Source organism: Natrix helvetica (genome assembly GCF_964273705.1).
Source record: "Natrix helvetica genome assembly, chromosome: 2".
Lineage (NCBI taxonomy): Eukaryota > Metazoa > Chordata > Lepidosauria > Squamata > Natricidae > Natrix > Natrix helvetica.
The window spans coordinates 91,446,451-91,518,539 of record NC_138552.1 but is presented as its reverse complement, the minus strand read 5'-3'; the positions used below and the strand labels follow the sequence as shown (position 1 = coordinate 91,518,539).

At 39.8% G+C, this 72,089-nt stretch overlaps 2 protein-coding genes across 4 annotated transcripts; both read left to right on the top strand.

The window, feature by feature from the left end:
- Positions 1 to 42,013: 42,013 nt before the first annotated feature.
- LOC309385958 (sperm-associated antigen 4 protein-like) lies at positions 42,014 to 55,371 on the top strand. Of its 3 annotated transcripts, none has more exons than XM_081940805.1 (9): positions 42,016 to 42,294; positions 43,675 to 43,730; positions 45,205 to 45,245; positions 46,708 to 46,864; positions 48,679 to 48,763; positions 49,573 to 49,682; positions 51,238 to 51,405; positions 52,858 to 52,947; positions 53,438 to 55,371. In XM_081940805.1, exons 1-9 carry the CDS (start codon positions 42,237 to 42,239, stop codon positions 53,594 to 53,596), a joined length of 924 nt encoding a protein of 307 aa, XP_081796931.1. In that variant the 5' UTR covers positions 42,016 to 42,236; the 3' UTR covers positions 53,597 to 55,371. The 3 variants fall into 3 exon arrangements, with proteins under 3 accessions (XP_081796933.1, XP_081796931.1, XP_081796932.1); XM_081940806.1 differs by lacking the exon at positions 42,016 to 42,294 and adding an exon at positions 43,065 to 43,177; XM_081940807.1 differs by lacking the exon at positions 52,858 to 52,947 and having other exon boundaries at positions 42,014 to 42,294.
- Positions 55,372 to 56,727: 1,356 nt separating this feature from the next.
- On the top strand, positions 56,728 to 67,826 carry NDUFB6 (NADH:ubiquinone oxidoreductase subunit B6). The gene is made up of 4 exons (XM_081940403.1): positions 56,728 to 57,044; positions 59,592 to 59,684; positions 65,564 to 65,608; positions 67,663 to 67,826. The coding sequence occupies exons 1-4, from the start codon at positions 56,811 to 56,813 to the stop codon at positions 67,738 to 67,740; spliced, it is 450 nt and encodes a 149-aa protein (XP_081796529.1). The 5' UTR covers positions 56,728 to 56,810; the 3' UTR covers positions 67,741 to 67,826.
- Positions 67,827 to 72,089: the final 4,263 nt, after the last annotated feature.

Sequence of the window (72,089 nt, the reverse complement as noted above, 5' to 3'; positions counted from 1 at the left end):
GGAATCTTGAGTTATCTCACTGGGCATTAATACAATCTGTGAAAGTAAGAGGAGTGGTCCAGAGTTGCAAAGCTCCTGACAACACTAAATGTCAGCAAAAAGTTAATATTTGACCACCAAGTTGCAAAAACTAAATGTAGGCAGGGGGAGAAATAAGAAAGGGAGATGAGTGAAAAAAGTCATAGAAATGAAATTTATATTGCAAATTCCTAAACTGGGGAAGGACAGGTGGATGGATGGTGAGATACACAGGTGCCTATAAACAAAAATTAGTTTTATAATGTTATGTATTCATTAGCTGTATATATCATTGATTCTGTTTAAGAGTTCAAAGATATATATATTGTCTTGGGAATGTTTCGGCAAGGTCTCACCCAGCCTGAAGATGGCAAGTGAGACCTCGCTGAAACGTTGCCAAGACAACCTCAATCTTACATGGGAAAAGACCCGAATACAACAAGACTATATATATGTATGTATGTATGTATGTATGTATGTATGTATGTATAATATGATCCGAATACAACAAGACCAGCATACCTACACCCGTGAAAATATACGAAAACAAATATAACCCCTGGTATGCCCAAATATGGGAGGGAGCTCACTACTCTCCCTTTCTGTCCTTCGGCTCATTACAGAAAACCATCCAGGCAGAAAACCATTTTTTTAATGTTGCCTTTTTATATTTGTGTTGTATTTGTGCTGATAAAGTCTCCCTTTATTTATTTATCAGCACAAATACAACACAAATATATATATATATATATATATATATATATATATATATATATATATATATATATATATATATATATATATATATATATATATATATACATACACACACACACACATACACACACACACACATACATACACACACACACATACACACACACACACACACACACATGCACACCAGTAAGCCTTAATGGACTGGTCTGGTGTATACATGACACCAATCAGTCTGGTACATACGTGGACACTAAAACAGACTACATCCATAAAAGCTTCCCATCTTGACCTTAACACTGTTCTTACTCATGATACTATTGAAATAATATCTCTTGAAGGCCAGTTTGGTGTGTTGTTTAAGACACCAGCCTAGAAACTGGGAGACCGTGAGTTCTAGTCCTTACATGGGCACGAAGCCAGCTGAGTGACTTTCAGCCAGTCACTTATCTATCAGCTGTAGGAAGAATGCAAGGGCAAACCACTTCTGAAAAATCTTGCCAATAAAATAAATAAATAAAAATAAAAATAAATAAAAACCTTGCAGGGATTTGTCTAAACATTCACCAGAAATCAAACGGAGTCAAAGGTGCAAAAAAAGTTCTGACGTATACCCCAAAGGTGCTTCTTCCAAAAGGCAACTGGACTTTCTTGGGGTTTTTTCCCCCTTGAAAACATTTTGCTTCTCATCTGGTCAGAACTGAAGAACCTCCTTGGATGAGAAGTGACATATTTTCAAGGGGAAAAAAATCAAGGAAGTTCAGTTGCCTTTTGAAAAGCACCTTTGGGACAACTGTGGCCTGGATGACTGAGAATCTCCATAGACACCTAATGCTGTGGTTTTTGGATGGCAGTGTGTTCTTAATGCTAGTGACAACAATATGAACATTGTGTGTGCAGCTGAGTAATATAGGTACTCAGATACTTACATTTTGAAAAGCAACAACCATATAAAAATCTGCAAGGGCTCACTCGTATATATATATCTGCGTGAGCCCCTCTTCTGGAAATTCCTGGCTGATACGAGAATGATTGTGCCGAAGCACAACAAGGTAACACAGCCAGTCACTCCATGATAATTTTGCTTGGCCAACTGATTGATCTAATGATATTTAATGCAGCATTTTCATTGCATAATGGGAAATGATTGGTTTGACCTGAATTCTTCAAGTGAATCATACAGGGGGGCTGCCTCTGAGGTCAATAGATATTTAAAGATAGATTGTTCAACTGTTGAATCATTTACTTTTAGCAACATATTAGTAGCTGTTTCATAGAGCCCTGCTTTGAGTTAGCAAATAGTTTTGACGATTGCTGTACAAAGGAAGTATAAACTAAAAATAGTTTGGATCACAGGCACGGATATCAACCCATGCAATTACATTATTTTGTTCTACCTAAAGTGAAATAATGACAATAGTCTCTTGTTCTTATACAAAAAAATTAATTTTGGAAATCTAGCATTGAGAAGATTATATATGTATCCTTATTGTCCCCTCTGTTACATTCTTCCAATTCCTCCTCAGTCATTCATATCACTCATAGTGCCTTTTTATTCCCCTTTAATTATACATGAATATGTGCAATTGAAAGACTGCATATTTTTCTCCCTGTTGATCCCTGACCTCATTTTCATTTCTCTGTTATCTACTTGTACCTATTTCTAGATTATAGACTTCTTAAGGCCAGGAATGAGGGAAAGAAATAAACATATTCAATTTCCTTACAATGTCATTCTAGCGGTATGTGATTGGCAATCAATGCATTACTATGATGATGCCACACTATTGCTATGGCAACGCCTGTCTGACATGTGCTTGCTCCCCTAACTAATAGCCTGCAGTGGTGATGCTGGGAGATCATGTTCCTTGATTGTATAATCCTTGTGCTTGTAACTGGCTGACTGCAACACCTGCCCAAATAATTCTGTCTCTGAGAAGTCCATCAACTCTGGGAAGTGATTTGGGCAGTGATTGTAATGCATCATTATGTGATTTTAGAGCAAAATGGATGGAAAATAGAGTTAGGAGTCCTGTATTTCTTTCCAGAAGCGTATCTAGAAGATGCACCTTTTACTAAGTAGAATTACAGTGGCTGGAATGGGACTCCCTGCCTAAAGGAAATCCATGCCTTGTATTAATAGAGCCATATACTAGGCTGGTTGAAGACTTTAGTGGAATAGAAGGTTTAGAACAGTGATTCTCAACCTGTGGGTTGGGACCCCTTTGGGGGGTGAACGACCCTTTCACAGGGGTCGCCTAGGACCAACAGAAAACACATATTTTCGATGTCCTTAGGAACTGAGACACCAACTTCATTGTTGGGGGTCACCACAACAATGAAGTATTAAAGGGTTGTGGCATTGGGAAGGTTGAGAACCACTGGTTTAGAACAATTAATTAATTGCCTCCAGAAATTGTTGGTGCTCCAAAACTGGAAGTTTTAAAGAAGAGATTGGACTGAAAAGGGGGAAGGATTTCCTGCTTGATCAGGGGGCTGGACTAGAAGACCTGCGAGGTCCCTTCCAACTCTGTTATTCTGATAGAGCCATGATGACAAACCTAGGGCCTGCATGCCACAGGTGGCATGCAGGGCCTTCTCTGCAGACACCCCAGCCGTCACCCCAGCCCAGCTCCACTGTGCTTCCCACCAGCCAGTTAGTCTTCGGGTCTCTGCCGCGTATATGTGGGGGGCAGGCGCATGCACGAGGGGTGCTTGCATTGCATTTTTGGGGTTCGCGTGCATGCACCTGCCCCCTCCATGCCCCGTTTTGGGCCTGGGAGGCATCCTACACCAACCTGGAAGCCCAAACGGGGTGGGCTCTGTGGTCGTGTTGCATTTTGGGGTGCGCACGAATGAACGCGCATTCGCACACATGTACGCTTTGGTCACTCGGCACCAAAAAGGTTCGCCATCACTGTGATAGAGAATCCCGGCATTAGAAAAAGGCAGGTCAACCAAATCTGGATTAAGAGGCTAATCCTTCTCTTAAACGTCCGTCTCTCTGTCTCTCTCTCTTTGTCTCTGTCTGTCTGTCTGTCTCTCTCCCCCCCCCCCCTCTTGCTTCTGCAACAGAGAGGCAGCACAGCTTTTCAGCAGGTGCAGAAGGATGTAGGTAGCAATTGCTGCTGCTTTGTCCTATTTTGGAGAAAAGACAGTCATTGTCTACTGTATACCATGGAAAGGATAATGACAATGGTAGACCAGCAACCAAAAAAAGCTATTGTAGCAAATGTTTGTCAAGTACTGTGGAGGTTCCTGTCTTGGGTGTTCATTTGCTTTGCATTTTAACTCTACATCCTTTGTACCCGACTCTAATAAAGCCTCTTTTAGCTTCTTACTGAAACTTTGAATGGGTGATCATAGGTTAAATTAAGTCACAGCAGGTAGGAGTATAAAAGACAAGTTTGCTGGATCTCCAGGAGAGCTAAGCAAGCCTGGAAAGTGGACGGTTCTACTTAGGGCTTAAATAGGAGACCACCAGGAAATCTACAGCTGTAGATTGAAAGAAAAACAATGGAACACAAATCATTTCTGCAAGACAACTATCACCCTCAAGATAACTATTGCCATGAAACACACTGACTTCAGTTAGGGGTGGCATTATTTTTATACTGTATCAAGGCTATAATGCTTTATCCATGAAACTCTTTAATGTGCCAGACGTACTGGATGGAACAGTTGAAGGTTGATAATGATAAAATTGCCCAGCGAGTATCTGAAATCAGCTGGCAGTTTTAAATTGGCTGGTTTAGGTTTTACAGTCTTTGAGTGATTTCCCTTCCAATAGAAGGCCCACTTTCAATCCATTCTTCTATTAAGTCGCTCCTGGGGGAATTACATGTGTCAACTCGAAGTACTTGGCAATCTGGCAGTGTTCCCAAGCAGAGTCATTTTATATTTTTGTTATTGCTCGGTTAATATAAAAATCTTCCAAATGAATGTCTTTGGTTGTCAATCATGTATAGTGACAGAATGTATGCATCTCTCCCGCCTTCAATACGTTATTACCTCAGAAACCTTGTTCCTACTAAGGATTTGTTGTAGGAGTCATAGAAAATATACAATTGGACTATGAAACTCTTTATTAGCACAAATTCAGGTGTGGTAGGGGAACTGATAACTGATTTAAGTTGGGAATTCTCTGACTAGATGTGTAAAGCTGTTGTGTGCCACTGAATATGAAAAAGCATTTACCTACTGAAAAACATGCAGAAATATTTTGGAAATATTTTGTTTGCAAGTGCTCGAGGCTTGAGGATGCCTCCAGACAAATATGTGATCTATTGTCATTGAATAATGCTGGAGTAGCATGTGCATGCATGCATGCACAGCTGAGGATAAATATTCACATATACATATGCACACATTTAGCATGCCTACATGCTTAAACAAATGTGTGGCTATCTTTACTCCCTTCCCAACAATCTTATAGAAAAAGTTTTTACTTCTTTCATGAAGTATAAAAGTGTAAATGCCAGCTTGATCTCATGGGGTACACTGTTCCAAAGTAAAAGGGCTGTCACTAAGAATGCCAATCTAATCTCTCTAGGGATAGGCATCTTCATCTCCTTTTAGACAGACCAAGTAAGATAGACAGCTTTTATCTGAAGAAGAAAACCCAAAGTTTAAGAGTTTTTAACACAACCCAAGAGGGCTGTATGTTCAAGTCTCTTTCAAGATTGCAGCTATTCCATTGCTTTTAGAGGAATCACAGATCTATCTATCTACAGTATAGTGTGTGTATGTGTGTGTGTTCCAGCATAACTCTTGAACGCCTCGAGCAATTTCAACCAAACTTGGTACACAGATGACTTACCCTCTGAAAAAAAATACTGTGGGGGTAAGACAGCCCTAATACCCCTCACAGTGTGTGTTCTGTTAAGATAAGCCTGTTGTGCCTTAAAATGACTTCTACTGTACCAGCGGTTCTCAAATAGTGGGGCGCGCCCCCCAGGGGGGGCGCTTGGCTCCATAAAGGGGGGCACGAAGGCTCCCTTTCCATCTGGGTGCAAATGAGGGGGCCGCGGCCGCCGGTGCACAAAGAGGTCTTTGTGGCCTCGCTCGCGTCTCCTCTGAGCTAACTGGCGGCGAAGGCGGCAACAGCGGGTCCCATCGGCTCCTCTTCCTCGCCGGGTCGGGGGGAGAGCACGAAAGCCGCCGGGAAACGGAGGTCCGCCCCTCCGCCTCCGCCCTGCTGGCCGAGCAAACAAGCCTCTTGGGGACCGCTTTGGCCACGCCCGGTGGCCGAGCCGCCCCAGCGCACGCCCCGCCTGCTTGCCTGCCTGCCTCCACCCCAGAGGAGCGCTCGCTTCGGAGCTCGCAAATACAAACCCAGGAATCGCTCCGTCCGGAACATCGCGGCTGCCCCATTGGGATTTCCCTTGCCCCCCACACCCAAACCGGGAAGCTTTGTGGGCTGCGGGGAAGCTGGGCCAAGGAGGGCTTGGAGAGGAGGCCATTAGGAAAGGCCAACCTCTTTGCTAGGGCTGGCAAGAAATGGGAAATAAATATTTTTATAATGTTTTTGTTGGAATAGGGTAGGGTGGGGGAAGGAGACAGGAAGTTAAGAGAAAGGGACCTTTGAGGTCTTCTAGTCCAGCCACCTGCTGGAACATAATACATCTAGTGCTCCTTGTTCAGCTTATTTTCCCTACAACAACCCTGTGAGGTGAGTCGGGTTGAGAGGGAAAATCACCCAGCTGGCTTCCATGCCTCAGCCACTGGACCAGCAAAGTGGATGTTCCACCTCCATCTCAGCTCTGCCAAGAATCTACTACAAGCAGCCTATGAGCTCCAATAAGGTGGTAGTATTTCCAGGGATATTGTAATAATCCTTCTTCAGCTCTCCATCCTTTTGATGGGTTGGCCTTCCTTTCTTCTGCGTAGCTTTCAAGCCCTAAAAGCATATTTTCTCTTTGTAGTCCATTATCCACTTCGCAAAATATGGGAGTTTGGTGGCTGGACATCATCGCAAGGGGTAACCGTCCTTATTGGGATCCATCATGGATTGACAAGGATACAGTGTTATGCAGAGGTGTACTTATAACAATTTTATAGACAAATGATACTATTTACAGTCGCGCGGGGGGCGCAAAATATTTTCTTCTTCCTAGGGGGGGCATGACAGAAAATAATTGAGAACCACTGTACTGTACTAATGTAAAATGACTTCTACTGTACACCACAGTGGAGTTGCCATGGTAATGGCTTCACAGTACTCCACAAGGGGGCTCCCTCTGATAAGGGCGGAAAATCCAACATTAGAAATTATGTTTGGTCCAGACATTTCCACCCTATAAATAAATAAATACCCAGGCAACTCCGGGTTATCAACTAGTGTTCTATAAAGGTGCAGTGTGACTACATGTAATTACGAAGGACAAATAAACATCCTTTCTTTTCCTCCCTGATCAACCTATTTTACTGCCTCACTCTGAGGTTACATGCTCTTGTCTCCTTCAAGTTGACCTCAACTCCTAGGGATTGTTGGCATATGCATACATCTCCACTGACTTTAATAACCCTACTTCTCAACTAGGCAGTAGCAAGATGGAAGAATCTTTATTCTTAATGTCTTTAAATATTTAATATTTTTCTTCAATACCTTCCTTGACTTCATACATTAAATATAAAATAGGAGCTCTCCTGTCATCTGTCATAACAAAGCAATACGATATAATTCTGCTCTGTTTCCCAGAATGTATTTTGTTTTAGTTGTAAGTATATTCTATGCTAGACAGTTTCTTCAAGGATAGCCGGAAACCAGCTACCATTGAGAGAACAAATGACTTTGATGAGTTGTAGATTCTAACCAGATCTTCTCATTAGAATGTCTTCTTTATTATTCTTTCCTTACAATAAATTGACTTCTATCTGCATTAAGATCACTTAGCAGACAACATGAAAGACTTGAATTTAAAGATGACCAGGAAAAGTTATATTTTTGTTATTTTTGTCTCTGTTTTCATAATTTGATCAATTTTCATTTGAGAGTTGAGTTGGTTTTATTTGTCTGTCACCTGTTAGGAGTGACTCTAGGGTAAAGTTTTTGAAATAGTATTTCACAATAACGTGATGAAATCTCATGAGATATGAAGGCAAAACACAAAATTCACTTGAATGGAACCAGTATTCAATATTGTAGTATAGATGGATGGATGGATGGATGGATGGATGGATGGATGGATGGATGGATGGATGGATCTGTATCCTGATATATTTGAAAAACCTGCTCTGTAGGATGGCAATGATAGGCAGTTTCTGTGATGCTAAGTTGAACAGAAAGCCACTTTTTTTCCAGAGGTTGGAGAAAGCTTCCAAGCTTAGTGACTTCATTAAAGAAAACCATACCTGCAATTTGTAGTCAATGGGTAGCATAACACCCAAAATAGTACCTACAAGATACAGGCTGCTATGCCAAAAGTAATATTTTCAAAATGTGTATGGTATCACACAAGTAATTTGAATATCCAGCATACACATTTTAATTGTATGCTTTCCATCAACAGGGATGTGGTGGCTCAGTGGTGCTAAGACTTAGATGGTTAAATGTCTACAGCTCAGCAGTTCAAGACCCCAATGCCACAAGACAGAGTGAGCTCCGGTCACCTATCCCAGTTCCTGCCAACCTAGCAGTTTGAAAGCATGTAAATGCAAGTAGATGAATAGGCATCACATATAAGCATGCAGGAAGGTAACAGAATTCCATGTGTGGCCTGACACTCTGTGCTGCAGCATGATATGCTGGCCACATGATTGCGGAAATGTCTTTAGACACTGCTGGCTCTTTGGCTTAAGAAATGGAGAATAGCACCGCCCCCTAAAGTTGGTCATAAACTAGTGAGGTAAAACCTGCAGGGACATCTTTACTCTCTTCCATCAACTGATATTTGCTAGTTAAAGGCTATGCTGATTGGCTTCCTGAAAAGTCTCTGAGTGTCTTAGTGATTTGATCTTCCAGACATAATCCAGGAAAAGCATTCTATATAGATGTTGCTGTGTTAAAACTCATTGTGATGTAATTGTCTCTAATAGATAGAGGGAGGGACTTCCAAATATTTCTCAAGCTGAACATAAGGACTCTACACTGGCCAGTTTCTGTGCTGATCTCAACAGAAGGAGTTCTAATTCGAACCCTGACACACTTGGGCACCCCCGTGGCTATCCAGTTTGCACAAAACGGATCCCAGTTAAATAAAAACTCAAAACAGGTACGAAATAACCTCTGTATCTGAAAAATGTCTGGGGAAATGCAATGCTTAATTAGCAAAGGCAATGAAATATACAGTAATTCTGTTTTTGCAATCTCTTTGAACATTAGGGCTACCCTGTAATGACTGGGTGAGTGGAGGAGGCGGAATGAAGGTTGGGAAATTCATTATTCATTATCTACTTTGCTAATGAATCCTGTTTAAAGACAAGGATGCAGTGGCTCATCACAATTTGGCTGGATTCCGCAAGTGGTTTGGGATATTCTCCCTTAGGAACAGATTTGAACATTAAGTTTCAAATAATATGGGTCATATGGTTTGACCACTTTATATATTGCTACTGGGGTTTCTTTGGAAGTGAATTGTGAAATACCAAAATGTTTTTTTTAAATGACCACATTTGCCAGGAAGCTTCTTTAACTCCTAATCGTTTCACATCTGATATTCTCCAGAGATATTGGATTGCAATATCTGTCAATCTGTCAATACCCCAGTAAGTTTGAAAGGCAATATCCAGTTTCTAATAATTTATTTAGGACTAACCTGACATAAGAGCCATTTCATGTTCCATATAAAAATAGCCAAATATGAAATTGGGTATAAAAATTAATTTTTATCCATTGCAAAAAAAAAAAAAAATCTTCCAAATGTGAGAACAGATATACATTTCTTGTATAAAGCGGCATCAGAGAAAACGTATACAGTGCAACACCGGGGGGGGGGGGGGGTGTCATTTATACAAAGTTCAAATGCATTGAACAGCAATGATTTTATGTACAACTTACTGCATTTTACATAATTATTTTAACATTTATATAAATTTATAAACAGAAAAAAACTTGAAAGTTAGTGTCTTCAGCCTGTATTTGACCTGCCAAATGATAAAATGCTTTTTCAAATATAGAAAGAAAAGTTTGTTTTTTATTTTGACTGTTGTTAATTGACAAACAATAGTGTCCATCAAGCCTTTGAATATCTTTGTGTGTATGGTTATGTAGGAAGTTAAAACCCACCCCTCTGCTAGAAAACTAAAATATCCTGGGAATTATTGAAAAGGCAGAACATTATATTTCCCTAGATCAGAAATGGAGAACCATCATTTCAGCCATTTGTCGGAAATGGTATAGGGTTTCCTGCCTAGGCAGGGGGTTGGACTAGAAGACCTCCAAAGTCCCTTCCAACTCTGCTATTGTATTGTATGTTTTTAGGCAGGAAACAGACTCACTCTTAATAGCCCTCACTTTCCTTAATGGCCCATGAAAATGCCCAAGCCAGTCTATTCTACATAATAAAGAGTTCTCCCCTTCAGCTCCAGGGTGATGGGATTAAGTCATGATAGTATTAGCCTTCCACAGAAACTCACCACATGGCATCTGGAAACTCAAACTTGGCCCCATGGGAGTCTGACAACCAATCAGAATACATTTCTTACACAGGAACAGGAAACAGAGAGGTGATGCCGAACAGAGAGCACAAAGCCAGGAACTTTCTGCCCTTCTCTCTCTTCCCTTCTTCTTCACCCAACATTGAAGTATGTGATCACCTTTTCTGTTCAGGAGCTCAACCCATGTGGTCCTGTCCACCATTAAAACCATCTATCCAAGCAGCCTCCATGTCTCCAGTGTCTTTTTCCCCAACTTGGAGCTGAACCCAGAAGGACATTTCTCCCAACAATTATAAAAATGCACAGCATTCATTTCCCCGCTCCTTCTCATAGATTACAGCCATTTGTTTACAGTTCAAATATCGACACGTTATGCAAAATAAAATTACTCTCTGAAATAGCTTTTTTTAAAAGAGTTTGTTATGGATAGGTATGGGGAAGAGAAGGAGGAGCCAGGGGCATCTAGGGACAATTATCTTAATGGGGCTGTTTTCAGTAGTGATGTAGCCAGTAATACCACCTTGTTGAACTGCTCCAAAAAGTTCCCAGGACATCTTGCCCACATTTCCCAACTGTCTCTCTGAAGTCGAGCCAACCTGTCCAAACAAAGCATAGGAGATAAAGATTTAGCAGCCGAGATCGGGACTCCATAAATCAAAGAGACATACCAAGAAACAACCCTACAGAAAAGACAATGCAGAGGAGTAAACTGCTGCAGATGGATGTTGAATAGAAGCAACACAGCATGGTGGATTTATTGGCCTCCCTCCCTGGGAACAGATGCAGAAAAAAACTTTTCAAACCTCAGCTCTGTTGGGTTTACCTGGCTATACTTGCCTAGGACTCTGAGTTCCACCTCACTGCATCTCTTGTCTCTGTCGCTTCCTTACTGGATTCCTAATCTCAGCTGTGCCAAGCCTGTAACTACCCTTACTGTTGCCATCTTAAGATACTGCTAGAAACGACTCTTTTAAGAGTTCTGCCTCAGCTTGTATGTGTATGTATATATATATATATATATATATATATATATATATATATATATATATATATATATATATATATATATATATATATATATATATATATATATATATATATATATATATATATATATATATATATATATATATATATATATATATATATATATATATATATATATATATATATATATATATATATATATATATATATCGCTAAAGTGTATTGGGCATCCAGCTTGCTGTCTTGTTGGCTGGCAGCCAGTAGTGCTGGCTCTGAAAAGGGCTGAAAAGAAACACGTCCACTTTATATGAATCAACACTGTATTGCATTTTGAACATCACATATCTGCCTTTGTTTTCCTAAAAGAATCGTGGGCTTAATAGCCACAAAATTGTACTTCGGGTTGAATTAATCATACTGTAATTCTAAGGCTTCAGAAATGTGGCCTATGGAGACTCAAAGGATGAGAAGAGAGAGTCTAAAGAAAGTCAATCAGGTGAAGAGCTCATACAAGTTGCCTGGCTCCTGGTACCATTGCTTAAGCCAGAGGTGGGGAATAATGGTCCCTTTATGACTTGCGGACTTTAACTCCCAGAATTCCTAAAATAGCCATGCTGACTCAGGAATTCTGGAAGTTGAAGTCCACAAGTCATAAAGGAGCTATCGTTCCCCACTTCTGGCTGAATCAATGCTACTTAACAGGGCCCAGTAAACTGCTTTCACTCTTGTGCTAACTGCCCTCTGGGACAGCATCCTCCTGGAGATCATATCATCCTTCCCACCATATCTTAGTAGCCTTTAAAAGAGCATTACATGTTTAAAATATAGGTAGTCCTAGACTTACAACCCCAATTCAGCCCAACATTTTTGTTGTTAAGTGGGACACTTGTTAAGTGAATTTTGGCTGATTTTAAGACCTTTCTTGCCCCAGTTGTTAAGTGAGTCGCTGCAGTTGTTAAGTTAGTAACATGGTTGTTAAGTGAATCTGGCTTTGCTTGTCAGATTGAAAAAAGTGATCACATGACCCCAAGATACTGCAACCATCATAACTATGAGTCAGTTGCCAAGTATCCAAATTTTGATCACATGACATTAATGACACTACAAGGGTCGTGTGAAAAATAGTCATAAGCCGCTTTTTTCAATGCCATTGTAACTTTGAATGGTCATTAAACAACTGTTATAAGTTAAGGACTTCGTCTTGTGCCATATCCGTCATCATGTTGGCAATCTTATTTTTATCAGCAGCCACATGAAAAAGTCCTTAGGTTTTGCTGCCATTACTATGATTTTCCTGGGAAATACATAGTGTAGTAATCTTCCCTTTGCTTTCTACACCGCTGTGCACACGCTGTTCAAGTGGCTGCCACCACACCAGGTACTGTTTTCTGAAGCCTTTCCAACGAATATGGCCTCTGCCTTCTGTCAATACTGATGAGCCAGCTGCCACTCACCAGACCTGTTGGTCCACAGGAGGTATTTGATTCTCTCCAACGCACCATTACAGCATAAGGCCGTACTGGGTAGGAGGCTCCCAATCCACCTCCCAGGGCCGCACTCTGTGGAGGTTTCAGGTTCCTTCTGAAAGCAAATGCTTTCCCAAAGAAGTTGAGGACTACCTGTACATAAATGTGCTCTTGTCCAGGTCTTGGCATTTTTGTGTTTTTTGGTCTCTGCTGATAGAGGGAGAAAGTTCAGTGGTTCTTCTCTCTAGGTAATCCTCTCTGTTGGGATGTATTGACCGTTTCATAATTGTATATGTATGTATGTATGTATATCCTGAGCCCTATGGATCCAGCCAGCCTAGAATTTTGTTTAACCAATCTTTCAAGGAACAAACCTGAGGGGGGAAAAGACATGGCTATTGTTTTTTTTTTAACCAAGCAGTTACATAGAGCACTGTTTCACTGTAATTTACAGCCTTGCACAGATACTATTTGTCGCTGCTCATGAGGTAACTGGCAGAAAGAATATGAGATGACCACTGCTGAATGTTTCTGTCTAAGATTTAAAACAAGGAATTCAACAAAGGGCATTTTTTAAAAACCACATTATCCACATATACCAGTCCTAGGCCCTACTTAGCTACCCATGAAAGAAGCAGGTAGAAAGTATAATTTCTGGACATTTCATGCAATTTAAACCTCTTGGAACTCAATGGGCACAATCAAAATGCACACTTGTCCAACATATCTTTTTCAGCAGTTGCAATTCTAATGAAAATTAGCAAAGTGCCTAGGATTCTAAACTTTCTTTTCTAGCAGGGTTTTGAGTGCAAACATTCAACCCAACCTTCTTTGCTCAGAAATTAAGCTCCAGTTGTTTATATACTTTCTTTCCTACCACAGATAGCTACTGTAGACCTTTTGAAGAATACATTCATTAGGGCATGAATGGATAAATGTACATATGGTTGACTTTATTTATTAAAAATATTTCTAAGCTGACTTTCAAGATTGCAGCCTTCTCCAAAGAACATAATCTGTCTAATATGACACATAATTTAAATCCAAACATCATTAATATCTCATCAATGCAACATCCAGGATACTTATTAAAAAGGAGCAGATGCCCCAAGGGGCTCATAAGGATATAGATGATCTTTCGCAATATCTGGACCTAACCATTTAGCTTTTTAAAGATCAAACCCAACTGAGAATTTTAAATTAGAAACTTGCTGTCAGTCACCATAGCTTATACAAAATCAATGCAATATATCATAGACTGTCATAAATTACTATCTCATTTCAATAGATACTTTAATGGCTTCATTCTGCACCAGAAATAAGTTTCAGAGCCCTCCTTTTAAAGTAACATAGATCATTAAAGAATTGTAATAATGATTTAATGCATAAGTATAATTCATCTTCTGTATTTACTATTGTCTCTTGTTGTTTGTTTCCTAAATCTGGCATCAGAAATCATATTACCGGTACCTCTCACTATGTAGATTCTGGCGGATTAAGAATGGTTACCCTTATTTTCATAACCAATTACATCTTTTTTCCATCAGAGTTTGTATTTACAAGACAATCAGTACATTAAAAAGTAAAATGACATGTTTTAATAGATTAAGCATACTTTTTAAAAGTTAGATTGTCTGGGCTAAATTGGGCCTAGATTTTTCTTCTTCTATTTTTAAAGCTTAAATATTGTTACTTTGTATTTCAAAACACTTTTCAGGAAGACATACTGTAGATGTTGTTTTCAGTAGTACTTCTAATGTTTAGTTTACTTTAAATGTTTCTAAAGATCTCTGTATCTTTAAAAATGATAAAGGGGTTATTGCTGACTGCATTTTAGGCAACAGTGAGGAGCTGGTTAATACACACAGGCACAAACACAAACGAGACCCTACAATTAAGTTAAACCTCAAACAAATCTGAATAGGCAAAAATGAGTTCCTTTTTGTAAACCACATTATTTTTTGCTGTGACTATTCTTATTCACAGGAGTGGTGTTAGATCGGGTAATGGATAGGCACACACAGGCTAAGAGTAACAACAGCTCTTTATTAAATGCAACAAGTGAGAACAATCCAGCGAAAGTTGAGTCTGACAGCAGCCCTTTTATAGGGAGCTGTCAGACCCTTTGACCAATGAGATTAAACCTCTGTTCCCGCCGGAACAGAGGACCTTGGTGGAAACCACTATAGTTGAAGCTACTATGTAACAAGCGGTAATATTGATAACACTACATCTCTTTGCTATTTACATTTTAATAGCAGATGGTTTAATTGCAAACTCCCCCAACAAAGTCACTGTTAGTTTTAGCAGCCATTGCAATTTCTCTAAAGAATACGCTAGATAAAGGAAAGAAAATTGTCAAGGATAAATTTTGTTTGGATTGGATTTGAGACAAGCAACATAAATCTTTTAATGACTTTTCACAGAATATTAAAAATAGAGGTGTGTGGCAAGTTGAGGTTATTTTCTTTCAGTTTCGTGTTGACACTGGAACATCTAAATGAATACAAAGCTAAAATAGCATATCAGATTATAATTTATCACATAATTGATGAAATTATTTCCTTTGGAGCCTAGGAATTAGTATAAGTGGAGAACCAATGTTAAGTTTGCTTTGTTAAGTATGTTTTGAACCACTGGGCTGAAATCCACAGGATATTTGTTTGGTTACTTCTATATATACAGTACAATCCAGAAGAAATCACAGAGAGATATAAAGCCAGTGTCAGGCATGCCTCCTTCAATATCCAAGAAAGAAAAACCTCAAATTCATTTGAATAGAGACAAAGTACTTTTACTAGATATGAATTGAAAGCAGCAAAAAGGAAAGCAAGATCTGAGCCAGAAAGGCACGAACATGTACATATCAAATGATTGCTCAGCCCCCTCCTTCCAGTTACCCCAGCCCAGTGTCCGATCTGCAATTTCCTAAGGTGTCATGTGGAGTGCATCTTCAAAGGGCCTCATCAGGTTGGTATGCGAGACGGTTGGCCTTGACCAAGTCCAAACATCAACCATCTGCATGCGCAGAATGGTGAGAACAAAACTCCCTTTCCCAATACCATGCCCCCACCCTCCCCGTTTCTATGGCAGCCGATAGCAAGCAAGCGAAGCAGAGGCTGACAGCCAGATGTAAAACCACAATCCAGTTCATCCGCCTGAGCTTTTTCTTTAATTGTAGAATTTTTTTGTACCTTCCAAGAAATGTCTTTGCCTACAAAGATTGATACCATGAAGAAAGAGATTCAAGTAGTTGTCCCAGTGTATGTTGCTGCTACCGAAAATCAATGGATTCCTAAGTCACAATAGGAACAGATAATTAGCTGAGCAAAACATTATATATATAATAGAAGGTAGTACTGCAAATTGAATCTAAGCCACCAGTGGGATGTGGCTGCAAAAAGGGAAAATATAATTTTAGGTTGTATCAGAATACTTCCCAGTGAGAAGTAATTGTTCTACTCTGTTTTAAATTGGTCAGAAACCGCCCCCACTCCTTAAATTCTGCAATCAATTCTGGGCAGCACACTTTAAGAAGAATTCAGAGGATCAGAACAGGTTCAAAAGTAGACAAAGAAGATGATCTAAAACAAATGAAGAAAAATTAAAGGATCTGGGTATGCTTAGACATCAAAGCAAAGGACAGAGGGAGGAAGAAAAAGTTTGAATTTTATTTTTTCTTACTCCAAAGTGCAAGACATGAAATAGTAGATTGTACTTACAAGAAGGCAGCTCCATTTGAAAGGGTTTTTGCTGTTTTTTAAATTCCTAACAGAGTACTTGAGCAGTGGAGCCAATTACTCAGACAGGTGTCTACCAATTTTCTTTTTTTTTTGATGCACTGTTAACCAATTGGGGCAAGAGAGGGAATTCAAGAGGCTCCTTGGTGGCCAGAAGGGGAAATTTGTGGCATGGCATGAGTACAACTGCAAGGATGTAGAAAACAATTGTGCTTGTATGGAAGTGTTCTTTAACTCCAGAATAGTTCTTTATTTTCCTATAATAGTACTATCAAACTTTTCTCAATAAGCATTAGAACTAGAAAAGTCTACAACAGCTAAAGACATACAATCTTCTAATTTGGAGATTTATTGTAGAACTAACTGTAAAGAGTAAAGGTGACCTTGATGGGAGTTGTGCCAAGTCGACATAAGTCGACAAGGTCTTGAGAAGGTGATAAGAGGCAAAACTTATTTTAAATCTACAAAGAACAGATGATATTTGAAATTGACTCAGACAGACACCTCCCAAATTCATTGACCTATAAGTTGGGAGCAGAGGTGGTATTCAGCCACTTCGGATCAATTTGAGTGAACTGATAGCTCCAACGATCAGCTGGCCCCGACCACCGGTCCCCTATCCTGTCCTTTATTTCCTGCTTTCTAGCTCATCTCAATCCCACGGCACAGCTGATTCCCCCCCCCACTGTTTTACTTACTGTTGCTGACTTGGAAGGTAAGCAGCTGAGCTTCTAAATGTTCCATTTTCAGCACTGTGCACAAACACTTTAGGTGTGTGCGCGCTCACCGAACCAGTTGTTAAACCGGAAGCATCCCACCACTGGTTGGAGGCAAAGGAATAACATAATCAGACTAGAAAGTTTCTTTTATTATAGCCAATCTCAATAAAAGTAGTTTTAGCTTTCCTGTAGAGTGGATTTCTTGGTCTGGTCTACCTAGTGAGGACTGACACTAACAAAGCAATTACAAAAGGATTCCAGAACTGCTACCTTATTTATAATGAAACCAAAATTCAAATGCTTGCACCTTTCCTCCTGTCTGTGCAATTAAACAGACTGGAGGCGTTTCTCTTTTGAGTGGGAGGAATGACTACATTGGAGGTGTATATCCTCTCTTTACACTGTTTTGACTACTAAGTCAAATGGTAAAAGATACAGGAGTAGAAAAGTCTTCTATATCTTTCTGATCTGTCATACTGTTTGTTAAGTGGGTCTCTATGTTTAAGAGAGAAAGGAAAACTCTTTTTCTCTCTTGGGATTCTCCCCTTCAAGATGAAATTTTAGATAGAAAGTAGGCTTTTTAAAAAATCCTCAGTTATGTCTTAATCTACTTTTACATCCAGTACAATGAATCTTAGGATTTATTGATAACTGAGATAAGCTGATATATCCCTCCAAGACGACCATAATATGAGCATATTTTTTGAACAGGGTGTTCTGCTGCTTAGTATTCTTTTAGCATTCTGCTTCAGAAGGGACATGGTGGCTCAGTGGCTAAGACACTGAGCTTGTCAATCAGAAAGGTTGGCAGTTTGGCGATTTGAAACCCTTAGCGCCGTGTAACGGAGTGAGCTCCCATTACTCGTGCCAGCTTCTGCCAACCTAGCAGTTCGAAAGCATGTAAAAATGCAAGTAGAAAAATAGGGAAAATAGGCATTGAGGAAGATTTCTATGTAGAGAAACTAGTGACACAGCAGGAGTATTTCTTAAAACCTCATTTCTGTCAAAAACGAGAATTATAACAGTGTTCCATTTCCCTTCTTTCAACAGCAAAAAGGAAGGTCAGGATGAAGGCGACATTCTGCTCAGTCTCATTTTCTGAGCAATTATCTCGTTAGATACGTCAAAGATAATCCATTTTCAATGTTACTCAACAGCATAAAATATTTATATGGAAAATCATGGGCAGTCCAAATCAGTTGAGTATTTGAGGAGGATTATCTTATATTGCTCCATTTTATAATACAATGAAATCTAAAGAATTAAATCTACCACTGTCCGCTTAAAAAGGGAACCTTTTCATTTTCTTAGAATAAGTCCAACTTTGACAATGAGGCATCCTATGTATAGTGTTGGACTCTAATCTGTGCAGTTCCAGCTGGGGATAATGGGAATTTAGATAAAGACAAAGTGGATGGGTCATTTGATCTTCAAGATAAATTTGTGTCTCTGAGAAAGGCTCTGATTAAACTTCCCCTTGTCTATAAATAGTGACTGGAACTAACAAAAACATTGTTGTTTTTGGTTTTGACAATTTATTCTTTTTAATCATTCAAGAATTATTTGAGACCTACATAGGGGTGCCACAATGCCTCTCTAAAGGACTTTAAACATAGAGTAACATATGAAAGTTCAATTTTGTTCAGTCTGTAGCTGTGATGGCGAACCTATGGCATGCGTGCCAGAGGTGGCACGCCGAGCCCTCTCTATGGGTATGCGTACCGTCGTCAGCTGCTCTTCTGGTTTCCAGCACACATGGTTTCCAGTTGGTCTTCTGATTGAGCACCAAAGAGCCAGAAAACAGTTTTTGGCCCCAAAACGGCTGAAAAACTACCTGAAAATGCCCCCAAAACGGCCCCAAAAACAAGCCTGAAAATGTCCCCCAAAACTGCCCCAAAACAGGCATGCGTGCACCAGTCAGCTGGTCTTCAGGTTTCCAGTGGCCTGGCGTGCAGAACGCACACGCTTTCCGGTTTGGGCACTCAGTGCCGAAAAGTTTTGCCATCACTGGCCTATAAGAAAAATTGCATCACCAGTCCATTAGGTTTCTACAGCCTCTGTTGATAGACCAACATACAGAATCTGTTAACAATATGAATTGCTGCAATATATAATTGCTTTGATAAGTGTATTGATTGCCATTTTATTGAAGGCTAAAAATAATATTCACGTAAATAAAAGGAACAGTCGTTTTTTGCTTCCCTGGCTTATGGGCATAGACTTACTGTAATCAGGTTCAGCAGGCAATTAACTTTGACAAATAAGCATCTTGTCAGAGAATAGTTTATGCTTTAATCTGGGATCACTGTATATAAATTCTCTTCTTGCTTCTCTTTTGCTTATGAAACCTCAATGGTTTACTTTTACACCTATCAAAGTAACTGTATGTCACCTACAAATTCATTAACAAGCTTAAGCTAGCAAAGCCAAATTGATTCCCCCCCCCCCACACACACACACTTAAAATGTCCACCTCTGCCAGTTTTATTACTGTATGGCAGTGACGTGCAGTGAGGTTTATGGCTGGTGAGGCTGGTGACGTCATCAGGAAGGCGGGGAATGGGACCACGTGTGCTGGAGGCTGAGGCTGCCTCAGACTCCAGCACACGTGATCCCATTCCCCGCCTTCCTGAGCGCGCTCCGCCGGCTTGCACTCCGCGATCCCCAACAGCAGCTGCTTCTCAGTGCTTTTCTGTGCGTCTGGCGTTTAGGACATCCAGCTATCTACCTAAATAGACGCACAGAAAAGCACTGAAAAGCACTTTGCCTCCAAGCAACTTCATCTTGATGACGTCACCGCAGCGGCTGGGTGCGGCCGGACCTCCAGAGGAGCACTGAGGCGGTCCAGGCGGATGAAAGAGCGAGCGAGCGAGCGATGGAGGATCAGGCAGCCTGATCCTCATTCGCTCGCCCGCCGGACTGCCTCGGCGCCACTCTGGCTACCTCCGTCCGTCCCGGGAGCTGTGGCGACATCATCAAGACAAAGTCCAGCGGAGGCAGAAATGTTGTCGGCGCTCCCGGTCTTCGTCTTGATGACGAAGCCACGAAAGCAACTGGGGAACGATGAGAACCTTCCTGCCTCTGCTGGACTTCGCGCTCTCCTCACGACTGCAATATATGTCCAGAAGCGGCTTTTGTGGCTAATGGGGTTTGGGCTTCCAGCCCAACAGCCCCTGCCACTTCTGGACGTCTATTGCAGTCGCGAGGAGCGCGCAAAGTACAGCGGAGGCAGGAAGGTTATTGGCGCTTCCTAGAACCCTCCTGCCTCTGCCGGTTGCCCAGCTGGCACCACCCTGCGCGCGCACCTCCTCCTCCCTCCTCTTCCTCTTTACTCCCCAAAAGCTCTTCTCCTTACCGGAGCTTAGCGGGAACCGTGTAAAAGGGATGGGAGGAAATATATATTATAATTTATTATTATATATTATTTCATGATGAGAGGTGAGGCTCTGCCTCCCCTGCCTCCCCTGACCGTACGTCCCTGCTGTATGGCACAAAGCAGGGTAATGTTTTGTCACAGTACTGCAGTGGAAAATACTATTATGATTTATTAAAAGCAGAGGAACCCAAAATAAGATAGACAATACAGGGAAAAAAATCAGTTTGTGCCTGTTCAGCTCAAAACTTTTTTTGATGGCTCTTAATTGCTTAGAAGGCAAAGCAAAATCTGTATATCATTAAAGATAATAATGTACAGTTGTAAAACGTGCTGGAATAGTTCTTGGAGAAACCCAATGCCTTGTAAAAAGTATGATAAAACCAGATTCCGTTTTGACTTAATACTGAGCCAGGGGTTCCTTATGTAATCTGAATTTTCTTATTTCTATTTCATAAACAGCTAATGTCACTTAACAATACACCATATTGACATTTTATTCCAGATGGAATGTTGATAAACATTTTAAACCACTGTGGAATCAGTAGGTCATTGTCTCCTAGTAACCCCCCACCCCCACTAAGTCTGGTTTTCTTTTGGATCTCAGAAAGAAATTTTGGTCCTCTAAATATAGCCCCCCTAATAGATAATAGAGTTTGTGCATTTTGGTGGAGGGAGAGACGGAATGTTACAGTTAAGGCTTTCCCTGTCTCCCCATCTGGGATGGCTAAATGCTTATAAATACTATTCCTGCATGTGTAACTACGTCAAGGAACAAATCTGGAAGCACAACTCAACTGCTACTCCAACCTCAACATATGAACACAATTAAACCTAATATTTTTGTTGCTAAGGGAAACAGTTTTTAACTAAGTTTTGCCTTTCAGTGCAAGTCGATTGACTGTTCCTATTGAATTTTTTAAAGTAGCTGGATTGGACCCCAAACAAGTAACATTTCCATTCAGGGGGACATTATAGGTTGTCCTCGGTTTAACAATTCCTTTAGTCACATTTGAAGTTACAACACCACTGAAAAAGCAACGTTTGGCCGTTTTTCACACTTAACACCGTTGCAGCATTGCCATGTTGATGTGATCAAAATTCAGACACTTGGCAACCGACTCATATTTATGCTGGTTGCAGTGCCCCAAGGTCATGTGATCTCCTTTTGTGACCTTCTGACAAGCAAAGTCAATGGGGAAGCCAGCTTCACCTAACAACTGGGTTACTAACTTAACAACTGCAGTGATTCACTTAACAACTGTGGCAAGAAAGGTCATAAAATGGGGCAAAACTCATTTAACAACTGTCTCACTTAGCAACAGAAATTTGGGGCTCAATTGTGTTTGTAGGTTGAGGACTACCTTTATTCATATTAAAACTGGGCTGCAAAAACCTGAACAGTCACTAGCTCCTCTGCGAAAAGTTAGTGTTTCCTATATCTCTTTGCTGGGGTGGGATTCTACTGGTGCGGACCGGTTTGAGTGAACTGATAGCTTCGATTATCAGCTGGTTTGCCCTGACGGTCAAGTGAGCCCGCCCGCCTGCCCATGCGCTTTACTTACCTAGATCTCAGCTGAGTTGTGCAGCAGAGCGGATTGCGAAGCGCGCAATCACCGAACCGATTGTTAAACTGGTAGGATTCCACCACTGCTGCTACCTAATACTTCTCTGGAGTTTAGCAGCCCAGATAAGCTAGGCCTATAGGATACATGCCTTTGAATCTATATTTATCAGATCCCTTGTTCCTGTTTCCTGGATTTTGCTCTTCATATGAATGTACCGTATTTTTCGGAGTATAAGACGCACACTTTTCCCCCTAAAAGAAGGTGAAAATTTGGGTGCGTCTTATACACCAAATATAGCCCCACCCACCCACCAGCCCCCACCCTTTGGCCACTGCTCCCAGCAATTTACCTCTTTGCACAAAGGGGGGGGGGGGCTTGAGGAGGCTTCAATAAGCTATAGCAATCCCTGCAGCCTCTAACAGCTGATGATCGGGACAAATTTAAAGTGAAACTAGCTGTTTGCTCCACATGGCAAATTGCTGGGAGGCAGATTTTTTTTTTCTTGTGCTAATCGGGCTGTTTGCTGCAAGGAGGTAAGTCAACAACTATAAATGCCCATAGAATGTTCAAATTATTAGACTTATTTTTTAAAGACTGCTTTATTATTGTTCTAGACAAGGTAACAAAATGAAGAAGCTTTTTAAAATAAATGCTTGATCTGAAGAGGCCCAGTGCTATTGTTTTAAAAAGTGCTATTCTTTTAAATAGCAGAGAATAACTATACTTCCAGAAAGCACATTTTAACAGCATCTGTACAAGTATAGTCTGAAATATAACACTGCAAACAGTGTATATTGTCTGTACTGTTTGTTTCAAGGAGGCAAATTGCTGGGAGGCAGAGGCAGATATTTTTTCCTTGTTTTCCTCCCCAAAATCTAGGTGCGTCTTATACTCCGGAGCGTCTTATACTCCAAAAATACAGTAATCAAACAAACAAACAAATTTCCCTGTAGTGTATTTGTCCACCTTTAAGAGCAATCACCCCAATTTTCCTGCTCAGTTATAATGAATACCATGTCTAGGGAATTCATTTGCTTGAAAAGAGAGAGAAGAGAGAAACAGCAGTCGACAAAATTATTCATTTATATTTCCATTACTCTTTTTGCTTGGCAAGCACACAATGTTGTCTATGTGATAGAAAGAACTGTTACTGTTTTTGTCCCAGCTTCTTTATTTCACTGCTGGGCATTTACTTCCCTTTTTGTTATTTTAAAATTAAATGCCAATTATATAAAATGTTACAAAAGCATATGTCCCAATCAAAGTGAGTTAATTCAACAATGTTTCTTACACTTAAATGAAGAACTACTTCAAGACCAACAAATAAAAGATGTGCCCTTTTAGCTCATACGTTATACTTAGTAATCACAAGGCTATAGATATTTAATTCAGTCCGTTTAATAAGTTCCAGACCTGCTTTGCTCAAACTTTAAGCTGCATATATCTTACTTATATTGGCTGATTGCTGATTTTAATTTTTAAAAATGGCAATTATATGTTCTCAGTGCAATTTTAACTTCTGAAGAATGAGACATTGTTTTGTAAATATCAATAAACTATAAAATCCCTGTGTAATTGAGTCCTGGTTAGCTAGGTAGGCATGAACTCAGTTACTCCTGGCTCGGTAGTACTTGCAAGCTGTGGAAAATGGGAAGAGACAAGGTGTAGTTATGATCCATAAGAACAAAACAGCAGGGTTCATAGGAGACAGTGGTGGTTTCCATTGTTTCTACTACCAGGTCGGGCTTATTTTACTACTGATTGGGCTTATTATCTGGGGAGGTCTTATTTTTGGGGAAATGGGGTATCTCAGAGGTGGTATTCAGCAGGTTCTGGCCAGTTCTGGAGAACTGATAGCGGAAATTTTGAGTAGTTCGAAGAACCGGTAAATACCACCTCTGACTGCCCCCCCCCCCCCAATCTATTATCTGCCTCCCGAGTCCTAGCTGATCAGGAGGAAATGGGGATTTTGCAGTAACCTTCCCTGGAGTGGGGTGGGAATGCAGATTTTACAGTATCCTTCCCCGTCATGCCCACCAAGCCATGCCCACCAAGCTATGTCACATCCACCAAGCCACACCCACAGAACCGGTAGTAAAAAAAAATTGAATCCCACCATAGATAGATAGATAGATAGATAGATAGATAGATAGATAGATAGATAGATAGATAGATAGATGATAGATGATAGATAGATAGATAGATAGATAGATAGATAGATGATAGATAGGTGGATAGGTGGATAGATAGATAGATAGATAGATAGATAGATAGATAGATAGATAGATAGATAGATAGATAGATAGATAGATAGAGATAGTTATAGATAGATAGATAGATAGATAGATAGATAGATAGATAGATAGATAGATAGATAGATAGATAGATAGATAGATAGATAGATAGATAGATGATAGATAGATAGATATAATATTTGGAATTTTCCAGATATGGTAATATCTCTTCTTGTGCATGTATATTTTGGTCAATAGTTCTTCCCACTTGAGTGCTGAATCCACTTTATATGTTAACAATAGATAAGGCAATTAAATATTTCAACAATAGATCAGGTGATATTATTATTATTTCCATTCCAGAAAATGTTAAAAGCAAAATTCCCTGAATGCATAAACAAGTGTGTTTCATTATTCATTATTACATTTACAGAATACATTTTAAATGTCTGAAATGGGATAGATAGACACTTTCTAATTTTTACCTATTTAATTATTATATGTTGTTGGAATGGAAAATGAAAGCTTTTTCTTCTGTCAACAACTTCCTAGTTGGCATCATTTAAAATTCTACATTTCTTCAATATTTTCAAAACTGTCTTTATTTAAGCACGTCATTTAGGGTTCAGACAATTGATATCCCCTTTGTGACTGCAAAAAGGGATTTGGAAGATGAGGGTATTGACAGAACTTAACACCTTGATATGCTGTACAGTATATAAATGATCTCCCATTCTGTTCTGTTTTTACAGACGTTCATCCCTCAATTTCTGTATGAAGAGATACTTCCATGGGAATGAAGTTGTACATGCTTCCTGCTTCTGCATGATGCAAACTGGAAAACAATGAAGCATTCTGCCAGCTTTCTGGATCCATTGCTTGGTCCTATCAAATGCATAGATTAGCTCCATTTAAATAATACTGATTGGTTGTAGAATTTTGCATGCACTTTAAAACAAATCTTACTAGAACAAAAAAGCAGGACAAAAGAATGCTGTGTGCTATATTCATGGAACAATTCAACATGGACTTCCACTTTCTTCAGGCAAGCAGTAGTAACCCAGCTGTCAAATATTCCCCAAAGGAATTTAACCACATGGGCTCCCGTTATGCTTAATCAACCAAAGGTGGACTTCAGTACACTTTTAGTATGAGAGTGCATTTACACAAGCTTTGCTGACATTCATGAAAGTTCAGTGTTCCTATTTGTAGCAGTCTCTTTCCCCAATTCCTTAAAAATGTAGGCATGGGGGTGGGGGCAAAATAGCAAGGTCTGTTTAAGTCTCAGAAGGAGCCAGTCGCCTGACATAATATAAGGACTAAGATTAATGAGCTGGATTAAATAGCTTCAAAGAAATACAGCTCAGCTAGCCAGTCTTTTTTTTTAAACAATATATGCAGATTTATTTTTAGAACCAATTATAATGAGAGTACGATTCTCATATGATTTTCCCCCCATTGGTTAAATGGCTTTGCTGACAGATTAACACTTCTGAGAAATTTGGGGTTTTGTAGACATGCGGGCAATATATATGTGTAGAAGGCTCTCAGGTGCAAGGCTTTAGATCTGACTAAACTTATAGGCCCCACTTTACTCCCTCCCTCAGCTGGAGTTGTAGCTGTGCATGCATGTAGAGCATGGAAGAAGAAATGGAGGTAGTGACAGATTTTATTTTCCTGGGCTCCAAGATCACCGCAGATGGGGACTGCAGTCAAGAAATTAAAAGATGCTTGCTCCTGGGGAGGAAAGTTATGGCCAATCTAGACAGCATACTAAAAAGCAGAGACATCACCCTGCCAACAAAAGTGTGTATAGTCAAGGCTATGGTTTTTCCACTTGCAATGTATGGCTGTGAAGTTTGGACCATAAGAAAGGCTGAGCACCAAAGAATGGAGGCCTTTGAACTATGGTGCTGGAGAAGACTCCTGCAAGTCCCTTGGACTGCAAGGCAATCAAACTGGTCAGTCCTAGATGAGATCAACCCGGACTGCTCTTTAGAAGGCCAAATCCTGAAGATGAGACTCAAATACTTTGGCCACCTAATGAGAAGGAAGGACTCACTGGAGAAGAGCCTAATGCGGGGAAAGATTGAGGGCAAAAGAAGAATGGGATGACAGAGAATGTGGTGGCTGGATGGAGTCACTGAAGCAGTCAGTGTGAGCTTAAATGGACTCCAGAGGATGGTTGAGGAAAGGAAGGCCTGGAGGAACATTGTCCATGGGGTTGCAATGGGCCAGACACGACTTTGCAAATAACAACAACATGCATGTACAAAGGTAGTTTCACATTCATGTATGCAGACAGAGTTGGGAGCTGCTGATGAAGCATCCACACCTGCAAAAGGACACCAGTCCTTTTATGAATTGAAGAGGTGTCTTGTGCATGCGGTAGGCCTTTGAGAAACCCCTTTTGAGAATGTCTTTTATTACCTAGTTTGGGTAATAAAACATCTGCAAGAAAACAGCTAAGCTCAGAGAGCAACAAGGACCCTTCAATTTAAAGTAAAGCAAACAAATATAGGATTGGAAGAAAGTTGACTATCTTCTAGCTCACCTCCTACTAATCAAAGAGAAAAGCAATTTAGAACTAAGAAATTTCCCTACAAGTTAGAACAATTAATCAGTGGAACAACTTTCCTCCAGAAGTTGTGAATGCTCCAACACCGGAAGTCTTCAAGAAGATGTTGGATAACCATTTGTCTGAAGTTGTGTGGGGTTTCCTGCCTAAGCAGGGGGTTGGACGAGAAGACTTCCAAGGTCCCTTCCAACTCTGTTATTCTATTCTATTCTACTTAAGGCAAGAATCCTCAGACCATCCCATATAAATGCCTGTACAATCTTCCAAGAGTTATGCTCAGGGGCCCTCATTTCAATCCTTAACCAAAAATATTCTCCCTTATTGTTACTTCAAATTACTTTCCGTACATCACTGAGCAAATCTCAGTTCTCTCACAACTATCAGCATACACAATAATCATAGTTTGAAGACTAGTTTCAAATAACTGATATTAATAATTGCCAAGAATGGTGGTGCTGTTCCTAATAATAGGAAAAGAGCTAGACGTAGATAACATTAGATTAAATGGAAATTTAGTTTCTATGTACAATTGATTGTTGAAGATAACCTTGGTATTTGCTTTAGATTTTTATTCAGATATTAAAACTACCTTGATTGGTTTGGTTTGGTTTTATTGGACTTATATGCTGCCTTTTCCCCAAAGGACTCAGGGCGGCGTACGACTTAAAAACACATATGACAAAAGTTAAAAAAGATTAAATAGGAAATCCAATAACCTTCAATTGACAATTTAAATCAAATTTAGGATTAAATTAAAATTAACAATTTAAAATTAATCATTTAATTTATTCTATTCAGGCCAGGCCGGCTTGCTGAAAAAGCCATCTTTTCAGGGTGTGCCGGAAAGACTGGAAGTTGGGGGTTATGTGAAGCTCCAGTGGCAGCGCATTCCAGAGGGAAGGCGCAGAGAAGGCTCTCCCCCTGGGGGTCGCCAGCCAACACTGCCTGGCCAACGACACCCTGAGGAGGCCAGCTCTGTGGGATCGTACTGGACGGTGGGAGGCTACCGGTGGCAGTAGGCGGTCTCGCAAGTACCCTGGGCCTAAGCCATGGAGTGCTTTAAAGTTCATAATTAATACCTTGAATCACACCTGGAAAACAACCGGCAACCAGTGCAGGCCGCCTAAAAGGGGTGTAACATGATATGCTTCTATTGTCAGAAACACTATGGGATTTAGCTGAAGAATGCTATATACTCTTTCCATCTACACCTGGACTGCTATACATTTTTGAAAGGAGGTTAAATACAGGTAGCCTTCAACTTACGACCACAATTGAGCCCAAAATTTATGTCGCTAAGTGAGAAATTTGTTAAGTAAGTTTTGCCCCATTTTACGACTTTTCTTGCCACAATTGTTAAGTGAATCACTGCAATTGTTGAGTTAGTAACACGGTTGTTAAGTGAATCTGATTTCCCCATTGATTTTACTTGTCAGAAAGTAGCAAAAGGGGATCACATGACTCCGGAATCCTTCAACAGTCATAAATATGAGTCAGTTGTGAAGCATTCAAATGTAAATCATGTGATCATGGGGATGCTGCAACAGTCATAAGTATGAAAAATGGTCGTAAGTCACTATTTTCAGTGCCGTAACTTGAATGGTCACTAAGCAAATTGTTGTAAATCGAGGACTATCTGTACTCATAATCCCTCCCCTCTCCATCTATCCATCCATCTCTCACCCTCCCTCCCCCTCTCTCTCTCTCTCTCTCTCTCTCTCTCTCTCTCTCAGTTATAAAAGTGGATATATCCTGCCATCTTGTGTTGAACATGGAGAATATTTTTAAATCCCTTTTGTGAGGACCCAAGATTTATATAATCATTACTGCCCAAATAATTATCTTCAGAAACTTACTCTGTATTCACCCAGGATTCCTTTTCAACTGTCTCTTTAATTCTGTCTTCCTTTAATTGAGAGCTTTGCATTTTTATTTGCATGTCAACCGCTTCAGCACTTATTCTCTGGATAATTATTGGCTACCTATTTCTTCCTACATTCTGCTCCCACTATTTCAACACACTGAATTCCTTGCTCCATGAAGTTTACAGATGTGTATGGTGTACAGACATGCACAAAGACAGCCAAAACATAGGTTTCAGATTCCAACATTGGTATGCTCCTTTACTGATTATAATTTCCATGTTTCCATTGGTACAAGGAATCCCATACAAGTGTTACTGTTTTATTCACAATTCACAATGTTTTTTGCGAGCTTCTGACATTTTTTGTTGGTTTCGGCAAAATAAGTCCAACCAAATGAATTGTTTAATGATCATCACTTTCAGAAATTACAAATTGAATTACAAATCCATGCACAAACAATCCTTCCCTCGAAAATCTGGCTTGGAGCTAACAAGGATAGGAAGAGAAGAAAACAGAAACACAAGACTTGAAATGTCAGTTGCTCAGCTCTTACCAGTGAGGATGGTTTATTTATGCAGATGAAATTCATAATCAATGGAAAAACACAAGAGGTTTTTGAAAAGCTTCCATCCTTCACCCATCTAATTAGTTTTATTTTGTAAAAAAAATAAAATAAAACGGAAGCCATCAAAGGATCTTTCTAAAGAACAAAGAATGAAAGGAATAAGGAATAATTGGGTGTGAATGATTAATAAACATGAACTTACAGCCTTGATAATAACTTTCTAAAGACAGACCATATACTTCCCATAATTTCTTTAGTGGTTTTATCTTAAAATTTATACATTGTTTGGAACAAATAAATACTGCGCCTACCCTCAGTATACATTTTATAACTAATAATTAATTTTACATGTTTAGGTTGGTAGTCATGATTCTATACAGAAGTGCAATTTTTAACATTGACGATCTATTGCTTGCTGTAATTTGGGCTGCTATATCAGTTCTGTCTATGATGCTAACATGGGGAAAAATTAAAATTAAACAACTCCTATATTCAAGAGTCGGTCCAAAGCATTTATTTATTTCCCCATGCATTAAAGTGTTATATTTAGTAATATCACCAATTTTGTTTTCATGGGCAAATGTCACCTCTGAATTTTGTCACAAGTTGCCCTTCTCTACGTTAAATGAACTATTTTCTGAGATGAAATCTGCAATATTCATCAATTTAAAATATCCGGCCCTTCATTAATTCACCTGAGATTAAGGAAGAACATACACTATATTCTATAGAAATCGTGCTACAGCATTTTATAGCATGTGCGTCTTATATATGAGTGCAATCTTAATTCTAGTCAAATATTTAAGACCAAGGATTTCATTATCTCTCTTCTCATTATACTTTCTAATGCCTCCTTATTAAGATACAGATTTCATTGCATTTAAAGTGCAGTATCCATATCGTTTATTAGAACAATATTTTTTTCAAAGCCCATCATCCAAAGGTTGAGGCACCCTTGACTGCATCTTGGTTCAAGCCCAATATTTGTATTTAGCACCAAGACTGAGATGCATCAAAAACAATATCCTACTTCTTCATCAATTCTATAGTCAGCAGCCTATTTTTCAGGAAAAACCTACTTCTGTTGCTATTGTTCAACACCAAGGATCATAGTACTATTACCAATTTACTACAGATTGCTGAAAGATTTTTCATTGAGTCCTGCTTAGCATGACATTTAACCTTAAAAGTGAAGAATAGGCATTACAGAGACCATTCTAGCACTATACAATGTCACTGAACTGCTGCTGTGGCTATATGAATTCGGCCTTTATTAGTGATATGTTGCCACAGGAATGGCTGGATGATGTCCTAAGGACTTACAACTCACTAGTGCACAAGTAGCAAAGAATTGTTCTCTGTCCAGGTGCTTCCAACTAACATTGTTAGGATTGAGCCTGAGAGAAGGCAAGTCAAACACCTAGTCAGTCCTGACTTTCTGATAAAATATTGGAGGATGTTAGCACCCAACCCGCTCATAGAAAAATTAAATATTTTAGGAAATATTAAAATGGTAGAATAAATGGTATAGGGTTTCCTGTCTAGGCAGGGGGTTGGACTAGAAGACTTCCAAGGTCCCTTCCAACTCTGCTATTCTATTCTATTTCCCTTAAATGGAGGCAGAAATTCAACCCACCCTCCACCTTTGTTATGGGCCATTAAGGCCTGTGCCAGCTTATCTACAACACAAAAGACATGGCCTCCTGAGACAGGAGCTGACGTTGCAACGGTACGACGTGCGATCTCGGAGCTCTGAGATCGTAGTCTATTTTTTTTGGCACTGGATGGTCCTTTTGGACCTAAACCTTCCCAAAGAGACAGTGACAGGGAAGAGTACGTCTTGTTGATCTCAGGGACATCGCAAAGTCCCTGATAGATCCAAGAAAATCTCTTCCTGGCGACAAAAGTGCAACCAAAAGCTGCTGAAGTTGGGACAGCTCCTTAACGGGAGGAAAGCGGAAAGAGAAAGTGTGTCCATCTGGTGAGGAAATTTTATTGTTATAAAAGAGACTGCCCCCCAAAAAATCAAAGCTAAATTAAACTTGCAAAGAAAAGAAAATAAGCAGTGAAATTAAGCTATATTGGACAGTGTTGTCCTTTTTTTCTTTTATGAATGGAAGTTTTGCAAATATTTCCTAATTTTTAAACTGAAAGTATTGGTTTTTCTTCTTCTATTTCTTTTTTTACCTATGGATTAAATCTTTTTCTTTATTTTTATAATATTGGTTTGGATGGGTTTTTTCTCTTTATTTTGCTCCTTTTAAAAATTTTGTTTCTTTTAAGCCTGGAATAAAAGAAGATATAAAAGGAATATAAAGAGGGTAGTAATATCAGAGGGAAAAGAAATTGCACTGCCACTTGAAGGTTGGAGGTTGAGTCCTGGAAATATTGCTTTCTCTTTTTCCTCTTTGATCATTTTGACTTTGCACTTCAAAGGCTTCAGCTTGTTTACAGAAGAGATAAGGAGAAGAGCATGGGTTGCTTATGCAGGTGCTCTTTGGATGTTTCTGTGGCAGCTGGAGAGAAGTGAAAACAAAACCTTGTTTTGAAATTAGAGTGGCAGTGTTTACTAGTTGGAAGAATGGCACAGCTCCAAAAAGAAACCATAATATTACAACAAATAATATTTGAAATTCAAAAATTATTAGAAACAACAGAGAGAATTTAGAAGAGATTGGAAAATATAGATTGTAATGCAGTGAAATTCGATGGAAGTGTTGAAGATATCCAGCAAATGGAAAAAGTGGAGGTTAGAGTCCTAAAAACCCAGGAGAGAAATGAACAAGGAGACAAGATAATTGTGGATACTGACGGTGAACTGAGCTTGGAGATGGAAAGAGTGGAACATGGAAAGGGAAGATAGATGGAAAGGAGCTCTACCCAGATTTCAAGGTATAAAAGAAGAACAAAGAGAAGAATTGATGGATTCAAGGAGAGAAACCTTGACAAAAGCACTACTGATAACCAAAGATAAGCTGATTAAAGAAGCTGACAGAGGGTCTCGAAATTTTACAAGATATGCAAAAAGCAACAAGTTGTGAAGAGAAGTCCACACAAATTTGATTAAGGAAATAACCAGAAGACAAATTCCACAAATGGCAAAAGACACAAGGCTGCACTATTACTGGAAAGATACAGGTTGAGATATGAAAACTAGTAACAAAATATTAGTCAAATTTAGTTAAAATTAGAGCATTATGTTGAAAATGAAGTGATAATGGTTATAGTTAGATAAATAATTGATAATGATAACAATGTACATATATGTATTGGTTTGATAAGAGGAAATTTGGTGTAAATTCTAAATGGTGATCATGAAAGGAAGTTTAGAAACTTTGTTATGTTATGAAAACTTATAATATTAAAAAAAAGAGTAAGTTAAATTTAGTTAAACTAAGACCAAAAAAAAATATGATGACGGATATTGTTAAATAAATGATTGATAATGATAATGTAATATTTGTATTGACATGATAAAAGGGAAATTGGATATAAATTATAAACAGTGATTAAGAAAGGAGGTTTAGAAACTTTATTATACATAATTAATTTTATTTAGAAAGTGTTATAAAGATGTAATGTTGCTGGATGACATTGAAAATAGATAATGAATGCCATTATGTGGTTTTGCTTTTAATTTTGGAATATTTTATATAAAGGGACGTAAAAACAATTATAGTCATATGAAGATTGAGGTATGATGATAGTAATATATATAAATATATTTGATTTAATTGTAGGTGATATGAATTGTAGGTGATGACTGTGGAAGTGATGCACAAAAGCTCTTTGTAACCAATTGACACACTTTTTACAATTTGTAATGGAAGATGTTTTTGTGATGTTTGTTTGTGTTTATTCAAAAATAAAAAATTATATTAAAAAAAAGACATGGCCTCCAGGACATAATAGCACCCATCTGGCAACAGAACTCACCACATGGCACCTGGGAATATTACATCACCCAGCAAGGCTCAACCAAGCCTGGGACACAGACAACCAATAAAGTTACCCCTGCATGGGAGTCTGACAACCAATCAGAATACAAGCTCAAATTCAAAGGCCAACAGAGGGTATAAATCTATCTCTACCTCTCACCCATGTGCCTTTTTGCCCAGGATCTCAAATCATGTGGTCCTGCCCAGCATTAAAACCATCTTTTCAAGCAGTCTCCATGGTTCCAGTGTATTTCTCCCCACTTGGGAACTGAACCCAGATGGACATTTCTTCCAACAATATGTAAAGTCATATACTTTTTTTAAACCTACATGAGCAGATGAAAGTGTTGTCAGCAGGCACTCATAAGATTAGCCTCCCAGGAAATGTTTTTCCCCCAGGAATCATTCAGTAGAGAAGAGAGAGCCAGTCTGTTGAAGTAGTTAAGTTGCTGGCCTAAAAACCAGGAGACTGTGAGTTCTAGTATGACTGGGTGACCTTGGGCCAGTCACTCTCTCTCAGCCCAACGCTCCTGACAGGGTTTTTGTGAAAAAAATAGGAGGGTTATTAGATATGCTTGCTGCCTTGAGTTACTTATAAAGTAATAAAGGTTGAAATTATTTTTTAACAATCAAATAATCATAGTTCAGTTGGCAGAAAATCCAGAGCTGGTCCTCTGACGAAGATACGGAGACATTGTTAGCATATATAAAGATATGCAATCTTTAAGATGTTCATTGCTCTTGGAGGTTTTGAAAAGATTTAAAGGTGGAACAGCACATTTTAAATAGACGTGGAAAACGGACTAGGGCCAGTATGAGGGCATAAGTATTAATCCCTTGATCATTATTGGAATCTGCTTTTTCTCCCCATATCCTCTTATCCATCACATAGGACGTCATGTTTGAGTTAAGATTTTTGAATACAGTACTGCATACATGTGCCCGTTTGCTTATGAATATGTATGGTGAGGAGGTGGTAGAACCAGCTGTGCTTATATGTTGCATTCGTAATACTGGAATTATCCAAACAGAAGCAAATTCTTTTAAACAGATCATCCCCACTCCTTGATTAGTGTGAATGATGAACTTTTCTTGAATCTCTGAAATATATGCTATAGTGCAATGTTTTAGCCTTTGTGAGGCTCCAAGACTTGAGCAAGAAAGGCACAACTTCCTGTCTAATGAATGACACACTCATACTGTACATACAATCTTACAGGCAAGATCAAGGCTGGCTAAATAACACAGCAAAAAAGGAGAGCAAACATGCCCTATATTTCGTCCCTTGGGAAGCTATGATTCTCTGCTGCTTTATCTGTGGGGGCCTGCTTTCGTGTATCTATATACTCTGGTGGCTCTTTGTAACTTTCCATTGGAAAGGTATAAGACAAGAATTATTGAATGAAAGTAGCAGGTGAGCTAATTTACAGAAATCCAGCACCCATGACTCACTTAGGAAAGAAGTTTGGGAAAGTTGTCACTTTGGTGCCACCACCATGCCTTCCAATTACACTACCCAGAAACCTGTAGGTTGTATGGTGCAAGGGAGAATGGGAGGACTGTATCTTCACCTTCTTTCCCACCTCCCTCTCTCCCCTGCATCCAATCAGCTGGTGGATTGGCAAATGGCAGTTGGCCGCCTTGGAACCAAGGTTGACAATTGAAATAACAGTGTTGGAGATGAAGGAAGGTGGTGAAATAAGGACAAGAGAAAGACTCAGGCGTTCTGGGGAGTGCCAGAGATTGATGGGTGAGCCCTTTCTCTTTGAAGAGAGGGGGCCTTTATGGACATGCTGGGGTACAGTTTTCCTCACGGTCTGCAGCTTCCTTTGTCCTCCCCCTTCCCACAAGCAGGCAATTTCACTGGTCAGCTGAAGAGGATTGATTTCCAAACTCCCTGTCAGATTCCCACAAGCAAAATCAACGGGGAATCAAGCAGGAATTTGGAAGTCACTCCTGCCCCCAGTCCTTTTTTGCCCACCCAAGATCATTCTGTTTCTCAGCTTAAGTAAGGAAATGGGTATCTCTGAAAGGATCATCCACAAGGGATCATGAGATGTTTAATATGAAGTAAGACTGACCTCTAGTGAAAATATCCAGCACTTCAACCATTTGTTTTCCTTCTTCCCCTGACAATAACTTATTTTTTTCAAAAAAAAAAAAGTTCCTTAGATTTAAATCTTTGTATTTCATACTGAGGGCTCCTTGCAATGAAGAAAAAAGGCATTCACAAAGATCAGTTTTTATGGATCAACTTCTATTTCCGATGGTGCACAAAGTATGATCATCTCTTAATATGGAAAAAAATGTAGCAACTGTTGGATCTTTTCACTACGCATACTTTCTCTGGATTGTGCCAAAAGGATGGTCATAACAAGCAACTTTTTACAAAGGGGTTAGTTGGAAACCAAGGAAGCTGCTTTAGATCCCTGATCCATTTAGCAAAACATTATCTCCACTGTAAGGCCAAGAACTGAATCAGGGATCAATTCCTACTTTTGCAACAAAGACAAAGAATGCACCCTTCCTTTCTGACCCTTCCCTAAATAACTTGATTAAAGGACTCATGTTTCTATTTAGCTAACACCAAAAATGCCACTATGAATATACATAGTGTATATTTGCTATAAACAGAAAGAAAATTCCTTGCTGATAATATCATATGCCATATTGTGATGTCATGAGATGATCATATTTATCTCACTGTAGGCCTCCTATTGTGACATCACTCACTGGAGGTCAGGCGGTTAATCTTCACACACCACAGAAGTGCATTGGAAAGACAGAATGGAGGCTATTTTGATGCATGTGGAAAGCAGGGTGCTTTTTTGTGCATGTAACTTTTTGGTATTGAGATTTTGAGAGCACAATAAGTTAGAAGAAGAAACCAACAGAATTCTTTCAAAATACGTCCAGTAATCACATTGTCCTTTCAGTCATGGATGGGAAACGCTCTGTGCGAAGATGTCCGGCTCAAGCAGCACCAGGTTTTCAAGATAACTCTGCTGAGCAAGGTAGCAATCCCAGGGGGACAAGAGGATCAGGCAAGACCCAGTCAAACAAGTAAGACGGATGCATTCATTTGGCATTTCGTAAAAGTCTTAAAGCCAATCTAGGAACTCCAATTGACGGGATCCAGGAGAAGAGCCTTCTCTGTTGTAGCACCAGCCCTCTGCAACATCCTATCCCCTCCCTGTCCCCTCCCTGGTGAGGTTTCTCCCCATCCTACTATCCTTCTGCAAGAACCAATCCCCTTTGGATTTTGTGTTTTAACTTTTTGAATAAATTAAAAAGTATTGGGGGGGGGGGAAGTATAATCTAAATGTACACATCTCCCTTTCATAATCCAAATACTGTACTCACATGAACACAAATGAATAATAAAAACAATACAATGAAACTTTGGGAAAGATGGATGCAACAATGGGTTAGAAGGTTTTTCACACATCTCCCATGGATCCTATCTGCACTTCTTCAAGACAGTTACACCATGTTTGGGAAACCAGAGGCTAGAACCAATTTTTAGGAATAGCAAATAGTATTTTAATATGCCTTATTGCCACAATGGATGGGAGTGAGGACACTAAGGAACATCGTTGTTAGGATAATGCATTGTATTTCAGGTAGCTTCCACATTACGGCTATAAAGCATGAAAAAAAGCTTTATTTAGGAGCCATGGTGGTGCAGTGGTTAGGACACAGTACTGCAGGCTAACTCACTGCTCCCTGCCAGAAGTTCGATCCTGACCGGTTAAAGGTTAACTCAGCCTTCCATCCTTCCGAGTTCAATAAAATAAGGACTCAAATTGTTGGGGGCAATATGCTGACTTTGTAAACTGCTTAGAGAGGGCAGTAAAGCACTGTAAAGCGGTATATAAGTCTAAGTGCTATTGCTCAATGCTAAAGGGTTAGTATTTTTCACGGTAATTACAAATGGCACACCAACATATACATTTGTAGAGCATTGGAGATCATTTGTAACTCTTCTTCTTTCAGCTGGTACCTGCTTAATTCTTCAGAAGGTGATCCCAGGACATCTACTACCTCATCTAACCAGATGACTTCAATTTACGATCAGGGAGAAGAAAATGGGCGTAAGTCTAAGAAACATTTAGGCTTTGGATACCCACTAATGATTAGAGGCCAGAGATTTTTTTAAAATCCCAGAAAAAATATGTCAGGATTGCACCTTGAATCTTTTTGCTAGTTTAGATCTATGCAGTGTATACAGATCCATGAAAGCTCTTACGTATTGACCTCACAATGCATAATTTTGCAATTCCCCTCTCTAGCAATTGATATATTCAAGAGGGCCAAGAAATAAGAATAGGAAAGAAAAGAAACTACTGTACAGATTGTAGAAATATATACTGATGCAGATGGAAGTCAGAGCAGCTGCTGCCAATCCAATCTGTATACAGAAATTATTGATATAGGATGATAGTGATGACTGGATAATGAGATGGGTTTTCTTTGGCAGGAGGTTTTACCAGAGAAGTCATTGCCGGTGAGAGTTGCTGTAGCAGCTTTTCATCTGATTCCACAGCTTCATCTGAAAGGAGTACGCTGAGTATGTATCTAGCCAGTTCTACTTCCCTACAGCTTTCCTGAAAATATGGTGCATTTGATAGCTAAAGTTACTCAAGCAGAAGCTAGACAGCCTTCAACCAGGGATGGAAATTAATCACCCAAGACAACTTCCAATTTTAGAATATCATGATGGTCATAGATTGGTTTGTCTTTGAAAGGTGGAATAATATTTAAGTAGATTGACAAATATAACCTCTTCTGGAGTTTTTTCTTATCCACTTGACACAAGAATAGTAGCAAGAGGTTTCACCTGGTGCTACTCATTCTTTTCTGGAATACCACTTCTGTATTACAAAATCTTACATATTCATCCAAACCTATAGTAAGCTCTAAATGCAGGAATGACAGACTTGAGAATACCTGCATACATTTTTCTCATCTACTGTGCATAATCTTCCTATATGTAGAAAGGGACAGTGAGCCTCAGAAAACTTTCATTTCTAACACTGCCGACTGGACCTAATAATTTTCTGACCTAATGTAAAAGCCTTAAAATATATTGCTAAAATTATTAAAGAGTAGGGTTACATTTCAGGAATCCCACCAACGGTTTTGATGGACATGATCATACGTTTAAAATTAAAGCCCCCTTTTTTATACAGTCCAGAAAAAGTTAACCTTAAAAAGTCTAATTGAAATGAACATTTAACTCTAAAAGTTCCTCTGATTTTAGTAAGATTTAAGGAGGCCCAATGTCCTCTGGATTGAACCTAAAGTCAGTAGTAGTGATAAACTCTATTCACATAATCTATTGTGTTTCAGATTAAGCCACTTCATTGAATAATTTTGTATATCAGTTATTTGGAGATCTTTATTTGTTAAAATGGGATGAAGATCTAGATCTCAGTGCAACCTAACATTTTATTTTGGGTTTTAATGTTTACTAGATTCCACCACTTCCTAAAATAGGGGTTGATCCTATATCTCATGCTGTGACATAATGAATCATACTGTACATGTCAACAACATACATGGTGCATACCGGAAATAGTACTAACTGGTGTATTTGCTAAGAGTTTGAACTGTGAATTTACCAATTTTATTTCTTTATTTATTGCTAGGACGGTATTAACTTATCTTCATATTTACAGTCCTCAGCAGATCAAATGACCAACAAGTATATTCCCAATTACTTTATAAACCTTCAGAAACAACTCCTTAAATGTTTTGTAAATTGTTCTGTTTCACAGAAACCATATGCTGCATTCCCAGCCTTATTATATATTCTATTATCTGCTTTCTTCGAAAACTTTTTCAATCCTGCTGCTGTACTAGGTAAGTAGCAATGTAAAAATGTTCAAAAGTTCCTTTGGAAAGAAATCATAATCAAGACAGCTAACTTTGCATCTAATCGTCTTCTCTATTACAGAGGTTGGAAATATATATTAGTTGTCTTTTGACATGCAAGACTTTAAATAGGCTAAAGAGGTGTTACCCTAACACCTTTCTTATTTTAATAGTCTTAGTACACTTTATGTATTTTAAATATTTAAAAATTATTTTATTTGTTTATAAATTTGTTATATATTAAACTAATGTATGTAATTTTATGAAATATTCCATTATATTTTAATGGTGTGTTTTATGCACAAATTAATTATCCTTATTTTCTTCCTTCCTTGACTCCAAAAGTGACAGATTCTGCATGGTCCCATTTGCAATTCCTCTCCCATTCTCATCCTGATCCTAAGTCCCTCCCTCTCTACTTCTCTCAGATTCTCCAAACCTCATACCTTCTCCAGCCAGCTTACTCAGCAATTTCTTTGGTGGTGAAAGTTGCCAAGCTTGTTCTACCCACACCAGCTGAGCTGGGATTGAGACAACCCACCCCAGCCAAGTCGCTGCAACCAAACTCACCATGGCCAACTCACCATGGCCAACTCACGACAGGACAACTCGCCATGGGACAATTTAACAATTCAATTTTATTATTTAAAATAAATAAATATTTTAATTTTTGTCATTCACATTTTCCGCTCTTTCTTCAATGATTCTATTCCACCATTTCTTTGATACTGGAGTAACCCTTGTCCCACAGCGAATTGCCCTATGGAGAGTTGGCCATGGCAAGTTGGCCATGTTGAAATGTCAGAGACCCAGCTGAAATACCCACTGACCTCTTGAATCCTTTGCATGGACTCAAGCTGCCTCTCTCCTCCATTACTTGCAGGAAGAAAGAAAAGGCTTGTGCTATTTCCTGATCCTCTTACTGGTTTCCAACAACTCTTTTCTTTTCCTCTCTCTTCTGTTCTTCCATGTCTCAAATGTGTGATCATAACATGCTTCTGAACTAATTCTATGTCTATCTTGGTGTATTGCCCCTCCCTCTCCCTGATAGGGGCTGGTTAAAGTATAATGTCAGAGGCAGGATGCCTAGAAGAGCAAACTCTTCTACATCCCGTGATTTAGCTTAGCATTTCAATTTTTTCCTAAGTTATGCCAACTTTATTACAATCCCATGGATTTCATTTACTGTACCTGGACAATGAGTGGTAATACCTCTGCTAGCTACCAAGCCTAAGCAGAAAAGACTCATGGTAAATGCAGACCAAAATCAATAGTAAAGAGGGAGAAATAAGATTGGGATCAACTGTTCGCATCATGTCACTACTCAGCTCTGTTACTGAGCAGCATCTTGGTACCTAAGCTGTATAATGAGCTCTAAAGGCTGAAAGGCTTAATTCACAATCATAAACTCACTATTTGATTTATCGCTACATATTTCAAGAAACAATGGTGATGTCCACATTTGCTGCAGCTTTTATGTTTAGCAAGAGTAAACTACTATTGGCCCTAGAAAACAATGTGTTTCTAAAGGTTTTGAGGTGGACTAAGGACTATAGTGTATCTGAGAATTCTTTCAACCCAGAACAAAGAGATACACAGGCCATTTGCAGTCTAAAGTACTATGCATATACCTAGAACAAGCACCCTGCATAAACGATATACCCCACATATCAAGATAACTGATTTAAAAATTCATGTAGATTGAATAATGGCCTACTAATTCAAAATGTATATGCATCTATGATAGACCATGATGATATGCAAAGGACAAAATATGTGTCATGGTGCATGTATTGACTTTTCATATCCCCAATATCACATGATGGTACAAAAATCAGGTGGTCTGCAAGATGATACATATTTCACCATTTGCCCTCCCCCTATCAAGATGGCTGCCTCTTTCTGGATAATTTTGGATTGTTCAAACAGCCAAAATATGTGGAGGGCAGAAAGAATGTCCTTGAAAGACGAGAAATAACACCCCTACACAAAGGCAATTGTTAGGTGAACAGACTTGAACCCAGGTCAAGAAAGTAATGTGAGAAAACATCTTAGAAAGGTCCCTCCCCAGGTCACGTGAAGATAAAGTGAAGGAAGTGAAGGGTGAAGCACATTGATTTACAAGATTCTGTTAGTATAGCTTTACAGTAAAACATTTGAATTTATATGACTTTAGTTTCTTAAGTCTTGTCTACCTTATAAGATTAACAATATCATATATCAGATCATATCATTCCATTCATTCTGCATGATAATCTTATTCTAATTTAATCCAATAGCCTCTTGCCTTCACTTAAGAAAGTAAGAACCAGTTTACTTCCTCCATTACTTCCAAGAAGAAAACCAAGGGTTGTGTTACGTCTTCCTGTACTGCTTACTCACAAGTAGTCTTTTTGCTGATCCTCCTGCTGGTTTCCAACAACTCTTCTTCTTTTTTTCCTCTCTCTCCTGCTTTTCCATGTTTCAAGCAATTTAATTTGAACCTTGCCTAGAATTTGATGCTTGACCTGTTTTACATGCAGGCAACTTCCAATTCCATCTCTGCATAACCAGTCCAGGAAAGGCCCCTGTTTGAAATCTAAGGGTGCTACTAACAACTTAAGCAGTACTGAACTGGTTAAACTCAATGGATACAACTTCCTAAGTGTTTGTTCCCTTTCTCATGCAACAGCTAGCATAGCCATAATGTATGATGTGATACCATTGGCACTGGGGGTTAAGGAAACACCCTGTTTGATGACATCACACCATGCATTGTTTTATGGCAGATATCCAGCAAGGAAGAGAGGAGAGAGAGAAAAACATGAAATAGCAGCAACCCTTAGAATGACTTGTTAATAAACCTCTCTGGTTCAGGAGGGAACCAGCAATGCCCTTGGGTGACCTTCGCTATTATCAAGATTCCTATTCTCATCCTTAGCAATTCCTAAGAATTGCTCCATCCATTGACTTTCACTTAATGGTCCTACCTTCCTCCTCAGAAACCAAAAGCCTATGGCATACTGTGTGAGATGCTTCACGTTCCTCATCATAGCTGTCTCAGTCATTTATGGTAAGTACTCATTGTTCCACCTGAGATTTGAAAGACATCTGAATAGTGGCAGGTTCTCATGGATCGAACATAAAAGGTACTCATGTCAAGGATCTGGGTATCAGAAGTCCCGATGTGCCAGAGATAAAATTAACCTTTATCCAGAAAAGTTCATGTTCTAACCCAAGTCAGGTGGACAAAGCAGAGATTAAGGAGGGTCTGTTTACCACTCATTATCACAGTGACAAACAACCCAACCAGGGTGCCAGTGAAGCTCCACCCCAGCCTCAATTTTCCATCTGTCTGGATTCACAAACTAAGTTCCAGCCAACCCACAAGGCAAGAGGGAGGTAACAATACCAACAAGTCCAGAGTTCCAGCAACCAAAAACATCATCCAAGAGTCTGAAGTCCAAGATCTGAGACCAAGTCCAAAGTTCAAGGAACGGGATCCAGCGAAGCTGGGAAGAAGCACATCAAAATGAGCAAGTGTTCCCAAAACACACATCTTCCCAAGTATCTGGTTAAACCATGTTTCCTTGTGATGAAGGGCTGGGCTGCTTCCTCACAAGCAACCTCGCTGACCTCCTCTGTACCCCTCTCCATTCTGGTCTCCTCATCCACAGATCGGTGGGTGAGGGACCTGTTCCTCATCAGAGGAGGTCTGGATTTCTGCAGCTGCTCTGCATCTGGTCCCCCCACCCCCACTGCCAGACAGCCCTGGGACTGCCTCATCCTCAGCCCCTGGACTCTCCACTTGTTCAGAGAGGACTATGTCCTCCCTATTGGACAGTCCCAGATCCAACTCCTCCTCCTCTGAACCAGGATCCAACAAAGTCATGGCCCAACTGCTGATACTTGCTGGATGAATACACACAGCAAAAGTATCCAACCTGCATGCAAGGGTACACCCTATGACCACTCACCTTTTTCTCAGCAGATACAGATTTTTCTCCCATTACTGAAAGAGATTCTATAAGAGCAAATTTGGATAGGTGGTTGAAGTAAACAAAGAGAGTTTGAATGTCAAATATTGGTAGGAAAAAGTGAGTTTTAAAATGCTCCTTCAGGTAGTGGGAGATGGCTATGTGTGGTGATATTTTTGTTCTATACATTTTGATATTACTCTGTGTTTATAAAACTAGTTTTCCAAGCTTTTCTATTCTTTCTGAATGAAGGGAAAGAGAAGGTGTCCAGTACTCAGGAAAGTTGGCAAATCTCAGTATAGGTAGGATTAATCTACTTCTTGGAGAGTTTTGAGAAAAGAGGATAACATGTTAGATATTTCTTTTCTAATACTCTGTACCACTTTAGCAATTTCTTTGGACATGAAGCTTCAAGATAAAAGGCATTTGTAGAGTTAATTGTAGAAGCTCTTCCCATTTTTGCTTATTTTTTACAGGTGCCGTTTACTGCGTTTGTCAATACCTGCGATTATCAGATGGCCTATCATCAAAGGTAAATACCCATTCCACATAATGGACAGAAAGGGAAGTCGTCAAAATGGTTTGGGGACAGATTGGGCATTCATTGAGAATTTGGAAAGCATGCAGTGAGTCTCTAAGGCAATATGGGCTGTCACACACAAAGAGCCTTTCCTCAGTAGCGATTGCCAATCGAAACAAGCACTTGCTGGATAATCAGAGGGCATCTAATAAGAGTTCACAATTGCTTTCTTGGGTTTTGAAGCTACCAGAAATGTTGTATCTGGAAAACAGCAAGCAAAATTGTGGCTCTTCTACTTTTGCATTATCCTATAACAGGTAGTCCTTGTTTAGTGACTGCAGTTGGCAAACTACAAGTTGGTGGTTCAGCGAAGCTGTGACTAAGTGAAAGATCACATGACCACAATTCTGCTTATTATTTTACTTCAGCTTTCCTTTGCTTCACAGCATCAGGATATAATACCAAACAGCTGTGTGAGCCCAAACAGTGTGGAAGGTGTGTGGGGGGGAACTCAATTTATGAAGAACCTGGGGAAAAGGCCAATCCTATACCCCTATTCCCCACCATTTGAAATGTTCACCCCGGCACTGGGATAATGAGAAAGAAGGGAATTAATGTTTGTATTTGCATTCACTGCAGAGTGAGCAGGCACACGATGGGGAATACATATTGAAAGGAGTATAGCTGCTAGCTTCTTAGGAGGCAAATGCCTTCAGGGTGAAAGTGATTAGGATTTTGTCAATTCCAGGCTGCAGCTGCCAGCAGACTGTAATCAACTAATTAAAGTTACACCTCTGAGCCTGTTAAGTTGTTCTCAGCAGTTTTGGAGGAAGCACTGCCACACAAACAAGCAGCTCAGGAAGTGACAATTTGGTTGAGTTTGGTATAGTGATTAAAGTGCTGGCTTAGAAACAGGAGACTCTGAGTTCTAATCCTGCTTTAACCATGAAAGCCAGCTGGGCGACATTGGGCCAGTCACACACTCTCAGCCTAACTCACTCCACATTGTTGTGGGGAAAATCAGAGGAAGAAGGTGTGTTGGATATGTTTACCACAGTGGATTATTTTATTTTTTTAAAAATAATGGAAAGTGGGATACAAACAAGCAAGCATAAATTTAAAAAAAAATGGCTCTACCAAGGGGCATGGGATAAGCACAAGACAATGCAGACATGTAACTAAATGATGTTGCAAAGATAAATGTGGGTATTGGTCCCAAAGTTACTTTTTCATCATCTTTGTAATGGTAAATTTTCACTAACTGGGGCAATCACTAAATGAAGACTCTCTGTAATCAGTATGATAAGATTGTAATTCTGACTGGGTAGGTATGGAATTGAACTTCAGTCAAGAAGTATATATATATATATATATTTTTTCTAAAATGGTCATGATTAATTACAGTTAATTGGGGTTGGGGTCCACATGTTATAAATTGTTTGACTATATTAAAGGTGAATCATATCTGTTGTTTTTCTTCTAACAGGAACTTACAAAAGTGTATGAAACTGAGCTGAATGAACTCTGGTAAGGCTATCCCACATCCCTCCAAAATATCTTAAAAGAAAAAGACTTTACTCATTAATCAAATTTATAAGCTGTTTCAATCTATCATGGCTCTGGGAAATTTACAAAATACAACAGTAAAAACAAGAATGTACATAAGCTTAAAAAAAAGTCTGGAGATGATCATCCAATAACATTTCCCCCTTCAAACCTAAGATATGGAAGAAAAGTCATGGTATAAGGGCTTGTACAGGATAGGAAGTGTACAAATCTTAGAGACTACAGTGAAACATTCTTTCTCACCGCAGGAGAAAATATTAAAGCTGCAATTCTATGTACCTTTCTGTGGAAGTAGGTTCCACTGAATTTAATAAGATTCATTCCTGACTACGTACGTTTGGGCAGGGGTGTCAAACTCAAGACCCGTGGGCCACATCTGGTCCACGGGATGCTTAGATCTGCCTGTGGGGCCGCCCTGGAAACAGTGAAGGATTGGTCCGTGGTGCCCCTGCCAAAGAAAACGGAGCTAGGGAGGGTCACACATGGTGGCCCTTTTCACTGAAAAGAGGGCTGCAGGAGGCTGTCACAGCAAAAAATGGAGCTTGGGGAGCTAGGTAGGCCACCTCAAGTTCTGTTTTCGCTGGCAGACTGCTAATAAAACAAACTACAAGGAAAAGTGGATCCTCTCAGCCCCACCCGGGCCACCACACAAGTGATGTTGAGCTGGCCATGCCCACCATGCCACATCCACCTTCCCTCCAAAGTCAAACACAACCCTAAGGCAGCCCTCAATGAAATTGAGTTTGACACCCCTGGTTTAGGGTATTGGGGTCAAGCATGCTTAATATATCCTTTCCTGAATCTAACATCCTTCAGATCAGGGAAATTGCCTTCATGTCCAGGCTTATGTACTCACAATAATTACCTGGTGTATTGCAGGCCCAGGAATGGTCTGGAAAACAGTTATGATTACAGGCAGTTCTCAACTTACAACCACAATTGAGCCCAAATTTTTTGTTGCTAAATGAGATATTTGCTAAGTGAATTTTGCCCCTTTCTATGACTATCTTGCTACACTTGTTAAGTGAAACTCTGCTCTTGTTAAGTTAGTAGCATGGTTATTAAATGAATCTGGCTTCCCTGTTGACTTTGCTTGTCAAAAGGTTACCAAAAGGTGATCCCGTAACACTGGGACACTGGGACAATCATAAATAGGAATCAGTTGCCAAGCATGTGAATTTTGATCACGTGACCATAGGGATGCCGCAATGGTCGTAAGTATGAAAAGTGGTCATAAATCACTTTTTTTTCAGTGCCATTGCAATTTCGAACTATTACTAAATGAACTATTATACGTCAAGGACTACGTGTATTACATTAGTCTATCGCAAAGGTGCGAGCAAAACTAGATGGAAGCAACAATAGAATGGTTTGTATCCATTTAACAGTTTTTCACACCCATTCCCCCCCCCTTTATTCCAAGGAAATCACAACATCTGCTTGAAGAACAATTCCATGAAATTCAGGGCCTTAAAAAAGAGATGGATCAAATGCATTCTGAGATCGGCAGCATCAGGAAAGGCATCCTACAGTCCACAAAGCAAATCCTTGAGGAAAGTGACTTTCCAGGAGAGAAGAAAGTAGGAAGCTGAAACTAATCTCAGAAATTCTCTGGTTTATTATTCTTTCCAGATTATCATTTTCTTTTGCACATATATTGCTATCATAAAATGTCTTTTTTCTTTTCTTTTATGAAACTGAAATCTTTTGGTTGTCATGCCCAGCCTCAAGTGTACCAAATATGTTTAAAAATACAGTAGGGAAAACATTAAACCACAGTGAGGGTTTCTTTCCTGCTGCAAAGGGCATGTTATAATTTCATACTGGGCACTAGTGTCCCTTATTGCATCCAGTTTTGGTCATCACAGTATCAACAAAATGTTGAAAAAGGGTGCATAGAAGAGCAATAAGAATGATGTTCAAACATACGGAGAATGGTTACAAGAATTGGGTATAAGGAAAAGAAGGATTAGGGATGACATGATAGCTTCCAATATCTCAGGGGCTACCACAAAGAAGAGGGAGTCAAGCTATGCTCCAAAGCACCTGAGGGTAGAACAAGAAGCAACGGGTGGAAACTAAACAAGGGAAGAAAAAATCTAGAACTAAGGAGAAATTTCCTGACAGTGAGAACAATCAACCAGTGGAATGGTTTGCTTTCAGTTTTGCGGCCCCATTGCTGGAGCTTTTAAGAAGAGACTGGACAGCCATTTCTCTGAAATGGTATAGTGTCACCTGCTCTCGAGCAGGAAGTTGGACTAGAGGACTTCTAAGGTCCCTTCTATCTCTGTTATTCTATGAAAGGACTAAATATGCTTGCATGGTGTACAGTTAGCTCTTTTATGTGCTTAAATGTCTTTAACAAGGACTCTGTATGATGGGTGTTATCTTATCTGCTTGGCAAAGGATGTTCCAAGTGTATATGAGGCAAATAGGACTACTGAATCTGGGCTGGAAAAGTTTGGACAACCCCTAGACATAGGTTTCCCACTGCTCGTGATAGTGATGCTTATAATAAAGGGTGCTCTAGTAAGTTTTAAGTCTTTATGGTGAAGACAAAGCAATTATTGTTTTGGGTGGTATAGAAATTTAACAATAAATACATAAAATAGTAAAATTATGGGATTACCATTTACCAAAAATTCAAAGGGAATTTGTAGATCTCCAATCTGCTACATGAGATAGTCTGTCTGGATTGATGCTCCTAAGAATTATTAAATCACCTCTCCTTTCTACCTACTTTTCTTCTCCGCAGAAGTCCCAGCCTTCATATCCCCAAAATGCAGACATTGCACAGAGATTTCCACACTGACATAAAGTTTTGTTTTTTGACATTGGCCTCAAAGTGCCTTTGACTAGAGCTCTTAAAATGAAATGTCTTTCAGTGGTCTGAAAGATTTGAAGAGATCAAATGAGTCATTTCTTAGAGAAAGCAAGAAGGATATTTTAAGTAGAGCTCTCAATTGTGTCCCAGGGCTGGCTACAGTGCATGTTTCATAACCATCATCTTTCCATGTACTAAATCATATATGAAGACATCTAAATACTATCTAATACAATTATGGTACACACTGTTTTAAGCACCAGCAGCCACTTCTCCTTAGCTAAAATTTGATATAAAATAAATATTATTGTAGATACCAGTTAACATTCCTTTATGAGCTGTTCATTTGGGCACATTTCTTTCCTATCTTTACTCAGAAAACCTGAGGAATAAACCATTTCCTAAATTAGCAAGTTTTGGCTTGTTTGGACATGATGCTTCATTGTTCATATTCTTGAGTCTGTTGCTAGCAGTTGGTACCAAGTCTATGGTGCTATTTAATACTGTCTAATGTATGTAACTGATAGTTGTAAAAACCACTCACCTGGTGCATTTTCTTCTCTTTCACAGGAAATGCTTGATGTACTCAATTTGGCTTTTAAGAAGATTTTTGAAGATGACATACAGATGGCTGACTGGGCTCAAAAGTCAATAGGTAATGCCAACAAGATGGAACTCATGACCAGGAGAGCCTTTGCATAACTGTTACATCAGTTATGTTGTGCATCAGTTACACCCAGGCCTGGACCAACATGCCCACTTCACTGTCACCCATGCTGCATTCACCACTCATTCAGACTACTCTAATGTGCTCTACATGGGTCTGCCCTTGAGAAATATCTGGAAGCTTCAGTTGATTCGTAATTCAATGGCTCACATAGTTTTGCACAAGACAAGATTTGTGCATGTATCACTTCTTTTGAGGGAATTTATCAATCTGTTTCTGGGTGCAACTCAAGGGGCTGGATATCACATTTAAATCCCTTCAAGGACAACCTCTCCTCAGTTACATCTTCCTGAGTGGGAAGACAAAGTGTGTTGCAGGCTACATCTATTAGGGAGGTAGATCTTAGGTAGAATTAGAAAGTGACTTGAAATCATATTTGAGAAGATTTTCCTCTCTCTACACTAAACTCCCCAAAAGATGAATTGCTATTGGATAATTATATATAAATGAATGTAATTTGTGATGAAAAGCTTATTTATATTTTCCTCTGTACTTATTCTAGCCTTTATAAAAGTCTATCATCCATCTACATGGAATTATGTGGGAAATGATATTGGATGATATTACAACTAATGAATGTAATTTTGGATAAGAAATCTCTTTGTATTTTATTCTGTACTAATTCTAGCTTTTAAAAAAATCTATCTGTCATCTAGCTTCATGAGAAAATACAGCTATGGGCTCACTAGGAATGTAAAACAACTTGAGAGTACATAATCATCTGTCTGTCTATCTAGGAGCCACGATTGATAAAGACAGGACATCTAAAACTTACGATTTTTTGCACCAGGAATACTGTTGGTTTCCATTTATCTCTTCAGCCAACCCTCCTGAAACTATTTTACAGGTGCAGTATTTCTATCATTTGCTATTAAGTAAGTAGTTCAGTGGAATAGTACAATTTCTCATGCTAGAAAAAAAAAGTATTGTCCTCTGAGTCCAATTTCTATCTCACAACTAATGTTTTCTTTAACTTTTCAATCTATTCTACAATCTATAGTCCTTGGATTTCTTAGAGATCTTGTATTCCAGATGGAAATGTCGATAAAATCTGATCTCATTTAACTTTTATGAAATCAGTGACAGAAAGCCCAGTATAGTCTTTTATGTTCATTATACACATGTTTATGTATGGCTCTGCAAACTTTTTCTGCAATTCCTCAAGGCTTATTTTGTTCTGACTTGAAAATGCAACTGCTGCATTTCCTTGCATTATACTAAGGCTGAGTTCAGAAATTACAATAATATAATTTTGGTTGGTTTAGGGCAAGGTGAGGGATGCATAAAACTCTCCAGCTCAAAAACAGAATATTCTGGAGAAGTGCAAAATGTTCCCTTTTTCCTCTGAATGCTGTTTCTGAATGTATATCTGGACTAGTTTGTGAAGTTTTGTGTTGCTGCCTTTAAAAATATTTTAAATGATGGCAAGAGCTGTGGTGACACAGTGGCTAGAATGCAGTATTGCAGGTTAACTCTGCTCACTGCCAAAAGTTCGATTCTGACCCGCTTAAGGTTGATTCAGTCATCCTTCCGAAGTCAGTAAAATGAGGACCAGATTGTTGGAGGGAATATGCTAATGTTTTAAACAGCTCAGAGAGTGCTGTAAAGAACTGTGGAGTGGTATATAAATCTACATGCTATTGCTACAGTGTAGACTGTTTCTCTTTATTTATACCTTCTGGAATTGAGAAACAAAAGGAGAATTTTCTCCCATTTCTATAGAATTCTTCATTATTGGGCTTCAGAATGGAAGAAAATGGTTCCTTGTATATTTAGTTAGATGCCGTTGAAGCATTGACTGCTGGTGATAAATGCTTGGGAGCATGCCATCTTTAGTAACAATCTGTCAATCTTCCAGGAATATTCCTGTAATGGGCTTAATCCCATCCATCCCCTTTCTCTGTTTTTTCACCTTCTACTTTCCTCGCTTTATGTAAACCTTTTCTCCATTCCCTTCATTTCTAGGGAGATGCAAATAAAAGTGTTGGAGATCCTGGGCCTGCCTTGCCCATTCCCTTCACTAATCTCCTCAGTGAGATTAAAAGACAGATAAACAGACAGAGAATGAGAACGAGAGAAGGCCTCATTCAAAAGGGAGAAATGGGGGAAGAATGACATTTTTCGGATTGAAAATTTACACTTGTTGGGATATTATCCTGGTTTAATTACAGAACACTATTTATCCAGTAATAGTTTACTTTGCTGATGTATCTGACCTCTAAATAAGCCAGAAAAAACACAGCTAAGAGGTCAATTTTGTCACACATTCACAACAAAATCCACCGCTCTCCTGGAGAAACCCCAGTTGTTATTTTACTCTTACATAAAATCAATCTGCAGGACCTGAATTCAGACTGCATCTGTTGAGCACTTTATTTATGTGAATTGTCTCCTGTTTGTAGCCGGATGTTAACCCTGGAAACTGCTGGGCATTCTCAGGATCTGATGGCCAAGTAGTAATTAAACTGCCTGAAAAAGTCCAACTCACAGCCATTACAGTTCAGCACATCTCTAAAGCGATTGCTTTTTCGGAAGGAATCACAAGCGCCTTAAAAGATTTCTTGGTTTATGTGAGTACAATACTGTTTTAACTTATCTTATACCTTTCCTGTAAGGTGCATTAAAAGAACTCTGATTTAGGAAGTACTAAGGCTACCAAGCCCATGATAGTGAGCTGATATATGATATGGAGCCATTTTGGTATAAGGGTTCAGGTGAAGGATTAGAAATCATGGCTCCGAGTTCTAAACCTCGCTTTAGTATAAAAGCCAGCAGAATGTCTTTGGGCCAGTCATTCTCTCTCTCAGGCCAATTCATCTCTCAGGGTTCCTGGGGGAAAATGGGAGGTGGGAGCATTATGTACATGCCTTAAAGTGTAACAAATAAAAGTAGGATACAAATTTAATAAAAACATTAATTAATACATTAATTTTGGATTTGCAAACTATTGTTCCCTTCAACAAGCTCCTTGTGAACGGATTAGCACATGATACATTGCCAACTTCTCTAGAGTTTTGACTGGCAACCTATCAGTAGAGGCTGGATAAGCTAGTAATATTTGGAGTAATGGGCTAAATAGCCATTCCAACTGTACGATTCTAAGACAAGCAATAGTGTCTTCCCAACTCTACCAGCTTCCACCCTAAGTAGGCTATTAATGTCTGTTATCCAATGGTATGGCCTCACCTTCCCTGGTGTCTTTAACTCAGAAAATGACTAGCAGTTTCTTCACTGCTTCCCATAGGAATTCATTTAAAGATTGTCCCTTTGACTATTCCTGCGATGGCGAACCTATGGCAGGCATGCCAAAGGTGGCACACAGAGCCCTCTCTGTGGGCATGTGTGCCATTGCTAGCTGCTGTTCACGTGCACCGGAGCACCAGAAGCCCGAAGACCAGCTGGCCAATGTGCATGCACGTGCCGGAAACTTGAAAACCAGCTGGCCGGCACACGCATGCACACCGGCCAGCTGGTCTTCACGCACATGCACATTCCGGTTTGGGCACTCGGTGCCGAACAGTTTCGCCATCCCTGGCCTACTCCATGGGATAAAGTGACTATCGGGGATATTTTCTGCCTTCACTACAACCTCTATACAGGATAGTGACTTGGGATACAACATGTAGGACGAGGATGAAATGGACAAGACTTTTGCCTGCTACTTCCAGCTTTTCCTGATTATATCAATTTCCAGGTCAATATGCCAGAATTGCTGAAAATCAGCAACATGGCTTTCTGACATAAGGCCTAACATAGGTGTCTTAAGGTAATGTTGAAAACAAAGTCTCAAAAGTACTGAAAAGTGTACTTATCACTCTGCTCTCCGTAGCTCTCTGCCCATTTCATATAAGATAATTCCCCTCACCATTAAAAGATTGCCTTCCTGACAAGACTGAAGACTTCCTTGTTTTATTTCTGCATTGAACGGGCCAAGAACTGTTTCTAGGTTGTCCTTCAGGGTCACTGCAGCATTCAACTCTTCTTTCGAATCTTCTACGCTGATTCCCTCCCTTTAATTTTAGGGGCTAAATGATGAAACAAAAGAGGAGATCCTGCTGGGAACATTCATGTATGATACTGAGAAAGAATTAATTCAGACATTCCAACTGAAGGTAAACTAGAAATGTGAGAAGTGGGGTAGAGGTAGAACTAAAAATGAGAGCAGTAGGATAGAGTAAAACTGAAGAGGCCATGTCAGATTGAGCTGTTTTGAAAGAACCAAGTTCTGCCCCATCTCCTAAAAATCAGACAACTTTTAATTCAGTATTTTAAGGAGTGGATTAGGCTAGAGCTGGAAAACCAGAGCCCCAACTGTGGGAATATAGTTTAGATATTGGGGTTATAAATTGAGGACTACCTGTACTGATTGGGAGCTAATGGGACATAGTTGTAAAAAAACCACCAACCTTTTTTCTGATGAGTAACAATCCCAAAGCAGTTACAGTATAATATGATATACAGTATATCAGTGTTTGGGAAACGGGTCTGCAGATATACAGGCTTTGTACTCTTCTGTTAAACTGAGATAGAGCCATTCAAGATGATGACTTCATCTCTATTGCTTTTTATTATGTTTGTTCTTTTCCCTGCTCTACATTTCAGAATGAACAAGAGAAGGCGTTCCAGTATGTAAAAATCAAAGTGCAGAGCAACTGGGGAAATCCAGAGTACACCTGCATTTATCGAGTCAGGGTGCATGGAAGGATGGCCAATATAAACCTTTTGGGCAAGAAAGTGGATGAAATCTCCCAAGATAAATAAAGAAAAACAGGCATATGAACATTGATACTGAGCAAGTGTAAAGAGCACCTAGAACTTGCTCTAGCTTTTCCCAGGGGAGAATGGGAAAGAAAATACAAGGACATACTAATGATGTTGAGTTATTTGACTAACAGATTTCAATTGAAAATTCAGTTAGATTAACACAAAGGCATGGAGTTGTTAAACTAATCTGAGTTGCATGAATACTTTTGATTCTGTCCAATCTCTCAAAAAGATGAGATGACTGGAGGTGATCTCCCAATAAATATTTCAGTCCAGATTATAGCATAGAGGCAAATGCACTGTGTGAGAAAAAGACAGAGAGAGAGAACAAAAGAACCTCTGTTGGAATATGACATTGAAATATATTCTGAGAATTATCAGACGGAGCTTAATTCTAGAATGTTTCTCCTCTTTCTGATGGGCTTGATGGAAGGAGGAATACTTCTTTCATGACAGATGTTTAGCTGATCAATGGTGTCTCCCAAATGGATATAACTAGCAATATAGTCCTATGTGTATCATTTACAAGTAAAGTCCCAATGAACTAACCATGTGGCCTAGGTATGCTTCTTATGGTCTGCCTGTAATGGAGGAGAGATGGTGAATCTTCTCTCAGGAGTTCACTGTTTCTTTATGTTCTGTGTGGATAAATGGAATGATCTCATCACAGAAGAAGAGATGTCATTTCATCCTAGACAGATCATTGTTTTCTCAGAGTGTGACATTCCTTGCCATATAGCAAGGTAACAGCCAAGTCTGACTCTAGGCTCAGGCCCTGGCATGCACAAACCTCAATGAAGCAAACCGAGTGGAAGAGGGGCATCAACATATGCTACAATATGAAAAACAGCATACTGAGTTAAAATAGCTTGTACATCTACAAACAATCTGGCTCTGTTGATAGATACAGCCACTAGCATTAATGCGTGGACAAACTCCACATTTTATTTTATTTATTTGATTTGTCAATTGTTTACAAGATAAGAGTTATAAGAATAAACATGAGTATGAATGAAATGGGTATGAATAAATGGGGACAGTAGGACAGGAACGGTAGGCATGATGGTGCGCTTATGCACACCCCTTACAGAACTTTTAGGAATGGGGTGAGGTCAATAGTAGACAGTTTAAGGTTAAAGTTTTGGGGATTTGAAGATATAACAACAGTGTCAGGTAGTGCATTCCCGGCATTGACCACTCTGCTGCTGAAGTTGTATTTTCTGCAATCAAATTTGGAGCAGTTTGCATTCAGTTTGTATCTGTTGTGTGCTTTTGTATTATTGTAGTTGAAGCTGAAGTAGTCATTGACCGGTAAGACGTAGCTGACAATTTTGTCTACTACACTTAATCCGACCATAGGCATAGCTCTAGGTTGTCCAAGCCCAAAATTTCAAGCCTGGTGGTGTAGGATATTCTGTTGTGAGCAGAGGAGTATAGTACTCTTCTCATGAAATACTTCTGAACTCGCTCTATTGTATTAATGTCCAATAAACAGTGTGGATTCCAGACAGATGAACTGTATTCAAGAATTGGTCTGACAAAGGTTTTGTATGCCCTTGTTAGCAATGCGATCAGGGATGGATTTCTGCCAGCATTGCTGCCGGTTCGGTGCATGCGCGATTTGGCTTCTCTACCTTGAATGGCCTGTGGTCAGATAGGAGGCAGTTGTTAGTTGTTAAAGAATGCTAGCTTACCAGAACCAGAAGAATTTGTCTGTTTTCACCTTAATTCCACATATCTTTTTCCTTTATATGCAGTTCTCAGATAGACCATACCATTCCATGGAGCCTGTAGGTCATGATAAGGGAGAAAGATGTAAACATATTGTCATGACCTATTTAGGGTTATAAAGGGAAAACACACAGGTAAACTCTTATTGTTAGAGAGTCTTCCCCCTCCAGTTCATTTTAAATGTGTTATCTATCTATCATCTATCTATCATCTATCTATCATCTATCTATCTATCTATCTATCTATCTATCTATCTATCATCTATCTATCTATCTATCTATCTATCTATCTATCTATCTATCATCTATCTATCTATCTATCTATCTATCTATCTATCTATCTATCTATCTATCTCTACTTACGTACTTACTTACTTTGTTCCTTGGGGGCCAATGACACATTTTGGATTGATTTCCAGCCAGCGGGAGGAAATGCAAGAAGCCAATGATAATCGACATGTGATTGGGGGCATCCCATCATCTGCCAACATATTCCCCATTGTCTTAAGGCCAAACTGAGGGGCCCATTTAATTAATTTGATGGTAATTTGCTCATCTTCCCAGGCGCTTTTCACTTCTTCTTGCTGTCTTCTACAAAATTACTATAGAGAACCAGAAGCTCTCCCGCCATCCACATTATGCCTTTCATTTTAAGTTTCCAATTTCGACAGGCTTGCCCTTCTACCCTGCTAAATTGCCCGAGGGAACAATTTTAGCGCGACCTCGTTTACTTAGCCCTTTTAAAGGCCCTTTCACACTTTCATGGGCACAAAGAAAAGGGTAATGAAACGTCTGCAAGAAAGCAACCAAGTTCAGAGAACCCCAAGGACCCCTCAGAGCTGACTTGACGCGGTCCGTATGGGACAACTCAGGCATCCTGATATTATAATTAATATAACACAATAAAAGCAACACATACTTATATACGTTATGCCTTTATTATATATACAATTAACTATTAGGAATCACACACTTGCAAATAGAAAAGACATTCTAGCTAAGGGAGGAGCGATTGGGAAAAAGTGGGGAAAATCCTTTCCCGCTCGTTTTAAAACACAAAACGAAGAGATTTCAAGACGCTTTAGAGTCGCTCGGTTTACTCCAGTGTTTCTCAACCTTGGCAACTTGAAGATGTCCTGACTTCAACTCCCAGAATTCCCGGGAGTTGAAGTCCGGACATCTTCAAGTTGCCAAGGTTGAGAAACACTGGTCTATTCCAACCCCGGTAATCATGAGGGGGAAAAATAATGAAATAGGAAAATCTATGAGCAAGCTATAACAACCGGAAGCAGATGCTCTTCTGATAACGTCTGATATCGCTTGCCTTTATTCCTATCTCTATGGCTGGGCACGCGACTCGGAAGTGACGTTAGTCCACCCTTCCCTCCCTCCCTCCCTCCCTCCCAGGACTGTCCTCTCGCCGCAGCAAGGTCGCGCAGGCGCAGAGAGGCGCGGGGCCGAAGCAGTGTCCGACATCGGGCATGGCCAAGATGTCGCGGGGTTCGGGGTTGCAACCCAGAGACCTCCCCGAGGAGGTGATCGGCTACACACCGGAGGAGAAGCTCCGGCGCCAGCAGCTGCGGGAGCTCCGGCGCCGCTGGCTCAAAGACCAGGAGCTGAGCCCCCGGGAACCGGTCCTTCCCCCGCGGAAGCTCGGCTTGGTGGAAGGTTTCTGGCAGCGCTTCCTTCAGCCCGAGAGGTTGTGGAAGAGACAGGTGAAGCCCAGGAGAAGGGCGGGGGAGTGGACGGTTCCCGTCGGGCTAGCCTAGGCGGTGCCTTCTCAGGACGATGGGGGTTTTAGTACAGCATCTAGCCCGGGCGCCGGCTTCAGGGAAGGTGCTCTAATGAATAGTTTATTTTTTTATTTATTTTATTTATATATTTTTATTTGTCAAGCATGAATTAGAGAACAGATATAAGTATAAACATGATTATGAATACATGAAATGGATACGAATACAAGGGAATATTAGGACAGGGACGGTAGGCACTTTGGTGTGCTTATGCATGCCCCCTAAAGACCTCTTAGGAATGGGGTGAGGCCCACGGTAGACAACCTAAGGTTAAAGTTTTGGGGGGTTTGGGGAAAAAAACCACAGTGTCAGGTAGAGCATTCCAGGCATTGACCACTCTGTTACTGAAGTCGTATTTTCTGCAATCAAGTTTGGAGCAGTTTACTTTAAGTTTGTATCTATTGTGTGCTCCTGCATTGTTGTGGTTGAAGCTGAAGTAGTCATTGACAGGTAAGACACTGTAGCAGATAATTTTATGTTCTATGCTTAGGTCAGACCGAAGGCAGCCTAAGGTACTAAGTTGTCTTAAGACTAAAATTTCAAGCCTAGTGGCATAAGGTGTTCTGTTGCGAGCAGAGGAGTGGAGGACTCTTTTCATGAAATATCTCTGGACTTGCTCAATTGTATTAATGTCCGATATGCAGTGCGTGTTCCAGACAGATGAGCTGTATACAAGAATTGGTCTAGCAAATGTTTTGTATGCTCTAGTTAGCAGTACAATATTACCAGAGAAGAAGCTACGGAAGATTAGGTTAACAACTCTTAATGCTTTTTTGGCAATGTTGTTATAGTGAGCTCTGGCTCTTACTAAAGCAAACAAGGTTTTGATGCGTTAAGATTGCAACCCTATATTTTATTGGGATTAAAGGTAGAAACGCCTTGGTCCTCTGGATGCAAGATCCGACAAGTGCTACTTAGCAGACACATATTATGATTTGTGTGGTTTAATACCCACATACACACTCCTTCTAGACATCTTTCTTAAAGATGCTTCTCTAGTAATTACTGGTGTCTTTTTATGGTAGAAGTATTGAATCTGTAGGTCAATTGGTCACGCCACTCTCCCAAGAAAGCTAAACTTTTTGAGTTTTAAAAGCATGTTAAAGTAAAGATAATGATATATATATAGTAAGGCTTCCCATAATAAAATATGTAAATATTCCTAGCAAATCAGATCTCTTGAGTTTTGTTTATTGAACTTTATTGATTGGGTTGGATTTAGATACTGCCCCTATTTCAGATTGAATCTGAGTGGGTCATAATGTAAACAAGTTTAAATAAAAGTATATTAGAAAATGGGGGGGGGGAATAGAGATTGGAGAATGAAGTACAAAGGGGAATCACAGCTATTAGCTGCATACAGGTAGTCCTTTGACTTATGACTACAATGGAGCTCACAATTTTGTTTGTTAAGTGAGACAATTGTTAGTGAGCTTTTCCCCATTTTATGTCTTTTCTTGCCACAGTTGTTAAGTGAATCACTGCAGCTGATAAATTAGTAACCCAGTTGTTAAGTGAATTTGGCTTCCCCATTGACTTTGCTTGTCAGAAGGTCGCAAAAGGTGATCACGGGATTTTGGGACGCAGCAATGGTCATAAATATGAACCAGTTGCCAAGCACCTGAATTTTGATCACATGATCATGGGGATGTTGCAGAGGACATAATTGTGAAAAATGATCATGTCACTTTATTCTGTACTGTTGTAACTTTGAGCAGTCACTAAATGAACTAAGTTGAGGATTTTGTCTCCAGTGACAAAGGTGATTAATCTTATTCAGGGCCCTAGTATGGCCAAAATAACAACAAAACATATTTAATACATACATGATGTGTATGTTTGAAGCAACTCCATTGAAACCCAGGAATATTTTCTAACAGTGTTTTTCATCCTTCTGGAAAACTAAATTACAACTGGTGCAATTAAAAGGCACAGCGTTCTACAAAGGAAGTGAGGCTGGTTGGTGTATTTCTCTAATATATTTGGGATTTTCTATATTTGGAGAACAAAACAAGCTGTTTTCATAAAGGAATTTGGCAATATGTGAAAGTTCTTAATTTGGGGATAAAGAAAATTTATATAAAGTCTCTGAGATAACCACGTGCTGCATCTTTCAGCATAGTGGGAAGAGCCAAGAAGCTTGTCTTTCAATTTGTGTGAATTTTCCTATCTGTATCCAACAAACTGATTTATGAAAACTTATTTGGAATGAATTAGCTTTACGGCAAATTCAACTATGCATAAAATTATAGTTTAGTGCAGGATCAAATGATAAATAAATATGTACAGATAAATTTATCTTACCCTGAGGCATTCCAGAGGGCAAAGGAGATTTATTCCTACATGATTGTACCATAGTTTGCTATTACATAAAAATAACATTAAATATAAATTTTAAATTTCAACAAATCCAATGAAATTGTATTGATGTAATCAAGCGTCAGAGAACTAATTTTTAATTTTTTTTAGGTATTCAAAATCTACAATGCTGGAAAATTTACTATAGTTCACCTTATTATTCCTCTGTGGATTGCCCATTATCTTGTCAAGTATCATGCCCGGGTATGTATGTATGTATGTATGTATATATGTATGTATGTATGTATGTGGGGGGTATCTTTTTGTTGATTTAATTCCAATAACATATTTTATTTCTGATATTAGAAAGCTAGGCTTAGGATATGTTAAAGCACCCACTACCACCACCATCAGAGTGCTGAAGTCAGAGTGCTGGAATGTTCCTTCTATTTTAATTTCTGAGACACAACAGAGTTTTTTTTCCTGGTGAAGCAGGGATTTAGGATGGGCCTTTTTCCTGATTGGAATAGTGCTTGTCCTTTAAGAAGTATTACTGTGGAAAACTTTCACTTCCGGTTTCTGTGGACGACGGACATGTTGTCCGCCGCTCGCCGTCCTGGTGGGCCCCCCCTGATTCACGGGGGGGGCACAGGATGCCTTGTAGGGCGTCCTGCCGAGGGGGCGGCTTGCTGGAGCCCCCTGGAGTGGCGGCGGCCGCAGGGGGGCTGCCAGCTTTGCCCTAGGCACCGGGAGGCTTTTAGGGGGTACGCTTGCTATGCGCACCTTCGTCCTGAGGAGATCGGAAGAAAACGTTCCATGTGAAGGCAACAGCAGAAATGCGGTGAGGGGGGAATTCCCCCGAGGTCTTTTTCTTACTTCTTTGAACAACTAAGTAAACAAGGATTAGCAGCTTTCTTAAGACTCTTTGATCTTCTTCCCCCCCTCTCGGAAAAGCGGCTTTAAACGATCTCTCTTTCGGAGGAGAGAGAGAGAACTGGGAAAAAAAACCTCTTTGATATTCACTTCTTTCAAGCAATGGGGTAATAACTCCCTTGAACAATTGCAAAAGAAAGAAAGTGAACTGACCTAATAATCTATGAATGGAAACTTCTTGAATGATTGTTCTCCGATCTCCTGAGGGGGCTGAGCCAAAATGGCGCTTCTTCCCCCGTTTCTGCTGCCGTTACAAATGAACTGTTGTCTTTGAAAAATCTTCTGGGTTGAAACCCTGGTGAACCCTAGAGGAATCTCTTTATACAATCTTCCTTGGATTGGGGAAATTGACTGTAACTAGAGGGGAGCCTTATTGAAGACTGATATCCCACACTGGACCTTGCTTGCTTGTAGACCTCGCCTGACAGCGCGCTCCTGTAGACGCCATCTTTTCTGTCCAGACTTATAAACTTTCCCTGAACTTCACAATGCCTGCAAAAAAGGCCCCCATTCCTAAACCAGCATCGGCTCCATCTTCTTCTGTTTCAAGTTCTGTTCCACAACAAACACAACTATCTTCTTTTTTACAACCAAAAGCCCCCGAGGGGGAACAGCAGTCTCAATAAATGTTTCAACAAATGTTCCAGTCGATCTTAAAGGGACAGGACGAAATAAAAAAACAGCTGGCGGACTTAAGGGAAGAACTCAGAGAGAATAAACACCAGACTTTACAAAATAGTCAGAAAATAGAAGCTCTGTAGGAGGGTGCTGTGGGGGTGGGAGAAGAGATGAAGGCTTTACAAAAAAAAATACTGGGATTGAAAATTATATGGAAAAATGGAATTTGAAAGGATGTCTCTCTCTCTTAGATTTCAAAACATACCTGAAATGGAGGGTGAAGACTTAAGGGAGATTATGACAACAATGCTAGCATAGTATATTAAAAGAGATAAGCAACAGCTAGGGTGGGATATTGATCTGATATATAGAATTAACTCAGCGTATGCTAGAACACACAATGTTCCAAGGGAAGTTCATGTTAATTTTTTTAGAAAGACCACAAGAGATGAAATTCTAGGAGTTCAAAGGGGGGAACCTTTAAGATATAAGGACAAAGAAATAACCATCCTTAAACAGATACCCAAAAGAATAAGAGATAAGAGGAAGAAATTCTTCTTTCTAACTAAAAAATTATATGGAAAAAAATCTGGTTTAGGTGGTTAATTCCAGAAGGCTTGTTGATTTTCTGGGAGGGGGGTAGAGTGAGAATTAATACAGTAGTGGAGGCAGAAGCCTTCATGGAAAAACACAAGAACCTCCTAGATGAAACAAGAGACAGTGCACAAGACATGAAGGGGGGAGGAGCCATGGCTCAGCCAACAGACAAGGGAGAAGAGACAGCAATGAGACTTAGGTCACAGAAATGATTTAAAAACACAGTGCAATTGTTAATACAATGAAATGGTTAGAAGTGATATAAAGTATGGTTGAAGATGTTAAAGAATTTGAAGTAAACCTAAACTGCTAATATGTATGTAATAATGACATTTTGATATATATAAAATAAGAGAGAGATGTAAGACTCCGGGGAAGTACCACCTTCTGTATGATGTAGCTGTCAAAAAATTTTCTCCACATTTATGTACCATTTTCCCCAAAATATTTGAAAAAACCAATAAAACTTTTTTATAAAAAAAAAAAGTATTACTGTGCTCAGCATTCATGATTTGGTGTGGAATGGTAGAACAGGAGAAAAGAAATATATTTGGTTTTTTTACTATTCAGTTAATCTGAGATCTAGTGGCAGTACCTAAGGTGATCCCTTTCTTTCTAATCTGATATGCCCCCACCAAGAAAATGCAACATGCAAAGATCTTCAATACCATGCTACTGCAAAATAAGAATTGTTAATGCCTACAGTTTGATCAGAACTTTGTCTAAATCCTTTTAAGGGTTGAGAGATTCTGGTTAAAGCACATAAAGAACAATGCATTGCGTCAATAGCTTTCCTGAACACTTTGAGTCAATATTAATTGTTTGTGTGGGAAATGGTACATGAACCGTTAGATTTAATAACTGTTAACTACTTTTTTTGACAATAATGACCCTAACATTTTTCTTTTCCTATAGCTAGCCAGCATATTGCCTTGGAAGTATTTTCAGTGATACTTCTCATCTTGCATGACCTACTTGCTTTAGGTCATGTCACAATAATTTAATTGAGTAAGGTCGGGTTCGATTTGACTATTTTGGAATGAGAAAATTCCTCTGCTATAGATGTTCTCTTGTGTGTTTAGGATCATTGTGCTGCATGTATGTATATGTATGTATATGTGTGTATTTTATGTTTATATGTATGTATGTATATTTTTATTGTACGCCGCCCCGAGTCCCTTGCGGAGAGAGAGCGGCTAACAAATTAAATTATTATTATTATTATTATTATTATTATTATTATTATTATTATTATTATTATTATTATTATTATTATTATTATTATTATTATTATTATTATTGCTCACATTTGTGTAAGCTTCAACTTAATACTACTCTGATATTCTTCTCTAGAACTTGGTAGTACAGTCATCCCAAAGGTGCTTTTCCAGGAGGCAACTGGACTTTTCTTGTTTTTTGCTTCTCATCCAAAAAGGTTCTTCAGCTGCATGATGTTTTTTGCACCCATGACCTGGATGACTGAAAATCTCTATAGACATTTAGCTATGCACTTTGGGATGAGCACCCTTCAAATGGTGCGGGAGTATGAACAGATTTTCAGAAAAAAACTACAGAAAAAAAATTGCAGATTACAGGAACCATTTGCACGTCAGTTTGAGATGCAGAGGACACAGACTCATCCCCAACAGCCTGCACCTCTCTTCGAACAGTGAAGGGACACAGGGCAGAAAAACGTCTTGCAGCCAAGAAGGCTCCAATCATTTGCACTACTCAGGTGATCCCGAGGACACAGATAAACCTCCAAGTGGCCTCAACGACTCTCTAAAAGAATGCAAATGACCAGCTGTCTGTAAGGAATATAAATCCTTTCATTTCCTACCATCCAGTCAGAGCTGAAGAAGCTTCTTGGATGAGAAGCGAAACATCTTCAAAGAAAAACAAGTCCAGTTGCCTCCTGAAAAAGCACCTTTGGGACAACCATGACCTGGATGACTGAGAATCTCCGTAGACATTTGGTAGTACAGTTCTGAGTTGTGGAGTTGGAAGTGACCTAAAAGCTCACCAAATTGAATTCCCTGCACACTGCAGCATTCACTGCCTCATCCCCGATATCAAACTATCCAGCTTTCCTTTGAAAACTTCCAGGAAAGGGAAGATTGATAGTTCCTCCTGTCAAGATTTTTTTCTTTATGCCTTTGAAGTTTCATCCCATTAATTCTAGTCTTACTAGAAACAAGTGAGAATAAGTCAGAACCTTCTACAGTGTGAAGCCCTTCAAATCTTTGAGCTAGCTATCACATCTCCTTTCAAACCTCTCTTCTGCTAACCTTATCTAGATCTTTTAATCACTCCTTGGCTTGTAGGACTTGATTTCCAATCTTTTCACCATGTTGGTAGCCCTATTTGGACCAGCTCGTTTATCAATATCTTTTAAACTGAGTTGTGGAGGACTGAACATGATACTCCAGATGAGGCCTAAGGCTGATCCACTGACTGATCCAGCCTAAGGTCCCTCTCCCCCTCTCCTGCCAGGTTGGCAGTAGTAGCAGTAGCGGGAGGCTCCACCCACCCACCCAGACACTTCTGCGCATACGCACCCCTGAACCAGTAGTGAAAAAACCTACCTCTGGACTACAGCAGTGGTTTCTTCCAGTGCACAGCACTCTTATTCAGAAAATTTCTTACAGTGGATTTATGAATATTGGCATCAGAAAAAACAAGAATGGCCTGCAGATCCCTGGAGTTGTTTGTAACCTAAGAAAAGTATTGTATATCTTGCTGTTGGGCTGAATACGTGTTGGATCACCACCCCTGAGAAGAATAACCATGTGTTCTTCAGGGAAGACCTGATTAGGAAACTGATTCTGGAAGATGTTATTTCTTGAGATGGGCTAGAACACGGGTGTCAAACTCACAGCGTCACGTTGCCATCTCATGGCGTTTTGCAATGTTTTTCCCATTCACGGAACGGGTGGGTGTGGCTTGCGCATGATGCATCCGACATGCAGGCCACCAGTTTGACACCCCCAGGCTAGAACAACAAAATCTTGCAAGCCTGATTGTGCTTAACCACTTCCTCTTATGTCAGAGAGGAGCCTGCTTCAAGTCTCTTCTAAATACTCTTGTTTCCCAGGACATAAGGAATTTTTTGGCCCCCGTTTATAATAGTTCTTGCTCATTTTCTTCAAGGTCATCTTCCCAATTTACTACATAGAGTTATTGCTTTCCTCATCATGCAGTATTCGACTGACCATAGATTAATGGAGGCAAAATTCTTTCACAATGGTTTTATAGCTGTTTCCAGTGCATGAGCATTAGAAATCATACATACGTAGAGAGACGGGGTGTATTTTGGCTCAAGGTGTTGCCTAACAATACATTGTTTTAGATTTGGTTTGAATTATATTGTTAACGGAATTAAGGTTCTAAAAATGGAATTACCTGTTGGATTTAGCCCCAGCTCAACAGCAAAATTAAAAGTTTGAAATTAAAATAAAACCAACAAAGCACTTAGCATCAGTGATGTACACATGTTTCTGCAGTGACTTTGAAAATTGAACTAGAATCTTAGTATGATGAACTTCAACTTTCATATATCTGTTTGTCTGTAAGCAAGACCTTCAGTTAACTTCCATCTCTTTTTGACCAGTACCACTATTCCCCATTCTAATACTGCCATTTGACGGTACCAGTAATATATTTAGTAAGCATCCGTGTAACTTAGGAAATGTGTTGTTCTTTCAATGTTAAGAATCAGTATTATTCACTCATGTGTTGATATGCACAAATAAGAAACTGATACAGGTATTTTCCATAAGCCTAATAAAAAATGAGTTCCTCCTATTTGTTGTCTATATTCTGATTTTAATTGGTTGCAGAGAATTTTGCTGAGAACACATTGAGGTCAAATGTACTGATTCCATAGTATAAAGAATTGGAAAGACCAAGATGGGAAAAGACTATCTGATAAATTTCAAAGAACGTCCAAATTATTACTTTCTTCATAATCATTATTCTTCTGTTTTCATTTGCAGCTTACTCCCCATGGTATTGTTCAGCAAAAACCTACAATATATCCAGTAAGTTGTCTTCTTAATATTCTATGTAACATCTATTTGTGTAAAAACAGAACTATCTTAAGTTTATAAATTAAGCAAAATATAGGCTTATTGTATTTCATTTAATTTTTGCCTTCAAATCATTTTTGACTAAGGTGACTGAAGTTTTCTTGATACGGTTGTTCAGAAGTGGTTTGGCCTTCCTTCCTAAGGCTTCCTAAGTACCTCTCTCTGAGGTACTAAGCCCAAAGTTGCTTGGTGCAAAGACAGGACTCAAATTTTCTCAGTACCTTTAATTCCTTCCTCCATCAGGAGCATCTACTAAATTAGAAAGGAAACACAAAAATAGTCTTTGAAAATAATGGATACTTCATTGCTTAGATGGCTTTGGAATATTCTCTATAGTAGCCATTTCTTTAATTCTGAATACTAAACTCCAGTTCAAATATAGGTTTGAAGTAGACATTTACTCTTATGGCCTGTAAAAAAGAATTATTTTTATGGCAATATAAAGTTATTGTGGCTAACACAGTTTGTCCTACACCACGGGTGTCAAACTCGATCATGTCACGTGATGTACCATGATTTTTTTCCCTTTGCGAAACTGAGGTGGGCATGGCCTGTACGTGCTGCATCCGGCCCGCGCGCCACCAGTTTGCCACCCCTGTCCTACACCAATGTTCCCTCTAATTTTTTTTCAGTGTGAGCAGAAAAGTATAGTGTTTGAGCGGCACGTTTTCATGCCTGAGCAGCACCTGATTTTTTTTCACAGGTGTCATCTAAGACAACAACAAAATCTGTATTATTTGAAACTCAAAGTTATGTTTATTCAAGGTACCCGCTTAATTAAAAGTGTTATATAGTATCACTTAACAACGCTCCTGCTTAGCAACCAAAATGTTGGGTCAGAAACTCTGGCATTGAAGCATGTAAGTCTTAAAGCTGTCAAGTTGCAAGATCCTGGCACCACTAACCCTTTAGAAAAAACAACAACAACTCAGGGTCTTCAAACCTGACAGCTTGAAGACTTGTGGACTTCAACTCCCAGAATTCCTCCTCCAGTCATGTTTCGGCGACGTCATCTGCGTGGATCTGCTCCATCTTCGGTTTTTTTCACAGGGGGCAGGGCTGCTGCTGAAGATGCCGACGAGCCCCTGCCGCCACGAGAATAACAGCTGCCTCCTCCAACAGCACCACCACATTTGCTGCCTGGTGCTGCAGCTGAGGTGAAGCCGGCAAAGCTCCCGCTGGCGCCCCCGCCTGTGGCAGCGGCGGCAGCGCGTCCCCCTCCACTCGGAGCACCTGAGCTGGACACCGCGTTACCCCTGCTGCCTTCTCCTCCTCTGTGCTTTTGAGAAGCCATGAGGCCTTTTCCCCCCTGCTCCCGCCCCCCTCCGCCGCCTTCCTACTGGCTCCCGCGGCCTCATGGCTCCTCAAAAGCACAGCAGAGGAGGAGGGGGCAGGGGTAACGCAGGGCTCAGCTCAGGTGCTCCGAACGGAGGGGGAGGCGCCGCTGCCATGGGCAGGGGCGCCGGCGGGAGCTTTGGCGGCTTCACCTCGGCCGCAGCATTGGGCAGCAAATGTGGTGGTGCTGTTAGAGGAGGAGGAGGCAGCAGCAGTGGCAGGGGCTTTGGGGGTTTACTTTAGCCGCAGCGCCGGGCACAAGCACCTAGGATTGGCCACCCACAAAGGACCTCCCCGGGCTTGCTTTCCTGAACTCAGTCGCCCCGCGCTCATCAAAACAAGTCCGGGGAGGTCCTTTGCAGGCTGCCAGTTCTAGCCGTCTGCAAAGGACCTCCCCAACCTCCGGCGCCTGTGACAGTACAAAACACTGCGTGGCAGTTGGAAACTGCTGCGCGGTGTTTTCTTGCCACCTGCGCAGCCGCGCACCTTAGAGGGAACAGTGTCCTACACCAATTTGTTATATAATGAGGATTTCTATGTTCAGAAAAATCTCTTGCATAAATTGCGTATAAATAGTACCAAATCTTCTGCAAAACAAAAACATGGAGGTACTTAGTGTATGTTTTCCTTAAAATATTTTCATATTCTGATTTTTTTTTTTTCATTATCAGGGAGACCGGGCGGAGGAAAAAGGAATTCCCTCAGCACCACATGGAACTGCAGCAGAAATACCATTTTGTGAGGACTGAGAGACTCTAAGACCTGTAAAATGAAAACACTTACTTTACTGTTTCCTATATAAATGAATATATACTTCAAAGTGGACAATAAGAAATGTAATTATTTTGGCTAATGTGCATATATGTGGGAGGCAGTGCTATGCTGGGATAGTGTCTAAGAGTAGTCACTAATCTTGTATAGATACTGAATCCAACAAAATAGTATTTTGGCTATTGATAGGTCCTAGAAAACATACAACATAGAAACAACATTAAATGATAAATAAAATGAAATAAAAGATGTACATAGCAACCAAAGAAGATAAACTTTCTTCATTCAAGTAAACCACTTTGAACCCTGAAGCTACCCACATCAAAGTTTCAGTGAGGAAACCATCATATATATATCCAGAAGAAATAAACAGGGGGGTTAGTGCTTACTGCTTTACTAAGCTTGGAGAGAATTTAATTTAATTAAGTCTAGTAAGGGCCTGTTTAATGGGACACAGTGGCTCAGTGGCTAAGACACTGAGTTTGTTGATCAGAAAGGTTGGCACTTCGGCAGTTTGAATCCCTAGCGTCACGTAATGGAGTGAGCTCCCAGTACTTGTCCCAGCTTCTGTCAACCTAGCAGTTCGAAAGCATGTAAAAATGCAAGTAGAAACATAGGTACCACCTTTAGTTGGAAGGTAACAGCCTTTGGTGTTTAGTCATGCTGGCTACATGACCATGGAGACATCTTGGGACAGCGCTGGCTCTTCGGATTTGAAACAGAGATGAGCACCCTAGAGTTGGGAACGACTAGCACATATTTGCGAGGCGAACCTTTACCTTACCTTTTTAAGGGCCTGTTGACTTTTGATAGCTGTTAAGCAGATTTGACATTGAAAGTGCATCAGCTGAAAAATAATTGTGATAAAAAACAATTAATGTCTGGGTATTGTACCAGAGAGGAAACCTCTTCTACAAGAGAATGTCAGTACTCTAAAGAAATCTTTACCAAAGCACCAAGCCATTTGCAGACATGCAAACACAAGCTGAGATTCAACCAGATAAGAAAAAAATGGTCAAGAAACCCAAGCATCAAGATAATTTATGAAGGTAAAGTCCCTGATACAACAAGGTGTGACCAAAAGACACAAAAAAGAATTAAGTTGGATAAAATTTTTACTAATTCCTCTCATCTTCTGTTGTAATTACAATTGACAATAATAATGGCGGAGAGAATGGCACCACATAAACTAAACTTTTCAGCTAATTGCCAACTGACCAATGATCTTTGTTTTTACATCTGGCACAAATGAGCTGGTTGATAACTCAAAACTCAGTTTGAATGTCCTTATTCTTGTGTTTCCCCTTTTCCCCAGCACAATAGTTTCTATTCTTATTTTACTATTTATTATTTTTAACTCTTATTAAGCTCCCCCTCCCTTCCCCCCCTCTCGGAAGTCATATGCCAGTGGGCAAATATATAAATTTACATTCTAGATTAAAAATAAAAATCTATTAAATTCATTGGAATGCCTACTTTCCACATCAGCTCAGGAATATAAGTTATTTATTTATTCAGAAAAGTGCATGCTGTAATCTGGCCTTTTTGTGTTTATGTCTACTGCTGCCTCTTCTTTTTTTGTTTTCCCCTGGTGTGATGTTTCCTTTTCAAATCATGGTGGTCTCTACCAGAATGTTGCACATTTTTCCAATCATCAGCTGAAACTCCAGAGTCTGCGGACAGCTGAACACGGTCAGGGATTATCCCAGCTAATGTTTAACATAGTCAATAATAACACAGTTGTCTGAAAAATTGCAACTATCAACATTCACCTCTACATTTGCTCAGGACGGTGGCCCCAAAGTATAATGGGAGTTATAGTTCAAAAATGTATTGCTACTGTAATGTGTAGGTGGCGGTGGTGTGCGAATCGGCAGGTCCACATTCCCCCATTCAAAAGGGATAAAAACAACATTCCCAATCTTTTTTTGCTTGTACAAATCAATTTATCAATGTGAATACCAAAAGAGAAAGAAGGGCTCTTTACTGCATAATCTTAACAAGTGTTTTTTATTCATGAATAAAAACTCGATCAAAATGAATTCAATGCAGAAGTTCCTGCAATCCTCTTCTTTTCCCTTCTCATTCATTCATTCATTCATTCATTCATTCATTCATTCAATTTATATGCCATCCGACTCCCAACAAATTTAGGCCGTTTACAAAACGTTAAAACACACCTAAAAGAAAGAAACAACATAAAAGAAGATAAAGAAACAAAAAAGAAATATGGGAATGGTAGCTAACCTGATGGGGAACAGAGAAAAGACAAGGGCTTCAATCATATTTGCCAAATGCATAGGCAAGATTCTTCTCTCTGATATCCCAAAGGTGCTTTTTCAAGAAGCAACTGGACTTTCTGTTTTTTCTTTGAAGATGTTTTGCTTCTCATCCAAGAAGCTTTTCAGCTTCAGAGATTGTCCTTTGGGACAACCATGACCTGGATGACTGAGAATATCCATAGACATTTCTCTTTGAGGAAACTTGGAAATTGAGTGTTTGTGCTGCTTTGTATTCTTTCTGTTTCCCTAAGTGAGTTTTTGTCTTTGGATGGGAGGGGGGCATTCCAATCGGGCAATGGGCAGGGCTTATTTGGAGGAGACTCAACCCGTCCACCCTAATTTATCTCAGTTTATTAGGGTTCTGCCTTGAAAGACAGTGTCATGCTCACGACCTATGCGGGAGCCCTCCAAAAGCCAGAGGAAAAAAATTATTTTTCAAAATGTGATCGATAAATAAGATAAAATAAATATTTTGACTTTGGTGAAGGAACAGCTAAAAGCTGAAACCTATTTTCTGGAATACCAAAGATTTCAATGGACTTTCACCTCTGCAATGAGTTTGGGTAGGACAATTCTATACAACTATTCCAAAGTAAATTGCAAAGGATCTAACTAGCTTAAAAACCTTGATATTCTTGGCAAGATGGGGAAGGGCAGGGATTAAATCAGGAGGATGGAATCAAAACAAGGAAAAGAGACATATTTTTGCTGGAGACTGACAGTGGACATTTGTCCCTGCAGTGATTATCACTAAGTATTGCATCTTACGATTTATGATGAATGTATTTTTACAATGACTATGATCATGATTTATCACTTATTGCTTGTGTGTACACTGAGAGCTTATGCACCACAGACAAATTCCTTGTGTGTCCAATCACACTTGGCCAATAAAGAACCTATTAGATTCTATTCTCTATATCCAATATCCTATCCATTCCATTCCTATTCCGATCCTGTCGTCTACTACCTCAACTCCTTTTAATTTTAGGGATGTCTGTGCATCTCCTTTACCGAAGGGGAGTGGGGGGAGAGGCGGAGAGGAGGCGGAGGCTTTGTCTCCCTTAACAAAAATGGCTCTCCCGCCATCCCTTTCCTGCCGCTCCGCGAACCTCTCACTTCCCGAGGGCTTCCTGAGCGAGGCGGGGGCGGGGCGGGGCGGGGCGCGAGCGGGGAGAAGCTGAGCATGCCAACGGTAAACCGCCGAGCTCTGGAATGGCTCTACAGGCTGGTAAGGCGGTGCTCCTCTCTTTGCCTCCTCCCACATTTCTTTTGTTGTTTGAGGGAGCGGGCACACAGCCTCCCCCTACAAAGAAATCCCAGGATGCCAATTTACGGGCTCAATCCCGCACCCGCTGCTCAGAAGCAAGGAGCGGTGCGGGATCAGCCCCATTAATTGGGGCGGGGGAGAGGGACTCCCTCCACACACACGTTTGCCATTCAGTTGAAAGCGAGTCACCTCCTGCTGGCTGAAGCTGAGCTTTTGTCTCCGACCTCGCATTTACCAGCTTCTCTTTTAGCCTCTTAAGTAACAGACACTTTTTAAACGGATTCGCCCCATGCGAGAGACCCGTGTGGTTGCTCTGGCCTCAAGTGTTCGGCTTTACTATCAGCGTTTATAGCAGTCGTTGAATACACTTGCAACTTTTAAGAAACATACTAACCTAGTTGGGAAACAGCAAGTTTGCCACTTGGGGAATGTTACTTTGAATCTGTGTTTTCTCTTATCCAAGTCTCAGTGTCTTTTCTTGTTTGATCCCTTGCTTTCTGACCTATTAACTTAACTTAACTTAACTTTATTCAATTTCTAGACCGCCCCTCTCTCAGAAGAGACTCGGGGCGGTATACAGTCATATTAAAACAATTGAACAATAAATATATGTTGGGAGAAATGTCCTTCTGGGTTCGGCTCCAAGTGGGGAAAAAGACACTGGAGACATGGAAGCTGCTTGGAAAGATGGTTTTAATGGTGGACAGGACCACATGGCCTGAGCCCTGAACAGCAAAGGTGATCACATGCTTCAATGTTGGTGGAGAAGAGAAGG

What these genes read in the sequence shown, in the direction of transcription:
- LOC309385958 (XM_081940805.1), top strand. Translation starts at nt 42,237, where the DNA reads ATGGCATACTGTGTGAGATGCTTCACGTTCCTCATCATAGCTGTCTCA. An exon ending in ACTGAGCTGAATGAACTCTG is followed by an intron (nt 45,246 to 46,707) that starts GTAAGGCTATCC and finishes CTTTATTCCAAG; the next exon opens with GAAATCACAACATCTGCTTG. An exon ending in CTGGGCTCAAAAGTCAATAG is followed by an intron (nt 48,764 to 49,572) that starts GTAATGCCAACA and finishes CTGTCTATCTAG; the next exon opens with GAGCCACGATTGATAAAGAC.
- NDUFB6 (XM_081940403.1), top strand. Translation starts at nt 56,811, where the DNA reads ATGGCCAAGATGTCGCGGGGTTCGGGGTTGCAACCCAGAGACCTCCCC. An exon ending in AGAGGTTGTGGAAGAGACAG is followed by an intron (nt 57,045 to 59,591) that starts GTGAAGCCCAGG and finishes AATTTTTTTTAG; the next exon opens with GTATTCAAAATCTACAATGC. An exon ending in TTGTCAAGTATCATGCCCGG is followed by an intron (nt 59,685 to 65,563) that starts GTATGTATGTAT and finishes TTTCATTTGCAG; the next exon opens with CTTACTCCCCATGGTATTGT.